Source organism: Salvelinus alpinus, chromosome 3 (assembly GCF_045679555.1).
Source record: "Salvelinus alpinus chromosome 3, SLU_Salpinus.1, whole genome shotgun sequence".
NCBI classification, from domain to species: Eukaryota; Metazoa; Chordata; class Actinopteri; order Salmoniformes; family Salmonidae; genus Salvelinus; species Salvelinus alpinus.
The window spans coordinates 26,914,892-26,982,958 of NC_092088.1; the positions used below are offsets into that span (position 1 = coordinate 26,914,892).

Genomic DNA, 68,067 nt, shown 5'->3' on the forward strand with positions numbered 1-68,067 from the left:
TTTTTAAGAAAGCAAGTACCATCGCGCTCAAACTCAAAATGTTGGTGTTTTAAACCAATATTACAACGAAGTCCAAAAAATAAAAGGTGGTTTGCACACAAAAATATACAAAACATCCGAACTTCCTCTTGTGTTTTTTTGCTTTTCAGTAGGCAGGGGGAAAACTTACACAAACATTTCAGTCTCCACCATCTTCAGTGTATGTCTGTTTCTCTGGTTTCAGGCATCAGTTATCTAGAGTGAGACACAGGTGTGAATGATAGTAATCAGGACCAAGTTTTTGGAAGAAACACACATTTCATTAGGCGAGGTGCTGGCTAGAGGAGTAGAACAGAGATTCTGGTCCTTGGCACAGGTGTGAATGATAGTAAGCAACAGTTGATTAACAGTTGACTTGCATTCTCACATGCTTTTGGAGTGGATCATGCACTCACCTATAACAACGACACTTAAAATATATCAAATCTATAGTGAGTAAATATTGGCTGAAGTTGTATATTTTTTTGCGTGTGAACAATCCTTAAATTTGTTCAATTGCTATTGAAATTAATGAACAGTCAGTGGTGGGAAAAGTACGCCATTGTCATACCTGAGTAAAAGTAAAGATACCTTAATAGAAAAGGATTCAAGTAAAAGTGAAATTCACCCAGTAAAATAATGCTTGAGTAAAAGTATTTGGTTTTAAATATACTTAGGTATTAAAAGTAAATGTAATTGCTAAAATATACTTCAGTATCAAAAGTCAAAGTAAACATATCAATTATTAAACATTCCTTATATGAAGCAAACCAGACGTCAGCATTTTCTTGTTTTTTTATTTACGGATATCCAGGGGCACACTCATACATCATTTACATCATTTACAAGTGAAGCATTTGTGTTTAGTGAGTCGGCCAGATCAGAGACAATAGAGATGACCACGTATGTTCTCTTGATAAGTGTGTGAATTAGACCATTTTCCTGTCCTGCTAGCATTCAAAATGTAACAAGTACTTTTGGGTGTCAGGGAAAATGTATGGAGTAAAAAGTACATTATTTTCTTTAGGAATGTAGTAAAGTAAAAGCAAAAGTTGTCAAAAATATAAATAGTCAAGTAAAGTACAGATTCCCCCAAAAACTACTTAAAGTAGTACTTTATTTTTACTTAAGTACTTTACACCACCGTGAAAAGTTGATTCTGAAATTATGTCTTTGCTGTAATACTGTAAGCACCAGGAGAGTGCTGGAATCTCCACCTGTGTTTGTCATAATAGGCTTTTTATTTTTCCCAGAATCCCAGTGGTATCACTAGTAATTCTAATTCCCATGATGTATGTAGATTTTCTATGATGTTGTCACGATCGTGTGGAGGAGAGACGGAGGACCAAGGCGCAGCGCGTGAAAAGAACATCTTCTTTTATTCAAAAGAGAGAAAACATGAAACGAACACTATACACAAACTAAACAAACGACCGTGAAGCTATAAACGTTGTGCACACACACACAGGCTACAAACGTTCAACATAGACAATTACCCACAAACACCTAAAGCCTATGGCTACCTTAAATATGGCTCCCAATCAGAGACAACAATAACCAGCTGTCTCTGATTGAGAACCAAATCAGGCAACCATAGACTTTCCTAAACACCTACACTCAACCATAGACAATCCTAGACACATACACTCAACACAAACCCATACACTAAAACCAACACCCCCTTTACCATAATAAACACCCAAAACACAAACATACCCCATGTCACACCCTGACCTAACTAAAATAATAAAGAAAACAAAGAATACTAAGGCCAGGGCGTGACAGATGTAGACATATAGCCAGTCAATTTGAAACCACATTATTTTACTGTAACTGGTCATACGCAGACCTTTGTGGTCATATGTGATTATTGAAAATTAGTAGCCTAACAAGTCTCTACTGTCACGAATATCACCGAAGGTGGCTCCCCTTCCTGTTCGGGTGGCGCTCGGCGGTCGTCGTCGCCGGTCTACTAGCTGCCACCGATCCCTTTTTCCTTTTCGTTTGTTTTTGTCTAATTGGTTTCACCTGTTCCTTGTTGGGTTTTTGGGGTGGGTACTATTTAAGTTTGTTTAGCCCGCTTGTGTTTGTGCGGGCTTGTTGTTATTGTACGTAGGAGGTGTATTGTTGATTTTAGGTTTTCGCTGTCCGGTTTATGTAACAGTGGTCTTTGGGTTGTGTTTGCGCCTGTGTTTTGGCTTCACCCATTTTTGTACCTGTTCCTGTTTACTGTGGACATTAAAGCGTTTTTTCCCGTGAAACTTCTGCTCTCTGCGCCTGACTCCACACCCATCATTCCCCTAACGTTACATCTACATGTCCTCAGTCACATTTGCAACCAAATTATTTTAACCATTGCAAATACTGTTGTATGTGTCATTTGTAATTTTGTTTAAAAAAAAAATATGACACTTGTTTCCACCACAAAAGTGTATTACCTAATAGTAAGCATGGTTTTCAGTAACGGCTTGTGAGCCAGCCAACCAGGTGAACGTGGTCACCATGGAAGAGGCAGTTGAAGAGGGGCCCGTGGTCACCATGGAGGAGGGAACTGATCCTAATAAGGGCAGGTAAGCCAGAAAGTTGAGTCTTAAGCAGAAATAACACGGGGGACTCAGTCAACCAAGTGCTACAGCAGTAAGCATTAATTCACATAGACAGCGTAGCGTATGCCAGCGTAATTGTCAGGAAAAGCCATTATAAAGAGTTGTATTCTCATTCCTCAAGTTTTCCAGACATGGTCTAGGCTACATGTCCATGATCTAAATAAACAGGAGTAGTTGGTGCAGCTCAAAAAACTTGACTTAGCTAAGTATGGAAAATCATAACAATTCCTCGAATTCCCTTTCTACAAACAACCCACTCAATCTCTACACCAGATTTGATTAATTTCAACCACTTTGTTTGAACTGTACAATCAAATCGGCTGTAAGCAACAACGGTAATAAGGTCAAGAAAACGACATTGACAATGTATATATCATTCCAAAACTCAACCCAGTTGATAAATGTAGAATAACGTTGCATTCATATATTGCTACATTGTTTTTCATAAGTACTCGTCCATACTGAAAGGATCAACGCAGGAGATGAGAAGCAGGTACAGTTAGTGAAGGTTTAATAACTGACGACACTAAACAGAACAGGAACGGCGTCTGGACAGGTACACATAAAAACAATTAATACGGACACAGGGAACACCACCGAGGAACGAAGGAGTCCAGGTGAGTCCAATGAGCGCTGCTGCGCGTAATGATGTGACAGGTGCGTGTAAAGACGGGTAGCCTGGCGCCCTCGAGCGGCAGGGAGAGGGAGCGGGAGCAGGCATGACATATATATGATATTGGCTATTATCGGGAGCTACCCGGAACTTATCCCAGTCTGCGTGATCAAAACAATCTTGATGTATGGATTCCGATTGTTCAGACCAGTGTTGAATAGTCCTCAGCATGGGTACTTCCTGTTTGAGTTTCTGCATATATGAAGGGAGGAGCAAAATGGAGTCGTGGATCAGATTTGCCAAAAGGAGGGCGGGGGAGGGCCTTGTTTGCATCCCGGAAGTTGGAATAACAATGGTTCGAGTGTTTTTCCAGCGCAAGTACTACAGTCAATATGCTGATAGAATTTAGGTAGCCTTTTCCTCAAATTTGCTTTGGTAAAATCCCCAGCTACAATAAAATGCAGCCTCAGGATATATGGTTTCCAGTTTGCATAAAGTCCAGTGAAGTTCCTTGAGGGCCGTCGTGGTTTTGGCTTGAGGGGGAATATATGCTGCTGTGACAATAATCGAAGAGAATTCTAATGGTATTCTAGGTCGGGTGAACAAAAGGACTTGAGTTCCTGTATGTTATTACAATTACAGCATGAGTCGTTAATCATGAAACATATACCCCCGCCCTTCTTCTTCCCTATGAGATGTTTGTTCCTGTCAGCGAGATGAACTGAGAATCCAAACCATTAAGAAGGAAAGAAATTCCACAAATTAACTTTTAACAAGGCACACCTGTTTATTGAAATGCATTCCAGGTGACTACTTCATGAAGCTGGTTGAGAGAATGCCAAGAGTGTGCAAAGCTGTCATCAAGGCAAAGGGTGGCAAATTTGAAGAATCTAAAATATATTTTGATTTGTTTCACACTTTTTTTGGTTACTACATGATTGCATATGTGTTATTTCATAGTTTTGATGTCTTCACTATTATTCTACAATGTAGAAAATATAAAAAATATAGAAAACCCCTTGAATGAGTAGGTGTGTCCAAACTTTTGACTGGTACTGTATATATATATTTCCTGATCTTTCTTATATCTCCTAGATATACAGACACTTAAAAAGCTTGTTCCTTATGATTTATTTTTTTACTGTCTTTTTTTGTGCCATTTATGAATGTGTTATTCAATGCGTTTCTATGGGCTATGGTAGTATAAGGCCAAATTAATATTTTATCAAATTACTTTATTTTATTTTTGGGGAGGATACCTAAAGGGGTCCTAAAATTCAAAATCAAATAGCCAAATGATCCATATTATGACCATCTTAAAACAATTCAATATGTCAGCTTTAAAATGCCCTCCCCTTGGGAACAGGAGTAGAGAAACAACATGTATTTCTTTCATCATGCTTGAGAAAATACGAATGCAAGTGTAATGTGTTATATTTGAAACTGTTATGCAAGCAGAAACTATTTCACCCACATAAAGTATGCACCCAAGATGAACCGAAGTCTTATCAGAAACGTGTTTCATCGTTTTCTCTGCTTTTAATTTCCTAAAAACTGGTCAAGCTGATGACATTTGGACATTTTGCACAGGGCCAATCTTTCCACTGTTTTGGAGTCATTCTCCCCAGTCCCTAAACGAAACGGACAACTTTACCGGTGTAAATTAGATTAGACCTACTAAAGCATTAATTCTATCAATGTAAGACATTATTCTGGTGAGCACTACTTTATTTAGTCTTCTGGGGCAACAAGTTATGACAGAAGGGAAGCCGCATGTATCTAACTTTAGTTGAAAAACAAATGTCCTACCAAATATCATCACACAACACCCATGATATGCGAAACTGATTCTGCGCAGACCACGAAAAACAAAAGGAAACGGGATAAGATGTTTACATGCCACAGTATCCCGTAGAAAAATCTGCATATCTCAGGCATTTTATCCCGGTTTCTGATAACCGGGATACACGCCTTTTATTGTAAACGGGGTATTATGTTTATGTGTAAACTCAAAAACAGAATACTTGAGTAGGCCTATCCCGAATAATAATGGGATATTGTTGTGCATGTAAATGTGGTCACTAACTAATTACATCGATTCCAGGGGTTGGGACTGAGTACATCACTAATTCCAGGGTTTGGGGTGGTCATCCGTCATTGCAATTATCTGTCGTGCACGACGTGTCTACCAAAAGGCCTGCAATTTGCATACAGGCCAGAAGAGGGAAGCATTGTTCAACACAATATGAATAATATGCTAAACAAACTGGCCCTTGGCCTCCTCACTTTGGCTCCTGAAACAGAAGCCCAAAGAGGAGGAAAGGTTCTTTGACAAGCCCCTCTCACAAGTAAAAAATATTGAGGGGTTTATTTAACCAAAACTGCTAACCCACTTTCAGGGGTGAACAAGACAACAGTCTTCACACACTGCAAGAAACCATAGTCAACCTAATATACTACTTCTAATATATTAATTTAGTTTTACTCTGTAAACACTATTTTGTTGAGTATTCCAATCATGCACTCTCCATAGCGCAATATGAAAGTTGTTATTAACTTTAAAACCCAGTAGCCAATCATTTTGCATGCAGTGTTCTGGTATATTTAACTTTACAACAATTACATACTTAAGCAATAATGACCGAGGGGATGTGGTATATGGCCAATATACCACAGCTAAGGGCGGTTCTTCCGCATGATGCAACACTGGCTACAGCCCTTAACCATATACCACAAACCCCCGAGGTGCCTTATTGCTATTATAAACTAGTTATAAATGTAATTAGAACAGTAAAAATAAATGTTTTGTCACACTCGTGGTATATGGTCTAATATTTTACCTTTATTTAACTAGGCAAGTCAGTTAAGAACAAATTCTTATTTTCAATGATGGCCTAGGAACAGTGGGTTAACTGCCTTGTTCAGGGGCAGAACGACAGATCTGCCCCAGCTGTACCTTGTCAGCTCGGGGATTTAATCTTGCAACCTTGTGGTTACTAGTCCAACACTCTAACCACTAGGCTACGCTGCCGCCCCAGCTTTCAGCCAATCAGCATTCGAGGGCTCGAACCACCCAGTGTATAATAAGAAATAGATATCAGACAAATTCAGTATCCATTATTTATTCATTTAAATGCTTCCCTTGCAAAAGTGGATATGAAAAACAATGTAAAATAATTACTTCTTTTTTTTTTTTTACAACGCAGACCCTGTGAATTTGATATGGAATGATGTCATCATAGTAAGAGTAAGAGCGTACTCTGTGCTTCCTTCCTTTTCTGGTAATGGGGATGTTTTGAGCAAATAAAAACAGTGTCCGGAGTCAGGGAAATCTTGGCTGGAGGTCCAGTTAAAGTTAAGTCTTACAGATGATTGACAGCTTAACTGACCCATAATCAACAAGGGCAGTTGATTAAAGTAAACAAGTGCAACAATATATACAGTGAACAAATATCTTAATAACACGTCACATTTATGAATACAAGACACTGATTATGATGCTTCCACCAAAGGAGTAAATGTTTTCATGTGATTGATAGATGATTTGTGGTGTTGTGTCTGAAGAATGGTATAGCTGAACATTATATTGACAATAACTGGGAATGTAAGAAGACAGTGCTGGTTTCACATACAAACAAAGACTCCACACCTCTTTACCAATAGATAATTTCAGAGTTGGAGTCCTGATCTAGGATCAGATTCCCCATATCCATGTAATCTTATTCATTATGATCTGATCCTAGATCAGCAGTCCTACTCTAATACGCTATGGATATCGGGCAATGTGCGGTACATAGAATCATAATATACACCAAAGCTGACGTAAAAACATTTAAGCATAATTTTTTGGCATATCTGAGAGATATGTTGCAAGTCAATGTCAACAGCTGAAGGAAACTGTTGATCTGTGAAATGAGAATGCGAGAGAACCCAAAGGCGTTTTTCTGTTTTAGCAAAGTGACAGATCGCTAAACCACATGTCTCAGAAATGTTATTTGGACAATGTGCTTATCATGCCAGACTCTTACAAACAGGAAATTCACATAAGCTGATGAGTAAGCGATGTCATGCGTATGCTATGAGTATCATTATCAGTCAATCAATCAAATGTATTTATAAAGCCCTTCTTACATCAGCCGTTGTCACAAAGTGCTATACAGGAACCCAGCCTAAAACCCCAAACAGCAAGCAATGCAGATGTAGAAGCACAGTGGCTAGGAAAAGCTCCTTAGAAAGGCAGGAACCTAGGAAGAAACCAAGAGAGGAACCAGGCTCTGAGGGGTGGCTAGTCCTCTTCTATTCTATTTGTCCTTCGCTTTTCCTCTGTCACTAAAGAAAGTAATGTGCCTTACTTGAGTCACGTCTACTGTCGTACATTTATCTCTCAATGTAGCCTACTTTACTTTCATTAATGGACAGCCTAAGTTATATTTATGGATTTTGATAGAACTTGATGGTAGTTAATGTTGAAATGGCTCCGAAAAACATATTTGGTATCGTTTAAATACATATGTACAACAAACCACTACACAAATATTACATCTTCGTCTTGTGACAGTAGAGTCAGCACATGAAATCGTAACATTCCAGAGGAAAGTGAAAGAATCCAATGGGACGCAGTTATTTTAATGATCCTTCAAATGATGCAGTCATTTCAGTGATTCTTCAAATGATGCAGTCATTTCAGTGATCCTGGTTTCCATCAGTCCTTGTTGCCTCTGTATGTGATGTTTGTGAAGGTTGAGGTGGCTCCTTTGTACAGGGGGTTATGGCCCTACAATTCAAAACAGAGAGTTTCAGAATGAATGTTATGGGGTCAACTACAATTAAGCTCAAGTCAATTCAGTTGATGAACTGAAATTTATTTCAGGAATTTATTAACGTGCATTAGAGTTCAAGATCCACCCATTCCTGAATTGACTTGAACGTGGGTCGTAAGTTGAACGTGGGCCTCAATTCAGGAGCTCTATGACGAGTTCTGAACAGTAGCCTTACTTCAGACACATGGTACACCTACCACTCCTGTGGCTCACATGCTGCCCGGCACTCGAGTTACAACAAATTGAGCACATTTAAGCAAGGAGGATTATGGGAGATCTGGCATCCCATGCGCAGGATTAGGGACTCCAGATGAGGTCAGGACGGGACGTCTGATGGGAAGAGTGTGTGTGTGTGAGGCAGCCCCTGCCACTGCCTGTAAAAGCTAAGTAGCGTTAGCTAATTTCAGTGCCAACCAAGCCACCCCTGGGGAGTGGAGGCTGCCTTTCATTTCTGTATAGGGAGGAACATTGCAGCAAAAAAAATCATAAAAAGCATAATGAGAGAGAGAGAGTAGGAGAGAGAGAGTGAGAGAGAGACCCGACCTATGCTTCCAACCAAACAATAGAAGTTTCAACAACACAAATGAACAAATATGTATGATATTCTTGCCTTCTTTAATACATTGCCTTGTATGGTAGGGGAGCAGTAGACACCATGGTATACCTGATAGTTCATAGCCTTGCACTGTGACACCTTCAAATTCAAAATTAAGTATAGAAAGCTGGCTGATTAATTGAATCCCACATCCGATGAATCTACTTGTGTTCTAAATGGAAGATTGTGCCCAGTTGAATGGTTGCAGCTCCCCAGGACTGGCGTTGTTGGACACCCATGGGCTATGGGTTGGTTTCAGCCTAGCAAGCCAAGAGTGTGTGTGTGCACAATATTGTGTGTGCATGTGCCCTCTTTTTTTTCTTTCTTTTCATTTAACCTTTATTTAACTAAGCAAGTCAGTTAAGTACAAATTCTTATTTACAATGACGGCCTACTCCGGCCAAACCCGGACGACGCTGGGCCAATTGTGCGCCGCCCTATGGGACTTACGGCCGGATGTGATGCAGCCTCTTACCGTATCCCACTTGGCGCGAGCACGCTCCTCCTCGAACTTGGCGAACTCACGGCGGTCATGAATGGTGACCAGCAGCTTCCAGATGAGCAGGCCGACCAGACCCAGAACCAAGATGGCCCCGGCTACGGACAGCAGCACCACCAGGATGTCTGGACCCTTAGGGCAGTCTGGGGGAAGAGGGGCAACCAAGGGATGTACATTTTATTTATCCTTTATTCAGGTGAAATCCACCCCACTATGAGACTCGAAATTGAGTTCAGGTGCATCCTGTTTCCATTGATCATCCTTGAGATGTTTCTACAACTTGATTGGAGTCAACCTGTGGTAAATTCAATTGATTTGACATGATTTGGAAAGGCATACACCTGTCTATGTAACAGTACAAATTTAGTCCGTCCCCTCGCACCGACCCGGGCGCGAACCAGGGACTCTCTGCACATATCAACAACAGTCACCCACGAAGCATCGTTACCCATCGCTCCACAAAAGCCGCGGCCCTTGCAGAGCAAGGGGAACCACTACTTCAAGGTCTCAAAGCGAGTGACGTCACCGATTGAAAGGCTATTAGCTCGCACCACTGCTAACTAGATAGCCATTTCACATCCGTTACACTCACCCCCCTTTCGACCTCCTCCTTTTCCGCAGCAACCAGTGATCCGAGTCAACAGCATCAATGTAACAGTTTAACTTTAGTCCGTCCCCTCGCGCGAACCAGGGACCCTCTGCACACATCAACAACAGTCACCCACGAAGCATCGTTACCCATCGCTCCACAAAAGCCGTGGCCCTTGCAGTGCAAGGGGAACCACTACTTCAAGGTCTCAGAGCAAGTGACGTCACCGATTGAAAGGCTATTAGCACGCACCACCGCTAACTAGATAGCCATTTCACATCTGTTACATCTATATAAAGGTCCAACAGTTGACAGTGCACGTTAGAGCAAAAAGCAAGCCATGAGGTCGAAGGAATGGTCCGTAGAACTCTGAGACATTGTGTCGAGGCACTGATATGGGGAAGGGTACCCAAAAAATTCCTGCAGCATTTAATGTCCCCAAGAACACAGTGGCCTCCATCATTCTTAAATGGAAGAAGTTTGGAACCACCAAGACTCTCCCTAGAGCTGGCCGCCCGGCCAAACTGAGCCATTGGGGGAGAAGGGCCTTGGTCAGGGAGGTTACCAAGAACCCGATGGTCACTCTGACAGAGTTCCTTTGTGGAGATGGGAGAACCTTCCAGAAGGACAACCATCTCTGCAGCACTCCACCAATCAGGCCGTTATGGTAGAGTGGCCAGAAGGAAGCTATTCTTCAGTAAAAGGCACATGACAGCCCGCTTAGAGTTAGCCAAAAGTCACCTAAAGGACTCTGACCATGAGAAACAAGATTCTCTGGTCTGATGAAACCAAAAATTGAACTCTTTGGCCTGAATTCCAAGTATCATGCCTGGAGGAAACCTGCCACCATCCCTATGGTGAAGCATGGTGGTGCCAGCATCATGCTGTGGGGATGTTTTTCAGCAACAGGGACTGGGAGACTAGTGAGGATCGAGGGAAAGATGAATGGAGCAAAGTACAGAAAGATCCTTTATGAAAACCTGCTCCAGAGCACTCAGACCTCAGACTGGGGCGAAGGTTCATCTTCCAACAGGACAACGACCCTAAGAACACAGCTAAGACAATGCAGGAGTGGCTTCGTGACAAGTCTCTGAATGTCCATGAGTGGCCCAGCCAGAGCCCGGACTTGAACCCGATCGAACATCTCTGGAGAAACCTGAAAATAGCTGCGACGCTCCCCATCCAACCTGACAGAGCTTGAGAGGATCTGCAGAGTTGAATGGGAGAAACCCCCCAAATACAAGTGTGCCAAGTTTATAGCGTCATACCCAAGAAGACCTGAGGCTGTATTCGCTGCTAAAGGTTCTTCAACATAGTAAATATTTCTATAAATGTGATATTTCCATTTTTTTTTCTTTATAAATGTGCAAACATTTCTAAAAACCTGTTTTTGCCTTATCATTATTGGGTATTGTATGTAGATTGATGAAAAAAACTATTTATTCAATTTTAGAATAAGGCTGTAACGTAACAAAATGTGGAAAAAGTTAAGGGATCTGAATACTTTCCGAATGCACCGTATATCCTTCAAACACCAGCTTCTCAGGCATTATCACTTAAATAATGCACGGTCTAATTCAATGGCTGTGAAGTTCATTCTTACATGTTCTTTGTTTGAGCTGCTTTTTTTACAGGTCGAACTCAAAGTTGAATCGAAAACATTATGGGCATTGTTGAATTATATTTTCATAACAGTAAACTAGGATTTATGGTTTGGTTAGCTAAACTAGCAAGTCTGTTTGTTTGGTTACCAAGGCAACTACTGTAGCGATCTAGTAAACTTGCAAGTTAGCTACTTCAGTGGATGTTGAACACATTTCTACCGGCAACTGAACACATTTCTAGCAGTAAATGTGTTAAATTATACCCGGGGATAATCAACTCGTGGCTCTATGCGTTCTCTGGAAAATAATGCAACTCCGTGGAAGGTTAGTGCCACTACGCTAGCGCCTCGTGGAACACACCTTCCACGTCGTGCATGATTTTCCATAGAACGCATAGCCCCTCCTTGATTATCCCTTACATAGCGAAACGGCTGGTGATGAACATGAGGAAGGGATGACCTATACCAGATGAGTTATACCTACTCTCCCTCATTCTGGTCTCTCGTTTGGGTCCATCCGTGTGTGTGTCTGTGCGTTTGTTTGTGGGTGTGTGTGTGCGCGCGCGTTTGTTGCGCAACATTCCCGAGGAAGCAGGCATGGGTGTACTTTTACAGCTACATCAAAGCAACTTCTTTGCTCCCACCTTTCCGATTTCCCTCCCCTCTATGCATCATTCTTCTCATTCTATACCTCCCTTGCTCTAACTCAATTTCCTGTCGCTCTACCTCTCCTACTCACTTCTCTTATCTCACTGCTCTATCCATCATCCCATCTTCATGGTCTAATAAGATGAGCCTGGACATTGTTAGGATATGATTATAGGATATGATTTTAAATATTGGACATAGTTACACTGGTTAAAAGTTATTTTTTTGTTGTGCCGCGTCACGACTTAAAGAAGTAAGTCTTACCCCATTCTAGCATTTCAAGTGTCTTTGTATGGCTTTGAATGGGTGATATGATCCCCGACTCCTCATCAGAATACATTTTGATTCCACAAGTTGGTTTTATTTAGCCTGGTCTCAGATCTGTCTGTGCTGTATAGTCAACTCCTACACTATTGACATAGGCGTTGCTACACAGCCCAAGCAGATCTGGGACCAGGCTCGGGTTTCATTTGTGTCTGTTTATAAAACGTATGAGTCTGTACCGATTGTGTATGGGATGATGTTTCAGATTGTAAACACGCCTTGTTTATGGCAATATATACCGTATGAGTATACAATCTTAGAAAAAAAGGGTTCCAAAAGGGTTCTTCAGCTGTCCCCATAGGAGAACCCTTTATGGTTACAGGTCGAACTCTTTTGGCTTCCATGTAGAACCCTCTGGGGAAAGGGTTCTACATGGAACCCAATAGGGTTCTATCTGGAACCAAAAGGGTTCTACCGGTAACAAAAAAGGGTTCTTCAAAGGGTTCTCCTATGGAGACAGCTATGGAACCCTTTTAGGTTCTAGATAGCACCTTTTTGAGTGTACACATAGAAAGTGAAGGATATAGTAATTTTGTGCTAACCAAAGGTTTGTTTATTCTACCTCTGCTTATGTGAGTTGGACTTCAGGAATTCCAGTTCTGGCAGGCCCTACACATCAACTAAACCTAAAACAACCCAAAATACTTTTGACGACTATTTGAGGCAGGTTCAACATGGCTGTTTCTGTTTAGTGTTTTCCATTTTGCTCTCTCTCTCTCTCTCTTTCTCTCTCTCCTACCACTACCCCCCCCCCTCTCTCTCTCTCTTTGTCTCTCTCTCCCCCTCCCTCCCTCCCCCCCACCACTACCCCCCACCCCCCACCCCACTTCTCTATCCCTCATCCCTCCTTCCTCCCCAGAGGATTGTGAAGCGTCAGCGAGTTCCTCGGGAGCCGGGTGCTTGTTTACGAGCGTCTTTTTATAAGGTAGGGTCCACACGTGGGTCCACTAAAAGCAGGCCCAGGGACAGGCTTTCTCTGCGGGCTCTGGCTGTTAACAGCTTTTTGCAACCGACGACTCTTTCAACATGGCCGCTTAACAAGCAGATGGATGGATGGGGATGGATGGCGATGGATGGGGGTAGGTGGGATCAAAAGGGAGCACTGATTCAACACGAGGCTCCAAAGAGAGTGGGCCTGGATGTGTTGGTTTGTGGTTGTAGTGTCTTGTGGTGACTTTTACATTTGGTAAATAAAATAATACATAAAAAACATTCGTTTTTTAGTTCAAACACACTTCTACTAAAATCTGAAGTTTAGCATTTTGGAAAAAAACATTTTGCATTTTGTGAGCACAAAAGATGTCCTCAAATATGTGTGTGTGCATGTGTGTGTGTATGATTCTTACCAGGCTCTTTGACCACAAATAGGATGGACTTGCCACTGGCGTCCTCATAATACTGGAAGCGCTCCACACAGTCATCCTCATCCTTATAGGTGCAGTTCACAGCATTTTTATCATGGAACTCTGGGAGGCAGAGAGAAGGAGTAGGGAATCATCTTGATACAATGTCAGCCATCTTGACTGTAAATAGTGTCATGCTAGTGACAATCTCAAGACAGCGTCATGATGTTCATTTGGGTATTCGTGTTGGATATTCAACAGAGGTGGTTTGAAGCGTGTTTTTTAGTCAATGATTTGGTGTCTTATTTGCCTAAATGGACAACCATTTGGCTTTGTTGGTCACATATGCTGTGAACTGTGTGGACTAGCCGGTCATTTGTACTCCAAACTTCGACCTGGCACAGTCAGAGGAGGATGGGCCCCACCTCTGAGTCTGGTTCCACTCATGGTTTCTTCCTTCTAGGGAGTTTTGCCTTACTACTGTGCTGCTGCTTGCTTTGGGGGTCAAGGTTGGGTTACTGTAAAGTACTTTGTGAATGTAGGGATATTTAAATCAAATTGGATTTGAAATGGATTTGTCTTACCAAGGTCGTCCACTAGCTGAATCTCGTCTCTGCAGATGCGGGTGCAGGTGTTGTCATCAAACAGCTTCCCTCGCTTGAAATGTTTACATTCCACACACTCTCTGTACCAGTCCGCACACACACACACACACACACACACACACACACACACACACACACACACACACACACACACACACACACACACACACACACACACACACACACACACACACGCGTCAGCATCTATTACTCACGTTCTTCTCAACACGAGGCAATTACATTATTACAATTATTCAATGACTCAACTGTCTGTGAGTCAGTTTAGTCTGAGTTGAACTGTACAGTACTTTTTCTTAGGTACAACACTGTAGACCTTTTCTTTGTGTGTGTGGATACCACACTCACTTCTTCATGGTGCAGGCATCGGGGCAGGTGGGGCACTTGTCGCACGTGGCCCCGTAGGCCCCCGGCTGGGTGCACTCGCAGGCCCCGCACACACACTGGCCCCGGCCACTACACAGCAGGCCAAGGCTGGACATACAGGTGTCAGTACGGCGGGAGCAGTTACAGTTCTCCCCCTGCCAGTCCGAGTCACACTGGCAGAACCCACAGTCACAGGTGCCGTGGCCTGGGGAGGAGAGAGCGAGAGGGAAGGAAAGAAGGAAGTAAGGAAGAGGGGAGGAGGATAGAGAGGATGCAGAAATATGGGTGATGGGGGTGAGGGAAGAATAGAGGGAAGAGAAGAAGAAGAGGGTATAGCAAAGACAGGAAGGTGAGAGAGGAGAGTGGAGAAAGGTGAGTAGGGTTGAGGGAGAAGGAAGGGTGGAAAGTTGAGAGGGGCGGAGAAAGTCAAAACATGGGTAATCGTTCAGGTGACTATAGTCTCAAATGTATTCTTCCTATAATATATTTACAGAAGTTTATAATATTTCTGTGCACTTTTTGATCAATCCCAGTGGATGTGACATTAGAGATTGGTACGAATGAACACTATTTCTGAACCATGTTGAATACAGTCATTTCATCAACAATCTATTTGCATTTCCAATCTCTTGACAACATATTTGATAAATCATTGATTACATAAGGAGATTTGCCATACATTCCACACACATTGTCTATTTTCCAAATGGCACCCTATTCCCTATATAGTGCACTACTTTTCATCAGAGCCCTATGGGCCCCGGTCAAAAGTGGGCACTGGTCAAAAGTAGTGCACTCAATAGGGAATAGGGTACCATTTTGTACGAAGTTCATTGAACCCTATAAAGCATACTTGGGTGTTATCAAAAATCGCTCATCCACCCTAAATCCGTCAGGGGAAAAAAGGGATTGGAATGGTGAGGAATTCCAGGAATTTTAAGTCAAATACTGGGAAGTAGCAAGTCCTGTTTCTGTAATAGTTGGAGCGCTGGAAGTGGAACTAATTCCATTGTTGTATCTCTAGAACATAAAATATGGTGTGTCAGCGGTGTCTGGGTGCTTTTTTAGCCTGTGTGTGCATGCGTGTGTGTGCGCGTGCATGTATATGTGTGTGTTTTTTTGGACCCAGTGCCAGTAAGACAGTTACAGTGCAGAACATACATCTGCTGTTGTTGGTTTATCACCACAAACCAGACTCCAGATAAACGATAGGACAGGAAAACAATGGGAGCAAGTGAGTGAACCGCCTGGATAACAAAATGACTTGTCAAAAACAAACATTAAGGAAACCACAAGCCTTCCAACCACCACTCTCCTGTCATTATGCCATTCTCTAACTGCTTCTCTCTAAAACTATGTTATGTGGGCATTGTTTCCCACTCTGAACAATACATAACACACACACACACACACACATCAACTGCATTTCCAGCTCGTTACCTCAGGCCCCTTTTACCAGACCAGGTTTATTTTTAGCTCTATGACAGCATCAGCCAATGACAAAGCAGAGAGGTATTTTCTCAATCATCATTGCACTTTGGGGAATAGAGCAAATAAGGTTGTGAGAATTGGATTGGAGAGGGTGAATGTACAACTAAGCAGGCAGGGTACATGTCTTGCAGTGATGATGATGGTTATGAGGGGATACAGGAATATGGGATACAAGCTAGTGACATAGTGCTTGTGAGTGGATTTCAGTGGATGTAACGCTTTGAATTAAGAGTTATCAGAGCACTAAGTGAATAGATTTACAGTACCCAAAATCCAGCATTACAGAAGGCCTTAATCCACTATTTGACAGGGGCACAGATAATGTAGGCTTTACATGTGTTCCCTGTGTTCAGCAGCCTTGTTGCCTTACCTCACAAGGCACCCACTCTGGCATCGCTTACAGTTAATGACCTCTAGCATTAGAGCGAAACTCTAAGGATGGTCATACACTAGAAATTTGCTTTCGTTGAACCACCCAAACTTGAGCTCAAATTCACACCACACTAACTACTTACTGTAAGAACTACTGTTAACACATTATTTAAAGCTTACTTAAACTTGTGGTGCAGTTATAATGTATACATAAGCATGTAAGACCCCCTGATTAGCCTTATTAGCTAAAACGCAACCCACACTAACTACTTTCACACAAACAATAAACCTTTAACTACTTGTTCTTTCTCCGTGACATATGCAAAGTCGGAGCTTGGCAGGCACTTGTTCTATCATTACCTCAGTAGCTCAGCTCAAACACAAACACACCAGTCGAACGCATGTCTTAGCCCACACAGCCGCAGCTCACAGCACAGAGCCACATGTTTGTTGTGAATGGAGCTAGCCCTTAGCCCTGGGCAGAACAGGGGCAGACAGAGAGAGAGCGTGAGAGAGAGAGAGTCTGGCTGGCTGTTATTGTTGGTAATTCCTCCCATATGAGGTCTTCAGTAAGGTGAGGATTGAGGATGGCTAGTACTGGCCTGGAAAAAGCTCACAGATTTTCCCCCAGAAACTCTGACAGAAACAACTGAATTTGTTTTGAGAAGTTAATCTTGGGGGGGAAAAAGTGTTACAGAAGTTGTCTAAAGGTAATTATTAAAGGTCAGATTGTGATGAAAGATTGTAGGCCACAAACACTGAAATACCTATACATTTATAGAACTTGCCAGAAATTAATTTCCCAGCTAACTTAAATGTAAACACGTGGCCAGACCACACCAGCAACAAGTCTGGGCTGTAGTTATAGGCACTAAGCACTTTGAAAACCCTCCCTCCCTCCCTCTCCTCTCACCTGAGCACAGCTCGCCCTTGTAACGCAGGCAGTTGAAGTCATCGCACTCGCACAACTTGCCCCACACCTTGCCAAAGTCGCTGCTGTGGCACACGCATTGCCCGCACACGCAGTCGCCCCTCCCAGTGCACACCGCTGCCCCAGGACCCCCTGCACCCCCAATGCCCACGGTGGAGGGGACACTACACCGGTCCTGTTCCGTGGTGCTGTAGTCACCCTCGGCACACTCGCACCGCGGCCCCAGTCGCCCCGGGTCACACAGGCAGATGCCACACTCGTAGGTGCCGTTGCCATTGTTACAGACAGGGCTGAGTGGCTCGGCGTGGGCCTGGCACTTGCACTCGCACTCGAAGGTGACAGTGACGGTCAGAGAGTCCTTGAAGCCCACAGGCTTGATGACGAACGTCTTGCGCTTGTCCTTGGGGCAGCCGCGCGCCCGCGCCTCCACGCTGAAGGAGACCTGGGTGGAGGAGTAGAAGGGTGGAGGTGTGGAGGTAGAAGAGGTTAGTGCAGTGAGTAGATGGGTAGCACACAGGAGGAATGTGTAATGTGAATATGTGGTTCTAGAGAAGGGGATGTAGGTCAGTAAAGTGTGTGTCTTGGGCAGGGTTTTGGTAGGTTACTTTCTAAATGTAATCAGTTACTAGTTACCTGTCCAAAATTGTAATCAGTAACATAACTTTTGGATTAACCAAACGCAGTAGCGTAATCTGATTACATTCAGTTACTTTTAGATTACTTTCCCCTTAAGAGGCATTAGAAGAAGTAAAAAATTTATGTTATCAATTGAACCACATCTATTGCAGGATAAATCCATTTTTAAGTTTACATAGCTGGCCATATATGGATGCTAAATTTGGAAATATGGAAGTATAGATTAGCCAAATTGTTTTACCTGAGCATAACCCCAAAACTAAGGATTTGTGTATTCAGCCCTACTCTGTTGTTTATAATTTTGTTGTCATGGAGGACAGATTAGGCTCATTGATTCGAGTTGAAAAATAAATGCTGTGCTCATGGAATGGCATGCTTTGAGCACTACTGAAAGTGCTATTTACATGTGAAAGATGAATGCCATATGCTACATTTGCAATAGGCCTGTTGTTTACCTTTTTGTTGGTGACACTTTGATATCTTGATAATATGCAGCTGTTTAAAGGGCAAATCCACAGATGAAACGATAACAAAACGGACACCCCACCTCTGTTTTGATAAATGCTGAGGGATGGGTCTGGAGAAATGTAACCACTCTCAGATTAATAGATAGAGCTATGGATGGAAGGACTGACCATCCATGATATTAAAATGATTGTTTTAACCATGTTATGAGGCTATACAGAGTTTGTTTACATTTACAATGTTTACAAACATTGGAGAAAAACAAGCTTAAATTTTGGGTTCTTATGGAGTGTGACAGTTGAACTAAAATCATGAGGCATTTCTAAGTTATATTCTTCAAGAATCAATGGATATATATATATATATATATATAGTTGAAGTCAGAAGTTTACATACACTTTGGTTGGAGTCATTAAAACTAGTTTTTCAACCACTCCACAAATGTCTTGTTAACAAACTGTAGTTTGGCAAGTCGGTTAGGAGATCTACTTTGTGCATGACACAAGTCATTTTTCCAACAATTGTTTACAGACAGATTATTTCACTTATAATTCACTGTATCACAATTCCAGTGGGTCAGAAGTTTACATACACTACGTTGACTGTGCCTTTAAACAGCTTGGAAAATTCCAGAAAATTATGTCATGACTTTAGAAGCTTCTGATAGGCTAATTGACATAATTTGAGGCAATTGGAAGTGTACCTGTGGATGTATTTCAAGGCCTACCTTCAAACTCAGTGCCTCTTTGCTTGACATCATGGGAAAATCAAAAAATATCAGCCAATACCTCAGAAAAAAATTGTAGACCTCCACAAGTCTGGTTCATCCTTGGGAGCAATTTCCAAATGCCTGAAGGTACCACGTTCATCTGTACAAACAATAGTACGCAAGTATAAACACTATGGGACCACGGAGCCATCATACCGCTCAGGAAGGAGACGCGTTCAGTCTCCTAGAGATGAACGTACTTTGGTGCGAAAAGTGCAAATCAATCCCAGAACAACAGTGAAGGACCTTGTGAAGATGCTGGAGGAAACATTTACAAAAGTATCTATATCCACAGTAAAACGAGTCCTATATCGACATAACCTGAAAGGCCGCTCAGCAAGGAAGAAGCCACTGTTCCAAAACCGGCATCAAAAATCCAGACTACGGTTTACAACTGCACATGGGGACAAAGATCGTACTTTTTGGAGAAATGTCCTCTGGTCTGATGAAACAAAAATAGAACTGTTTGGCCATAATGACCATCGTTATGTTTGGAGGAAAAAGGGGGAGGCTTGCAAGCTGCAGAACACCATCCCAACCGTGAAGCACGGGGGTGGCAGCATCATGTTGTGGGGGTGCTTTGCTGCAGGAGGGACTGGTGCACTTCACAAAATAGATGGCATCATGAGGTAGGAAAATAATGTGGATATATTTAAGCAACATCTCAAGACATCAGTCAGGAAGTTAAAGCTTGGTCGCAAATGGGTCTTCCAAATGGACAATGACCCCAAGCATACTTCCAAAGTTGTGGCAAAATGGCTTAAGGACAACAAAGTCAAGGTATTGGAGTGGCCATCACAAAACCCTGACCTCAATCCTATAGAACATTTGTGGGCAGAACTGAAAAAGCATGTGCGAGCAAGGAGGCCTACAAACCTGACTGAGTTACATCAGCTCTGTCAGGAAGAATGAGACAAAATTCACCCAACTTATTGTGGGAAGCTTGTGGAAGGTTACCCGAAATGTTTGACCCAAATTAAACAATTTAAAGGCAATGCTACCAAATACTAATTGAGTGTATGTAAACTTCTGACCCACTGGGAATGTGATGAAAGAAATAAAAGCTGAAATAAATAATTCTCTCTACTATTATTCTGACATTTCTTAAAATAAAGTGGTGATCCTAACTGACCTAAAACAGGGAATTTTTACTAGGATTAAATGTCAGTAATTGTGAAAAACTGAGTTTAAATGTATTTGGCTAAGGTGTATGTAAACTTCCGACTTCAACTGTATGTACAAAAATGGATGTCACAACTACAGATTGCCCCTTTAAGTGTGCGAGTTTGAGCATGTGTCTGTTAGGCCTATGGATGTCATTTGTTTGTCAGCATGAATTAGATTGAGCAATAAAAGCCACAATTTTATTCCATAGGCTGGGTTCCGCACTGTGCATCTGTTGCAAGAGTGTATTTTTCACTGGCTGTCCACTGGTTTCAAAAACAATGATTGATAGGCAGCTTAAACTTCTTGAAATCAACCACTATTGGGTTCAAATACACATTTAGATTTGTGAACAGCCATTCACAACAACCACAATCCGTAAGGGGCAAATAGCTAAATGAGAGAGCAGCAGTGGGATTCACACCAATTTGCAATGTAGATAACAATAATAAGTGATATCCGTATCGCCGTAGACTACACCACTGCTGTCATCCTTACCTCCAAGCGTTTATTCAAGTTGGAAGATCTTTGGAAGCCGTCAGCAGTCGTACCATTGGAAGACATAGCTTGGACTGTAGCCTACAAAAGCCTATTCCTGCTCTTCGCCCGCGATTGATCAAACCCATTGGGTGTGTCACTATAGTGGTCTCTGACTTGTTTGAGGAAAACAGAGAAGTGTCAAACCTCCTTTCTGAATTTAAAAGTAATCCTCAAAGTAATCATCTAGTTTTTCAAAAGTATCTGTAATCTGTTTACAATATTTTTGCTGGTAACGTAACGGATTACAGTTACCGTTTTTTTGTAATCCCTTACATGTTACGGATTACATGTCATTCGTTACTGCCCAACCCTGGTCTTGGGTGTGTGTCTATGAGGGTGTCTATGAGTATATGAGCAGTGTGTACACACACATTTCTTTTTTCAGATGTTTTCTGTGTGCATATGACTGATCCCCTCCACATGCGAGTGTGCGTGTGTGACTGTTCCAAGCTAGACAGTTGGACATGGATCATGAGGCTGGCACGAGTGAGTCAGAGCACTGGGGAAATGTACAGGAAACGGGCTGGTGCCGGGCCCAGACACACACAGACACACACACACACCAGTTAGTAACACACCCATCAAAAGAAAAGGCGAAAGAGAGCAACGTACCCCCTCCCTCATAATAGGAATAAACAAATAAAACAAGTAGAGAGAATAGAAGTGGGAAGGAAGCAAGCTCCCTGGAGGAGCGCATGCAGATCCAAAATGACCTCTCAAGAAAATGAAATAATAAGAAGGATGGAGTGATACAAGAGAGTATAGAGGTCCTTGACCCTGTTTGAATTCTTAAAAAATACACCCTTCCTTCGTCCCTTCCTTGAAGTAATCGTTGATCTGACATGACTAGATAGGTGAAAGTGTTTTAATGGTACCCTTCCTAATCTATCAATTTGGGTTAGATCAGTGAATACTTCAAGGAAGGGAGGAAGGAAATGTGTATTTTTTTAAGTATTCAAACAGGGTAGCCATGGGCAGGAGAGAGAGAAAGAGGAAGAGAGAGAGAGAGAGACTGGCTGTTATTGCTGGTAATTTCTCCCATATAAGGTCGTCAGTAAAGTGGGGATTGAGGATGGCTTAAAAAAACAACATCATTTGTTAAGGGCCCCGGTGAGTACCATGTCTCCTATTTGAAGTCGAGAGCAGGAGTGTATAGGCTAGGGATGACCTCTCAGGAAAATGAGAAAAAATAAGGAAAGATGAAGTGATCGGAGAAAAAGCCCTCTTACCGTGTCTCCTATTTTGAGTCCAGAGCAGGACTTTATGCCAGGGATGACCTCTCCATTGAGACAGGTGGCGTTGAAGGAGAGAGACAGCTCCTCAGGAACCCCCTGTGTCTCCATGTCAATCACTGAGCGGATTTTCTGTCCACAGAATTACACACAGATGAAACAAGCCATAAAACACACACATGAAAGATAAAACACTAATATATCTTCATTGGATAAGAATTCATCCCCATGAGTCAATACATGTTAGAATCACCTTTGCAGCTATTATAGCTGTGAGTCTTTCTGGGTAAGACTCTAAGAGCTTTCCACACCTGGATTTTGCAACATTTGCCCATTATTATTTTCAAAATTCTTCAAGCTCTGTCAAATTGGTTGTTGATCATTGCTAGACAACCATTGTCATGTCTTGCCATAGATTTTCAAGCAGATTTAAGTCAACACTGTAACTTGGCCAGCCGGGAAGATTCACTGTCTTCTTGGTAAGCGACTCCAGTGTAGATTTGACCTTGCGTTTTAGGTTATTGTCCTGCTGAAAGGTGAATTAATCTCCCAGTGTCTGATGGAAAGCAGACTGAACCAGGTTTTCTTCTAGGATGTTGCCTCTGCTTAGCTCCTTTCCATTTAATTTTTCTCCTGAAAAACTCTCCAGTCCTTAACGATTATACCAACACCACTAGGGTCGCTAAAGGGTCTTGTGCCACTAGGGTCACTAGGGTCGCCCATAGAAACGCGTACAAGGCCCTCCCTCGTCCTCCCTTCGGCAAATCTGACCATGACTCCATTCTCCTGCATACTGTTTACAAACAAAAGCTCAAACAGGAAGTACCACTGATTCGCGGACAAAGCAGACTCGAGTCTACCATTTTTTTTTTGCTAGTACAGACTGGGATATGTTCCAGGATTCATCTGATAATTTGTTCTTAACTGACTTGCCTAGTTAAATAAAGGTTAAATAAAAAAACATTGAAAAAATAACATTGAGGAGTTTACCACAACAGTCACGGGTTTCATCAATAACTGCATAGACGATGTCATCCCCACAGTGACTATAAGAACGTGTTCCAACCAAAAACCATGGACTACAGGCAACACCCACTGTGGGCTAAAGGCTAGAGCTATCCACTTACACTAAACAGGACACTGACATGGACGCATACAAGAAATCCGACAACGATCTCCGACGTGACATCAAACATGCAAAAGGACAATATAGGAGGAAGGTGGAAACCTATTACACCGGCTACGATGCTCACCGCATGTGGCAGGGCTTGCAGACGATAACGGATTATGAAGGGAAACCCAGCCATGAGCTGACCAGCGATGCAGAACTCCCAAACCTGCCATCCAGGACCTCTATATCAGGCGGTGTCAGAGGAAGGCCCGACAAAAGACTTAAGCCACCCAAGCCATAAACTGTTCACTCTGCTACTGTCCGGTAAACAGTACCGGAGCATCAGTGCTCGGAACAACAGGCTCCAAGACAGCGTCTACCCCCAAGCCATAAGACCGCTAAATAGCCAGACTGCTAAATAGTCAACAGTCAATGAATGGTACCCAAACTATCTGCACTGACCCTACACACACTCACTAGGCATTATATACATACCATATATACATAGACACTCACTCACTCACACACACACTACACTGTCACTCCCACACAAATCCCTCACACATTCCAACACGACATACACACACACACACGCACGCACACACACACACACACACACACATACCGACACAACACAAACAAACATGCACACACACTCATAATTTGCTGCTGCTACTCTGTTCTTTATTTTATTATCTATCCAGATGCGCAGCCACTTTACCCTGCCTTTATGTACATATCTACCTCAGGTACCTCTGCACATTGATCTGGTACTGGTATATAGCTGGTACTATATATAGCTCCATTCTTGTGTATTCTATTTTATTCCTCTTGTGTTGGTTACTATTTTAAAATGTTGTTATTATTTTTTTAACTCTGCATCATTGGGAAAGGTTCGTAAGCAAGCATTTCACTGTAAAGTCTATACCAGTTGTATTCAGCGCATGTGATAAATAACATTTGATTTGATTCTGATTTGATAGCATGATGCAGCCAACACTATGCTTGAAAATATGGAGAGTGGTACTCAGTAATGTGTTGTATTAGATTTTCCCCAAAACATAAAATGTTGTATTCAGGACAAAAAGTTAATTGCTTTGCCACATTTTTTTGCAGTATTACTTTAGTGCCTTGCTGGAAACAGAATGCATGTTTTGGAATATTTGTTTTCTGTACAGGCTTCCTTCTTTTCACTCTGTCAATTAGGTTAGTATTGGTAACTACAAGGTTGCTGATCCATTCTCAGTTTTCTCCTATCACAGCCATTAAACTCTAGAACTGTGTTAAAGTCACCATTGGCCTCATGGTGAAGTCCCTGAGCGGTTTCCTTAATCTCCAGCAACTGAGTTAGGAAGGACACCTGTATCTGTGATTTGGTGTATTGATACACCATCCAAAGTGTAATTAATACTTTCACCATGCTCAAAGGGATATTCAATGCCTGCTTTTTTTAACCATCTACCAATAGGTGCCCTTCTTTGTGAGGCATTGGAAAACCTCCCTGGTCTTTGTGATTGAATCTGTGTTTAAAATTCACTGCTTGACTGAGGGACCTTACAGATAATTGTATGTGTGGGGTACAGAGATGAGGCAGTCATTACAAAATCATGTTAAACACTATTATTGCGCACAGAGTGAGGCCATGCAACTTATGATGTGACTCGTTAAGCACATTTTTTACTGAACTTATTTAGGCTGGCCATAACAAAGGAGTTGAATCCTTATTGACTCAAGACATTTCAGCTTTTTATTTTTTATTAATTTGTAAAAATGTTTAAAAACATAATTCCATTTCACATTATGGGGTATTGTGTGTAGGCCATTGACATTTTTTTATTTATTTCAGGCTGTAACACAACAAAATGTGGAAAAAGTCAAGGGGTGTGAATACTTTCTGAAGGCGCTATAGATATAAACACACACGGACTCATGCACGCACCTACCCACATGCAGACACAAACAGACACACACACACACACACACAGACAGACACACACATACACACACACACACACACACACACACACACACACACACACACACACACACACACACACACACACACACACACACACACACACACACACACACACACACACACACACACACACAGGTCCACTCACCGCATAGGCATTTAATATGAGCTGGATGACATTGCCTGAGTCATTGGACAGGGTGCCCACAGTGGTCCCAGGAATCAGCTCACTGTAGTTCTGTCAAACAAAGAAATCATTCAATACATTTGAATTCCATTGTAAGTCAAAACATGTGAACGTGAAAATTGGTGCAAGCTTTCCAAAGACACTGTAAATCAAATGTAATTGGTTGATTGATTGGTTGGTTGGGTGGCTCAATTAATTGTTACTGACCTGGTAGAGGGGCACCACGAGACTGGTGACGGCAAAGATGAGGTTGATGTTGTTCTCTGACATCTTCTCTGTGATCAGAGCCAGTGACGGGTAGTCCTGGAAGAGGAAGAGCAGAGTGAGGAGTTTCAAACACATGAGCACACACACGCACGCACGCACACACGCACGCACACGCACACACACACACACACACACACACACACACACACACACACACACACACACACACACACACACACACACACACACACACACACACACACACACGAACACATACACACGAACACATACACACAAGCGACACATGACCCGCCCACCCGACTGACCATGATAGTAGACATGCTGTACATGTTCTCTGAGTTGAGGTGGCACTTCCCGTCATTGGGCTGCACAATACCCGCCAGGCGCCCATCAAGCGCCACGTGGGTCTTGGCATCGGTGGTGAAGATCAGGAGGTGAGAGGCACCCTGACGCCAACCGATCTTCTCCTGAGGTTGACCAACAGAGGATGGGTGAGTGAACAAAAATGGTAGAAAGATAAAGAGTAAGACACTGTGTGTGTGTGTGTGTGTGTGTGTGTGTGTGTGTGTGTGTGTGTGTGTGTGTGTGTGTGTGTGTGTGTGTGTGTGTGTGTGTGTGTGTGTGTGTGTGTGTGTGTGTGTGTGTGTGTGTGTGTGTGTGTGTGTGACGTTACACTGGCCTCACATTACACACGGCAGCCTGTATAATGGCGTCAAAGCCTCCCTCGGGGGCATCTCTGTTCCTGGACACGATTTGTTTCTTCACCTCCTCAGTGAAGCGGCCCACCTCCTCAGTCAGAGACAGCACATGCTTGTAGCCAAACTGGGGCAGGCAGGTGGTGTTGATCCTGCCAATCAATGAATTCATTAAATAATCCATCAGTGAATCAATTAATGAATCAATCCATCCATACATCCATTCACCCCACTGTTCTATTTATACAAAGAGGGAAAAATGGTTTACATTTACATCCGTGGAGGCTCCTCAGAGGATGAAAGGGAGGACCATCCTCAGTGAATGTCATACATTTTTTTAAGTGAAATATTAAACAGTTATCCTTTTTAGATAAAACTATATTAAGTATATTCATGTCACTAAATAATTGAGTAAAACACACTGTTTTGCAATGAAGGTCTACAGCAGCCTCAACAGAACTCTGTAGGGTAGTACCATGGTGTAGACGGAGGACAGCTAGCTTCCGTCCTCCTCTGGGTACAAAACCTAGGAGGTTCATGGTTCTCACCCCCTTCCATACACTTACACAGTAATTATGACAACTTCCGGAGGACGTCCTCCAACCTATCAAAGCTCTTGCATCATGAACTGACATGTTGTCCACCCAATCAAAGAATTAGAGAATGAATTTAGTACTGAAAGCATAAGCTACAGCTAGCTAGTTGTAACGATGTGCAGTGAGAGTAGGAAGCAAGTTTAGGGAGTAAGTGTTTTAATAAATAAACACAACATAATACAAAATAAGAAACACGAACAACGCACAGACATGACACAGGAACAGAAACAATAACGCCTGGGGAAGGAACCAAAGGGAGTGACATATATAGGGAAGATAATCAGGGATGTGAGGGAGTCCAGGTGAGTCTGATGAAGTGTAGGTGCGCATAATGATGGTGACCCGGTGTGCGCCATAACAAGCAGCCTAGTGACATAGAGGCCTGAGAGGGAGCACAGGTGACAGTACCCCCTCACCGACGCGCGGCTCCTGCCGCAGGACGCCGACCAAAATGACGATCCCGGGGATCAGGAGCGGACCGGTCACCTCTTCTGAGGCGCGGGAAACCTGTCAGTCTGGCTGAGACGCGGGAGCATGGCGACCTAGAGCGCCGGAGAGAGAGCATACGTGACGGTACCCCCTCCCCGGCGCGTTCGGCTCCAGCTGGAGGACGCCAACCAAATGGACGATCCCGGAGATCAGGAGCAGACCAGTCACCCCTAGTGATACGCGGGAACCTGTCGCTGGCTGGTGTGCGGGAACCTGACAGACCGGCTGAGGCAGGAGAGCCTGGCGATCCGGCTGAGGCATGAGAGCCTGACGAGCCGGTGGAAGCAGGGGAGCCTGGCGATCCAGTGAAGGTATGAAAGCCCGACGAGCCAGCTGAGGCAGCGGATTCTGGCAATCCAGCTGAGGTATGAGAGTCGGACAAGCCGGCGGAGGCAGGGGAGCCTGGCGATCTGTCTGAGGCATGAGAGCCTGTAGCAGCTCCCAAACACGACGTCATTCCCACCGAAAAAACTCCCTGATGCTTCCCTTAGGTAAGGCGTTATTCTGTAATGATGTGCGCTGAGAGTCGGGAAGCAAGTTCAGGGAGTGAGTGTTTTAATAAATAAACACAACATAATACAAAATAAGAAAGACAAACAATGCACAGACATGACACAGGAACAGAAACAATCTTTTATTTTTTATTTTATTTCACCTTTATTTAACCAGGTAGGCCAGTTGAGAACAAGTTCTCATTTACAACTGCGACCTGGCCAAGATAAAGCAAAGCAGTGCGACAAAAACAAACGTGCAGTCAATAACACAACAGAAAATCTGTATACAGTGTGTGCAAATGAAGTAAGGAGGTAAGGCAATAAATAGGCCATAGTGGCAAAGTAATTACAATTTAGCAATTAACACTGGAGTGATAGGATGTGTAAGTAGAAATACTGGTTTGCAAAAGAGCAGAGAAAAACAAAAAACAAATATGGGGATGATGTAGGTAGGTGGTTGGATGGGCTTTTTACAGATGGGCTGTGTACAGCTGCAGCGATCGGTAAGCTGCTCTGACAGCCGATGCTTGAAGTTAGTGAGGGAGATATAAGTCTCCAACTTCAGTGATTTTTGCAATTCGTTCCAGTCATTGGCAGCAGAGAACTGGAAGGAAAGGCGGCCAAAGGAAGTGTTGGCTTTGGGGATGACCAGTGAAATATACCTGCTGGAGCGTGTGCTACTGGTGGGTGTTGCTATGGTGACCAGTGAGCTGAGATAAGGCGGAAGGAGAGTTTACCTAGAAAATACTTATAGATGACCTGGAGCCAGTGGGTTTGGCGACTAATATTTGGCGACGACCAGCCAATGAGAGCATACAGGTCGCAATGATGGGTAGTTTATGGGGCTTTGGTGACAAAATGGATGGCACTGTGATAGACTGCATCCGATTTGCTGAGTAGAGTGTTGGAGGCTATTTTGTAAATGACATCGCTGAAGTCAAGGACTGGCAGGATAGTCAGTTTTACGAGGGTACGTTTGGCAGCATGAGTGAAGGAGGCTTTGTTGCAAAATAGGAAGCCGATTATCGATTTAACTTTGGATTGGAGATGCTTAATGTGAGTCTGAAAGGAGAGTTTACAGTCTAGCCAGACATCTAGGTATTTGTAGTTGTCCACATATTCTAAGTCAGAACCGTCCAGAATAGTGATGCTAGGCGGGCGGGCGAGTGCTGGCAGTGATCAGTTGAAGAGCATGCATTTAGTTTTACTGGCAATTAAGAGCAGTTGGAGGCCACGGAAGGAGTGTTGTATGGCATTGAAGCTCGTTTGGAGGTTTGTTAACACAGTGTCCAAAGAAGGGCCAGATGTATACAGAATGGTGTCGTCTGTGTAGAGGTGGATCAACGAATCACCAGCAGAATCACCAGCAGCAAGAGCGACATCATTGATATATACAGAGAAAAGAGTCTGCCCAGAGATTGAACCCTGTGGCACCCCCATAGAGACTGCCAGAGGTCCGGACAACAGGCCCTCCAATTTGACACACTGAACTCTATCTGAGAAGTAGTTAGTGAACCAGGCGAGGCAGTTATTAGAGAAACCAAGGCTGTTGAGTCTGCCGATAAGAATATGGTGATTGACAGAGTCAAAAGCCTTGGCCATGTCGATGAAGACGGCTGCACAGTACTGTTTTTTATCGATGGTGGTTATGATATCGTTTAGGACCTTGAAGGTGGCTGAGATGCACCCGTGACCAGCTCGGAAATCGGATTGCATAGCGGAGAAGGTACGGTGGGATTCGAGATGGCCGGTGATCTGTTTGTTCACTTGGCTTTTGAAGACTTTAGAAAGGCAGGGCAGGATGGATATAGGTCTGTAACAGTTTGGGTCTAGAGTGTCTCCCCCTTTGAAGAGGGGAATGACCGCGGCCACTTTCCAATCTTTAGGAATCTCAGACGATACGAAAGAGAAGTTGAACAGACTAGTAATAGGGGTTGCGACAATGGCGGCGGATAACTTTAGGAAGAGAGGGTCCAGATTGTCTTGCCCAGCTGATTTGTAGGGATCCAGATTCTGCAGCTCTTTCAGGACATCAGCCGTCTGGATTTGGGTGAAGGAGAAGCAGGGGGGGGGGGGGGGTTGGGCCAGTTGCTGCCGGGGGTGCAGAGCGTGTTGCCCGGGGTTGGGGTAGCCAGGTGGAAAGCATGGCCAGCCGTAGAGAAATGCTTACTGAAATTCTCGATTATCGTGGATTTATCGGTGGTGACAGTGTTTCCTAGCCTCAGTGCAGTGCGGTGCAGTGCAGTGCGCCACATGATGTTTTTGTGCTGGTCAGGGGCAGTCAGGTTGGGAGTGTACCAAGGGCTATATATGTCCTTAGTTCTAAATTTTTTGAAAGGGGCATGCTTATTTAAGATGGTGAGTAAGGCACTTTTGAAGAACAACCAGGCATCCTCTACCGACGGGATGAGGTCAATATCCTTCCAGGATACCCAGACCAGGTCGATTAGAAAGGCCTGCTCGCAGAAGTGTTAAGGGAGCGTTTGACAGTGATGAGGGGTGGTCGTTTGACCGTGGACCCATAACGGACGCAGGCAATGAGGCAGTGATCGCTGAGATACTGGTTGAAAACAGCAGAGGTGTATTTAGAGGGCAAGTTGGTCAGGATGATATCTATGAGGGTGCCCATGTTTACGGATTTGGGGTTGTACATAGTAGGTTCCTTGATAATTTGTGTGAGATTGTAGGATTAGATTAGGATTAGATTGTAGGACGGCCGGGGTGTTAAGCATATCCCAGTTTAGTTCACCTAACAGTACGAACTCTGACGATAGATGGGGGGCATTCAATTCACATATGGTGTCCAGGGCACAGCTGGGAGCTGAGGGGGGTCTATAAAAAGCGGCAACAGTGAGAGACTTTTTTCTGGAGAGATGGATTTTTAAAAGTAGTAGCTCGAACTGTTTGGGCATAGACCTGGATAGTAGGACAGAACTCTGCAGGCTATCTCTACTGTAGATTGCAACTCTGCCCCCTTTAGAAGTTCTATCTTGTCGGTAAATGTTGTAATTGGGGATGGAAATTTCAGAACTTTTGGTGGCCTTCCTAAACCAGGATTCAGACACGGCTAGGACATCAGGGTTGGCGGAGTGTGCTAAAGCAGTGAATAAAGCAAACTTAGGGAGGAGGCTTCTGATGTTAACATGCATGAACCCAAGGCTTTTCCGGTTACAGAAGTTAACAAATGAGAGCACCTGCGGACACACAGGGCCTGGGTTAACCTCCACATCACCAGAGGAACAGAGGAGGAGTAGGATAAGAGTACGGCTAAAGGCTATAAGAACTGGTAGTCTAATGCGTTCGGAACAGAGAGTAAAAGGAGCAGATTTCTTGGCATGGTAGGATACATTCAGGGCATAATGCACAGACAAGGGCATGGTAGGGTGCGAGTACAGTGGAGGTAAACCTAGGCATTGAGTGACGATGAGAGAGGCAATAACGCCTGGGGAAGGAACCAAAGGGAGTGACATATACAGTTGAAGTCGGAAGTTTACATACACTTAGGTTGGAGTCATTAAAACTCGTTTTTCAACCATTCCACAAATTTCTTGTTAACAAACTATAGTTTTGGCAAGTCGATTAGGACATCTACTTTGTGCATGACACAAGTACATTTTCCAACAATTGCTTACAGACAGATTATTTCACTTATAATTCACTATAATCACAATTCCAGTGGGTCAGAAGTTGACTGTGCCTTTAAACAGCTTGGAAAATTCCAGAAAATGATGTCATGACTTTAGAAGCTTCTGATAGGCTAATTGACATCATTTGAGTGAATTGGAGGTGTACCTGTGGATGTATTTCAAGGCCTACCTTCAAACTCAGTGCCTCTTTGCTTGACATCATGGGAAAATAAAAAGAAATCAGCCAAGACCTCAGAAAAACAATGGTAGACCTCCACAAGTCTGGTTCATCCTTACGAGCAATTTCCAAACGCCTGAAGGTACCACGTTCATCTGTACAAACAATAGTACGCAAGTATAAACACCATGGCACCACACAGCCGTCATATCGCTCAGGAAGGAAACGCGTTCTGTCTCCTAGAGATGAATGTACTTTGGTGCGAAAAGTGCAAATCAATCCCAGAACAACAGCAAAGGACCCTGTGAAGATGCTGGAGGAAACAGGTACAAAAGTATCTATATCCACAGTAAAACGAGTCCTATATCGACATAACCTGAAAGGCCGCTCAGCAAGGAAGAAGCCACTGCTCCAAAACTGCCATAAAAAAGCCAGACTACGGTTTACAACTGCACATGGGGACAAAGATCGTACTTTTTGGAGAAATGTCCTCTGGTCTGATGAAACAAAAATAGAACTGTTTGGCCATAATGACCATCGTTATGTTTGGAGGAAAAAGGGGGAGGCTTGCAATCCGAAGAACACCATCCAAACCGTGATGCATGGGGGCGGCAGCATCATGTTGTGGGGGTGCTTTGCTGCAGGAGGGACTGGTGCACTTCACAAAATAGATGGCATCATGAGGAAAGAAAATAATGTGGACATATTTAAGCAACATCTCAAGCAAAGGGAGAAGGCAAAGTCCACAAGCAAAGGGAGAAGGCGAGAGGAGGAGAGTGTGTAGATGCAAGAAGAAATTATGCAACGAGCAAAATGTTCATGCTGTGAGTATGTGGCTGCTGTGAAAGTGAACTGTGTTTCCGTGTGATCAGAGGTGTATTCATTCCGCCAATTCTGTTGATGCAGGCAAGAGTGTGCAAGGCGGTATTAAACGTGTCACTCTCTGTCACCTTAATTACTCAAATTGTTTCTCACGACCTGTGCACGCACATATGTTGTAAACGCTCATTGATATGCTAGGTTGTAACGACCTCATGATGGGTATAGGGAAAATTTGAGTATCATAAACCTATCAATGTGAATGGAATATGAATGACAGTCATCCAATATGCTACAATAGAAATAAGGCCATGCTCATTAAAAAAATGGCATCCTCTATCATCTCATTGATTTACAGTGCATTCGAAAAGTATTCAGACCCCTTGAATTTTTCCACATTTTGTTATGCTACAGCCTTATTCAGAAATGGATTAAATCGTTTTTTCCCCTCATCCAACCAACACACAATAGTCCATAATGACAAAGTAAAAACAGGTTTTTAGGCATTTTAGCAAATTTATTAAACATACAAAACTGAAATATCACATTTCCATAAGTATTCAGACCCTTTACTCAGTACTTTGTTGAAGCACCTTTTGTAAGTTATTACAGCCTCGAGTCTTCTTGGGTATGGTGCTACAAGCGTGGGAGACCTGTATTTGGGGAGTTTCTCCTATTCTTCTCTGCAGATCCTCTCAAACTCTGCCAGGTTGGAAGAGCAGTGTTGCTGCACAGCTATTTTCAGGTCTCTCCAGAGATGTTCGATTGGGTTCAGGTCCGTGCTCTGGCTGGGCCACTCAAGGACATTCAGAGACTTGTCCCGATGCCACTTCTGCGTTTTCTTGACTGTGTGCTTAGGGTCGTTGTTCTTCAATGGTGCAGAAATGTTTTGGTATCCTTCCCCAGATCTCTGCCTCCACATAATCCTGTCTCAGAGCTCTACGGACAATCCTTTCGACCTCATGGCTTGGTTTTTGCTCTGACACGCACTGTCAACTGTGGGACCTTATCATGTCCAATCAATTGAATTTACCACAGGTGGACTCCAATCAAGTTGTAGAAACATCTCCAGGATGATCAATGGATACAGGATGCACCCGAGCTCAATTTCGAGTCTCATAGCAAAGGGTCTTGTGTTTTTTATTTTGAATACATTTGCAAAACATTCTAAAAACCTGTTTTTGCTTTGTCATTATGAGCTATTGTGTGTAGATTGATGACGGAAAAAAATATTGTATCCATTTTAGAATAAGGCTGTAGCGTAACAAAATGTGTAAAAAGCACTGTACATATGCACTGTATACAGTACTGTTCTAGTAGAGAGAGAGCGAGATGATGTGTGTGAGAGAGGGAGAGAAAAATAGATGACATGTGTGAGAGAGGGAGAGAAAGAGAGATGATGTGTGTGAGTGAGGGAGAGAGAGATGACGTGAGGGAGAGAGAGAGAGATGATGTATGTGAGTGAGAGAGAAAGAGAGAGAGAGATTACGTGTGTGAGTGAGGGAGAGAGAGAGAGATGACGTGTGTGAGTGAGGGAGAGCGAGAGAGAGAGAGATGATGTGTGTGAGTGAGAGAGAGAGAGAGATGACGTGTGTGAGTGAGGGAGAGAGAGAGATGACGTGAGGGAGGGAGAGAGAGAGAGAGAGAGAGAGAGAGAGTGTGAGGGAGAGAAAAAGATAACAGGAGTGTAAGGAAGCAAAACCTCAAACCAGTGAAAAGTTCAGCTAAACCAGGGTGGAGACAGCCAATCTTGTAAGCGCTCCTTAAACCCCCGTCGAGATCTCTGGATTACTTGTGTCTGACTCCTACAAGCTGACTAAGCATCATCACCCACAGAGTCTCAGAATGACTCAACACCAACAGCTAGCTTTTATACATGACAGTTTAAAGGCACAACCTACAATTTCAATAGCCTGACCTTGCCACTGTTTGGTGAGAAGAAGGACGGGGCTGGGGAAACATAACCACTCTCAAGTTTAAAGAGGAAGTCATACAAGGACTGATAGTGCTTGGTGTTTTGTTGAGAGAAGGGTGCAAATGGGTGTCAGAGCTTTCCTTTTCCTTATTGTAAGATATATATTCCCCATTGTAATGTCATGAACCTGTTTAAATTAAGGATAAACTAAAACAAAGTTATCCCTAGTTTAATAACCCTGGCTTACCCGTGACAGGGGTTGAGCAGGGCCTCCTTGGGGGAGATGTACATGTAAGGCGACAGTGGCTTGTCCACGAAGGCTCCGAAGCCCATGCGCAGGTTGCTGGTGGTGCGTCCCATTTCCTCGGCCAGGCCTTTCCCCAGGGTGCGGAGGCGGAACAGGTCATCGTTCATGGAGAAGGACAGGTCCATGAGGTAATACAGGTCCACCGGGTAGTCCTCCACCTGGCGCACCTTCACTGTGAACCGCTTGGAGTCATCTGACAGGGGGAGAGGTGGAAATTTGGGATGATCTGGTCTGAATGTAATAACCTCATCGGGTCTCATGTAATAATATCACCTGGTCTGAGGGTGATGTGGTATCAATCTAATAATCTCACTTGGTCTGAATGTGTAATAATCTCACCTGTTTTGAGTACAATAATTCCACCTGTTGTCAGTGTAATAATCCCACCTGGTTTCATTGTGTTAATCCCACTTGGCCAAAATGTAATAGGCATAATCTCTTTTGATCTGAGTGTAATAATCTCACCTGGTGTTGGTCTAATAATCTTACCTGGTCTCAGCCTAATAATCTCACCTGGTCTGAGGGTGATGTGGAGTCTCTGAGGTTGGATCTGCGTGGCGTCGGCCGTGTCTCCGGCTGCCTTGTTGCTGAGGGGACGGTCCTCCTTCACCTGCAGCTTGCTGGTGGGGAACTCAAGGGCGGCCGGGGGAGTACAGCCCGCCACCAATAGGTTACGCTTCAGGTCACAACGAGACGAGCCTGCCACCCCCTGCCCAAAGTCCTGATGGAACAATCCAGGAAGTTAGTGAGAGAAGCAGGAAGTTTTAATAATCTCTACCCTTCCCCTCAAAAAAGCTAGAAGTAGCAGTTATAACACAGCCTATGTGTTGTTTGTGGTAGGCCATCTTGTTTTTAGCCAGGCCATGGAGGTGAAAGGGCAAGTCCTGACATGCCCCATGCCATAGAAGGGTCGTTTCACTTTGATATTTGGATTAGAAATGGTGGAGAGAAAAAAAGAGAAAAAAAAGCCTCTTATAGTAAATGACTTGCTACTTAATATAGACCACATAGAGAATTCCAAAAATCATATTTTTTATATGAATAAATGCTTGCTAAAGTGCCAAAATTCTTCATTTTGACATATCCCTACGTCAACCTGTATCACTTCTAGGAAGATTTTAACCCACTAAATCCCAAAGTATCTCAACATTTCACATCATTGTAAGGCCCTAGTCATTTTGTTGCTTTGACAAAGTCATTTCTAAAGATTACTATTTATTTCATGTGATTAGTGAATCCATTTAAGTGTGTCCCTCATTTTAAGGTCAACCCTGTTACATGAACTGAACTCTCGTTTTAAAGGGATACTTCGGGATTTTGACAATGAAGTCCTTTATCTAGTTCCCCAGAGCCAGAAACTCATGACTACATTTTTTATGTTTCTGCATCTGGTATGAAGGAAGTTAGAGGTAGTTTTGTGAGTAAAAACTAACTAGCATGCTAGCAGTTACCATGGACTTCCAGTCATTGTGCTCACGCTAGTTATCAATTGCGCTAACGCTAGTTAGCAACTTCCTTCAAACAGAGAAATAAAAAATGTTATCCATGAGTTCATCTGACTCTGGGGAAGTAGATAAAGGGCTTCATTGCCAAAATCCTGAAGTATCTCTTTAATACGGTGAAACGATTCCTTTTAAAATATTTTTTTCAAGAGAAACACTGAACATCTAATAATCAAACCATAGAGTAAAAGGTGAGCTATTTTTGGCCATTTCTGATGGTTTGTGGTGGAAAACTGAGTGGGCCGAGCATAGTACGTCAACCCTGTTACCCATAAATAGACAGGCTAAAACTGTTTTAACAATTTCACATTATATATATTTTTTAGCTTGCATTCAATTGCCACTACCTGCTGCACACAACAAGCTTAAATTCCCCCTGTCACAAGTGGATTCATGGCTGATTTAAGAAGAAATAGTTAACCCTGTTACGGTCAACCCTGTTACTTTATTTGACACTTACTAGGCACTTACTATAGTATTTTTTTATTTAACATCTTGAGATGTGAAAATGTGTTTTTTATGAGGTTGAACATGTTCTCTTTCTGACACAAAGTAAACATTTGGTCAATTCAAGTCTTTTTGACCCTGTTACACTTCTCAAAAAAACACATAATTGGTGGAGCAACCCAGAAATATAATCATAGGGATGAATACATGGAGAAAATTAATAAACATTTCAGGGAGGAAGGGAGTAACACATGCCAGGGAATTGCCAAAGTGCAGTCCCCATCCATTGCCATTGCCCTTAACTACAGTTACAACACTATTCTGTGGCTCAATTTCCTTGATGTCATCAGATTGATTACAACATGTCCAAACAGGAGTCATCTGCGTGCCACAAGACTGTGTTAGCTTTCTGAGCTAAGCCTAGGCATTAGCTCAGGGGAGCTAGCGCCCATCTTTAGGTCATAGGCAAACCACCTCTGTTACACAGATCAGTGATCCCTCAGGAAAGGAGAATTGAAGGAGATATCAGGGAGAATTTAAACCCACCTCTTGGGAACACCACGCACAAGTAGGATGTACAGCCAGACACTGCTTACATGTGCTGGCCCCTCGGGATGTACAGATGTTGGAACCTGAAATGACAGTAGAGTCACTCACCAAACTCTACGTAAACATAGCATGTAGACACACATGCACATACGTGCGCACACGTGCACCCACATATGCATAGTATACATACAGCAATCGTACATATATAAATGTGCAAGGGCACACACGAACAAAAAGTCCTACAGGAATCATGCAGGAATTCTACCCTTTGTGAAGGTGTCCTGCAGGAATCCTGTACGATTGACAAACTCCCCGATGCTCCTGCAGGACTCCTGCAAGAGTATGACGTCCTGCTGAAATGTTGAAATTCTTGCAGGACCATGACAATTCCTGCAAGAATAAGTAATCTGTGGATCATCTGTGGATCTGTTGGGGCAGTATGCAAATTGGAGTGTGTCTAGGGTTTCTGGGATAATGGTGTTGATGTGAGCCATGACCAGCCTTTCAAAGCACTTCATGGCTACAGACGTGAGTGCTACGGATCAGTAGTTATTTAGGCAGGTTACCTTAGTGTTCTTGGGCACAGTCACTATGGTGGTCTGCATAAAATATGTTGGTATTACAGACTCGGACAGGGAAATGTTGAAAATGTCAGTGAAGACATTTGCCAGTTGGTCAGCGCATGCTTGCAGTACACGTCCTGGTAATCCGTCTGGACCTGCGGCCTTGTGACTGTTGACCTGTTTAAAGGTCTTACTCACATCGGCTGCAGAGCGAGTGATCACACAGTCTTCCGGAACAGCTGGTGCTCTCATGCATGTTTCAGTGTTATTTGCCTCGAAGCAAGCATAGAAGTAGTTTAGCTCGTCTGGTAGGCTTTTGTCACTGGGCAGCTCTCGGCTGTGCTTCCCTTTGTAGTCTGTAATGGTTTGCAAGCCCTGCCACATCCGACGAGCATCAGAACCGGTGTAGTACTATTCGATCTTAGTTCTGTATTGACACTTTGCCTGTTTGATGGTTCACCGGAGGGCAAAGCGGGATTTCTTATAAGCTTCCGGGTTAGAGTCCTGCTCCTTGAAAGCGGCAGCTCAAGCCTTAAGCTCAGTGTTGCCTGTAATCCATGGCTTCTGGTTGGGGTATGTACGTACGGTTACTCTGGGGACGACGTCATTGATGCACTTATTGATTAAGCCAATGACTGACTCACTCTTTTACCTATGCTTCTACCATATTTATTCAGAATCTCATATTTTCTTTCTCCTAGGAATCATATTTTATGCAGTGCTGGTGAAATGGACAATCAAACACACCCGCTGTTGCTGCATTGAATAATAAAACTCCTATGCAATCAGATATCTTATGCTTTATGTTCATTATTTTAAAGGATGAGGAAGGGATCCCACAGGTTGTTCTACAGGAAAATGGCCCTGAAAATATTTCAGAATTACCTTCAGGAATCTTATCTACAGGATATCCAAAAGGATTTTGGGGCCATTTTGCTGTAGAACAATTCCTTCTGGTAGCCCTTCAGGAAAAGTGTTCTTGAAGGACTTCCTGCATGATTCCTACAGGAAACTGTCCCCGAAAATCCTACAGGAATCCTGCAAAATATTTCTCCTGCAGGATTCCTGTAGGATTTTTGTAAGGGTGTAGATAGCCTACAGTAATTCGGTGTGTGTACATGTGTGTGTATGACTTAAGACACCTTTTTAATAAATAGTGATGGTTCTGGGCGATCAATCAAATCACTTTTGACATGCTTATTGAACCTCAAGTAATGGACACACCTGCACACAGACTCGCATGTACACACACACACACACACACACACACACACACACACACACACACACACACACACACACACACACACACACACACACACACACACACACACACACATACACACACTATTAACATGATACAGCAACTTATGACTTATGGTCCTCTTACTAGCAGAATGCTAAGCCTATAATTCCCCTTTGTCATCTCATCAGGTGGTAAGGGGTCATAAGGGGAAAGATGGAAACTAGAGGCCAGTCTCAAACAGTCTTTGGAGAGCACGGAGAGCTACGTGGACAGATTTAGACAGATTACAACAAAACGAGTTTGGAGTTAACATTTTTTATCCATTTATCCAGTTATGATTAATTTAGTTTAATAAAAAAGATAATGATTTTCTATAATAAAAGCCAAAATGATGATACTGCATCTATTAAATGTCCTTATTTGTAACGATATTACCATTCCATGCGACCATTTAGAAACTACAGTGTCTAACTTGTATTTCTAGCTGTAGTCTATTTCCCTGTCTGAACTGCGTTTTGCGCCCTCTCTCAACAATTATGAATTATTACACCGCTGTTCAAGATGCAGCAACGGCACACCGCTAGAAGTAGCACATTTACATCACATAGTTCAAACTTACCCGAAACATCAGTAACTGCAAATAAAACGAAATAACCTATCCAAAGTGTAATCCTTTGCGTTATGTGAGTAGGCCTACCCATCTTGGCGTGGGTACTTTGTCAGGACGCACGGCGCAGGCGTTTGGCAAGACATTTATTTGTGACTAGTTTAAATACCCCCCCCCCCCCCTCCCTTCCGCCTTCGCTCAGTCTGCGATCTGATACAACTCCAAATAGAGTAAACTCAAAAGCACTGTTTTCCTCTGTCTGGAAAGTCATAGCCTACTGTACAACGAGGTGTGGCGTTTATAAGGGCTTTAGAGCAAAAAAAGCACAAGCATTTTATGCCCTTTTCTTATCTTTAAATAATATTAATCCGAATGTAGGCCTACCAGTCAATATACAATTGTTATACACATTTTAGAACACTATGTTTTCATGTTTAAGCTTTTGAAAGAGTTTTTGTATTGAATATGTTGAATATTTGTATTAGGCCTATATCATAGCAATAATAAAATAATGTTTCTGATTCTTTGTCTCATCCGCAGCTCCATTAGTCCAGTAGACTTCTATTTAACGGTGATACAGTTTCCTTTACTACTACAGTATATAATTTGCACTATTTTGTTGCTGTTTTTCATGTAACACACACACGCAGTTCTGCAGTTATATTCAGAACTCTGTCCCTCTCATCTCTCTCCTCTCCTCCCCAGTTAAGACAGAGCCTATAACCAACAGTGAGACTGACTACCACAGAAAGCAGCATTAGACAGTAGCATTAGACAGTCCTGCAGGCAAAGGTACCACCACACATCGTTTCAGCCTCTCATTTCTCCCTTTAAAATGGAGCCTAACACACACGCATAGCAGTACTCACAGATGTTGTTGGTACCAGCCATATTAAAACCAACTATCACCAAGTTGACCATTGCAGACATTCGTTTCCCTTTACACAAATACACATAAGCTGTTCATGTGACGTCACCATTACTCTCACTCTTTTACCTATGCTTCTACCATATTTATTCAGAATCTCATATTTCCTTTTTCCTAGGAATCATGTTTTATGCAGTGCTGGTGAAATGGACAATCAAACACGCCCGCTGTTGCCGCATTGAATAATAGAATTCCTATGCAATCAGATATCTTGTGCTTTATGTCCATTATTGTAAAGGATGAGGAAGGGATCCCACAGGTTGTCCACAGTACAATGTCCCTGAAAATATTTTTGAATTACCTTCAGGAATCTTAGCTACAGGATATCCAAAAGGATTTTGGGGCCATTTTTGCTGTAGGACAATTCCTGCTGGTTGTCCTTCTGGAAAATGACTATCTGCAGGATTCTTGCAGGATTGTTTTCTTGAAGGACTTCCTGCATGATTCCTACAGGAAACTGGTCCCGAAAATCCTACAAGAATCCTGCAGAATATATATCCTGCAGGAATCCTGTAGGATTTTTCATGCAGGATTCCTGTAAGACTTTTTTTGTAAGGGTGTAGATAGCCTACAGTAATTTGGTGTGTACAATGTGTGTTTATGACTTAAGTCACCTTTTTAATAAATAGTGATTATTCTTGTCAATCAATCGAATCACTTTTGACATGCTTATTGAACCTCAAGTAATGGGGCACACCTGCACACACACACACACACACACTCACACTCACACTCACACACACACACACACACACACACACCATTAACATGGTCCTCTTACTAGCAGAATGCTAAGCCTATAATTCCCCTTTGTCATCTCATCAGGTGGTAAGGGGTCATAAGGGGAAAGATGGAAACTAGAGGCCAGTCTCAAACAGTCTTTGGAGAGCACGGAGAGCTACGTGGACAGATTTAGGCAGGTTAAAACAAAACGAGTTTGGAGTAAATTTTTTAAAATCCATTTATCCAGTTATGATTAATTTAGTTTAATAAAAAAGATAATGATTTTCTATAATAAAAGCCAAAATGATGATACTGCATCTATTAAATGTCCTTATTTGTAACGATATTACCATTCCATGCGACCATTTAGAAACTACAGTGTCTAACTTGTATTTCTAGCTGTAGTCTATTTCCCTGTCTGAACTGCGTTTTGCGCCCTCTCTCAACAATTATGAATTATTACACCGCTGTTCAAGATGCAGCAACGGCACACCGCTAGAAGTAGCACATTTACATCACATAGTTCAAACTTACCCGAAACATCAGTAACTGCAAATAAAACGAAATAACCTATCCAAAGTGTAATCCTTTGCGTTATGTGAGTAGGCCTACCCATCTTGGCGTGGGTACTTTGTCAGGACGCACGGCGCAGGCGTTTGGCAAGGCATTTATTTGTGACTAGTTTAAATACCCCCCCCCCCCCTCCCTTCCGCCTTCGCTCAGTCTGCGATCTGATACAACTCCAAATAGAGTAAACTCAAAAGCACTGTTTTCCTCTGTCTGGAAAGTCATAGCCTACTGTACAACGAGGTGTGGCGTTTATAAGGGGGGGGGGGGGTCTTTAGAGCAAATATACAGTTCAGCACATTTTAGAACATTATGTTTTCATGTTTAAGCTTTTTGTATTGAATATGTTGAATATTTGTATTAGGCCTATATCATAGCTATAATAAAATAATAGCTATTATTATGTCTTGTTATTTTAAATAAAGTTGTTAAATACGATTACAATACATATATGAAACATATGGAGTAACTTGATACTAAGTTAGCTAGGTTTTAAATGGTTGGCTTTGAAGTGGGAGTTGGTATGAGTCACTGACTGTATGACTCTAAAATGTGATTTTTCTTCGGTTTACTCAAGTCAACTAATATTGGAAAGTTACTACCGACAGTGTTGCTACAAATCATCCTAGTATAACAGAGCGCTACTTAGTTAAAAAAGTTTACAGTCAGAACAATATCCCATAGTGAACACAGTCATGAGTTAATTCTGCTGACATGGTCACATTGAGTCAGTATGATAAGGCGTTGATTATGAAGCTACTTTATGATATGGCCCATCCAGTTTGGAGCCTGTGGGAAAGGTTGAGACTGAGTAAAATAGGCCCCATCCTCCCTCCAGAATCCCAGTACTGCAGAAGAAGAGGTCCATCTGCAATGGGAAGAGTCAAGGACTGCATGTAGCTCCAACATCTCAGCAGTCAGGGAAGGCTACTGTTTCTCCCATCCGGAAGCCACTGCAACCCATCCGTACCAAGAGGGATCAAACCTGCGTGGTGAAAGACATCTACCTCCATAGTGCCAAGCCATTGAAGGCAGTCCATGGAGCCAATATGGTCGCCAAGATGCCACTGCCTCCCATTAGAGCCAGAGTCACTGTGCCAAACACTGATGCCAAGAAGGAGTCATTCCAGCCAGTCAGACCAGAGGGCAGCCCTCGTCCTGCTGCTTCAACGTACAGAAGGCAGGTTGTGAAGAAACACGTTCAGTTCAAGACTCAGACCCTAACTGTACAAGATCTATCGCCATGCCGTGATAAGAGGGTATGAGTTGTCTTCAACTTGGAGGCTGAGCAGGTGATGGCATATCTGAAGGCCAAGCTGATCGGTGTCACCCAGGAATTAAACCTGATCAAAGGTGGGGCCAAGATGGATGCTCAGGCTTTGGAGGAGAGGAAAGCAAAGGAGCAGTTCAAGGTCAAGGTGGAGAAGTTCATCCAGGAGATCTGCCTGATGAAGGTGGATTCTGACCTATGGGAGATGATCAGAGATAACGAAGAGGAGGAAGAGATAAAGAAAGAGGTGATGGAAAACGGAGGGGAAGAGGGCAGCATAGCAAGTAAGCCGAAGCAGACAGCAGCCAGGAGACACGTGAGCAAGGACAGGGTCCAAGTTGAGAAAAGTGTGAAGTGGAGGATGAGAAAATGAAGGACGGAGAGGTAAATTAGTGTACTGCTGAACTAGTTCATTGTTGTGATCATGTTTTAGGCTTATTTGTATTACATACTGTATATTGTATGTATTTTTCCAATTTAATTGTATGTAAAGTGCCTTTAGAGTGCCCAATATACCATCTGGCATGAGCTGTGCAATCATGTGTCCATCTGATAACGAGGAGTACCACAATGGAAATGTCTTTTGACTTTGTGTTTTTTATCCTTGTGAATTTTAATGTGAGTAGTATTGTATTCACAATGGCTGAAGCAGCTCAATGTAGCCTATTTTAAATTTGCCACATAAATAAACAAATTAATTCCTTCATTCAGGTGGTGTTGAAACGTCAATTTGGGATGAGTGCAGCCAACTCCAAGCTGAAGCAGTGTGAGCATTGCGGCCGGTGCTTTGATCCTAGTCGCCTGGAGAAACACAGCGAGATCTGTGCCAAGCTCTCCTCCAAGAGCTCTAGACGGGGGGTCTATGACTCCACCAAGCACCGGCTCAAAGGCACTGTACTGGCTGGCTACGTGAAGCGATCCGTGGAGTGATGCACCAAGGGACCTGGGTCTGTCTGGAAATTACCACTCTTTTTGATTGAGCAGACAGACAGGAGGAGCTGGACAGAGCGGATGAGCGGTGGGGCTGGGATTCGAGAACACGCCAAAACAGACATAGATGGGCTGTGGGCATCGGCGGTGACTGCTGTAGACCAGTGTCAGACCGACCGCTAGACCGCCTGTTGTTCAAAAGAAGACCTCTGCCGTGGAATCGGCGACAGTTCCAATAAGAGGCAGTACTACTAGGAGGCAGTATTGTATCCAGAAACGTCTAAACCAACAGTACTCAGCAGTTCCTCAAATCCACAGAAACACCTGTAGTTCTCCAATATAATAAGGAATCCCAACAACTCTTTTTAAATGTTTCAGTCAGATTTGTTCCAGGAAGGTAAAGGACATTCAATGTTATTGTGCAGTATTCCTTTAACAACTCACGCTCTCCATACCTGTGCATTTTCACTTCCTTGTCACTTGTGTGCCTTTATGTGCCCAGTGACCCATGACCCAACATATAGCGCTCTCTAGTGCAGCGCTTCCCACAACCCACAACACAATTCATCCTCTGTATCTACCTGGACCTCTGCTGCTACCCAGGTGTGGCCCGACCCCACAGTTTTGGAACCGCTGCTCTAGTGTATAAATGAAGTGGAATATACAAGTTCTTTGTAGTAGTTGAGAACGGACTGGAATTAAATGGGACAGTCAGAAACGGGTAACAGTTCAACGTTTTTATTTCACTTCAGGCAAAGTCAGTGAAGCCACAAGCCAAGTTAACATTGACCAACAAGCCAAAAGTAGCCAGAGAAAATAACACATAACACAATAAGAGACGACAATAAAAAATCAGTTTTAAACATACAAAAGGATTGGTTAATGGGTTTGAGAATGGAATTTTGATGTAAAAAAAAATCTAACTCAATTGAGACTAAAAGGCTATTAAGTCCTTTCTGTGACAAACTAACACATTTTTTTTAACAGCCAACAACATGGCCAATTGCTGACTAACCCTAAAAGACTAACCATAATCCTCATAGAAAATAACTTCTCTGTTAGATTTACATGACTTCTCGGGTCGAAGTTCAAGTATGAAAACATACTTGGGTCTTCCACCAAGCTAGTCCAATTCAGGCTCTATGAAGTAATTGCCTTTGAATGTGTTGGGAGCACACCCAAATACTCAATGGCTGCATTTACACAGGAAGTCCAATTCTTTTGACCAATAAGATCAGCTCTTTTGCGAATAATTGGGCAAAAGATCAGAATTGGACTGCCTATGTAAATGCAACCAGTGGGATGAAGACTAAGATCATGACGCGTCAGTGACTTCATTTCAACAGCAGGGGGCAGAAGTAGACCTTTTATTCTTTAAGTCAAATGTCAGTGAAGGGCCATAAATGTTAACTGGATTTCTATTGTGGAAATTGTTAGCAATCTTCCTCTCCCACTCTTTCTCCCTTTCACTTCTCCCATTAAAAATACTATTTTCTTTATGTGTTTTTAATCTAATTTTATTGTTTACTTCCTCACTGTTCTGATCCAATCTTTCCCCTCTCTCCTTCTCCTCTTTTTAAATACAGTTTGCCTTCTCACTATTCCAACATCCTCTACCTCTTCCTCTCTTTTTGAATTCCGTATCTTCCTCATCATCTATTGTTTACTTTCTGACCTCATCTCTTTTAGACTTTTACTCATCCTAGTCTCTTCCAACCTCTCACATCCTCCTCCTCCTACTTCCACTACTCTCCCTCCCCTCCCACCTCTACCCACCTTCCTCCTCTCATTTCCTCCTCTCCCTTCCTCTTCCTTCTCCTCTATGGCTTCCTGGCCTTCACAAAGAACACGCCCGTCACGTCGTCCACCCCCACCATCATGCCCTGGGGCAGCGTGTACACCTCCAGCCTCACCAACGTGTACCCACTGGCCCTCACGCTGGCACACACCTGGGCCTCATCCAGGGGCACCACAGGGATGCGCACACCGGGCCCCCCCATGTAGTAGCTCTCACCCAGGGCCCCGATGAGGAGCAGGTGGCCCCCGGGCCGGAGAAGGCCCCTGATGTGGCCCAGGGCCCGGGTGAAGGAGGCCAGGTCAGGGCTGACGCTTTCCAGGCAGAAGCAGGACACCAGGCAGTCGGCGCCGGCAGTGGGGAGCTGGGAGTCAGGGTGCAGGGGGCGGGGGAGGTGCACGTCGATGGGGAGAATGTCGGAGACAACAGAACGCAGGCGCGCGGCTTTCTCGGTCCACGCTGAAGGGCTGATCAGGACAATAAAACAACAAACAATACAAACAATTAACAGCAATAAAATACATTATTTAATGTCTGTCCTCAAAAGCCAGCACTTACTTGACCAATCAATATATGCTAGGAAGTCAGTCCCCGCACCTGGTTTCCCAGGTCTAAATCTGTTAGAGAGTTTATAGTCAAGAGTGAAAACCAGCAGACTCTGTGGATGCGCCCCTCAAGGAGTTGAGTTTAACTCCTCAAATCATATTCATTAGGCACAAAATGGAAGAAAACTGACTGAAACAGGAAGGGACAACCTGTTCAACCTGTTTAACTTGTCCAATATGAAACGCTTGTCTTTGTTTTCCGTTGCAAAACGTTTTGCGACGATGCGCACTAATGAGTTGGACCCTGGTCTACCACTAACATCAGCACCCACCGTCGGCCCTCCAGCTTGCAGACATGCTGCAGGTAGGGGGTCCAGTCCAGGCTGCTGTAGCCCTCGCCCTGCAGCCAACGCCTCAGCTCCTGCCTGTTCACCTCCAGGAAGTCTGTGAGAAACACAGTGTCGAACACCTCACAGCCGCTCAACACCTGGTATAGAGTGGGCCCTGAACCCACGTCCACCAACACGTCACCTCCCACGTCACCTGACAGAGAGGGCGGGGAAGTGAGGGGGAAGAGGAAAAGAGATTGGGGATTGGGGGAAGGGGGGGGGGGGGGGGTAGAGAGAAGGAGGGGGAGAAAGGGAGGTAGAGGAGGGGGAGATATAAAGAAAGGGTAGAGAAAGGGAGGGAGAGGCAGAGAAGGGGGTAGAGGAGGGTAGAGATAAGAGGGTGGGAGAGAGAGGGAGAGGAGAGTAGGGGAGGAAATAGAGAGAGTAAGGGTGGGAGAGAGAGGGAGAGGACAGGGAAGTAATGGTGGGAGAGAGGGAGATGACCGAAGGAGTCGACAGACAGAGGTGTAGAGAGAGAAGTGATACAACATTAAACATACTCACCCTTCCCATTTACAAGTCTACTGTACATACACAAAAACACAGATATTGTACATATTTCAAATATCACACCCTCAGTGAAAAATGTTATTCATACAGCCGCTCATAGACAGACAGACAGATGCACACAAACGCAAGCACACGCACACACGCACACACGCACACACGCACACACACACACACACACACACACACACACACACACACACACACACACACACACACACACACACACACACACACACACACACACACACACACACACACACACACACACACACACACACACACACAAGAGTTGAGTTTAACACCTCAAATTGTTTCAATTCGGCACCAAATGGAAGAAAACTGACTGAAACCGTTTTCTTCCACACACACAATGACGCAAACACGCACGCACACACGCACGTGTAACGCAGTTAAGAACGTACCATCAGGTCTTTCCACAGCAAGCTTAAAATGTCGAGGAGCTATCGAATTAGATATTTTTTCGATAGCTCAAACCGTTGCAACGTTGTCAAGGAGAGCGGTCACGTGTGTTTGTGAAGCAGAGGATCACTGGTTTGAGCCCAGTATGGGGCAGTCGGAACATGTAGGAAGCTGTTAGCTACATGCTGACCCCTGTTACAGACAGTGGTACCGTGGCCCGGCTTGGCAGTTGGGCTCAACTCAACGGCTGGAGTAGCTCACTGTGTGGCGAGTTAAGAAGGGGTGAGTGTAACGGAGTTAAGAACGTACCGGAAGCTCCCTCCACATCAAGCTTGAAATGTCACGGATGGAGCTATCCAGATAGATTATTTTTCTGTAGCTCAAACCGTTGGAACGTTGTCAAGGAGGGTGGTCACGTGTGTTTGTGAAGACGAGGATCACTGATTCGAGCCCAGCATGGGGCAGTCGGACAGTAGAGTAAGCTAAGCTTACCCACTGCCTCCAGGTCATCTACAAGTCTCTGCTAGGTAAAGCCCCGCCTGGTCACCATAGCAGCACCCACCCGTAGCACGTGCTCCAGCAGGTATATCTCACTGGTCACCCCCAAAGCCAACACTTCCTTTGGCCGCCTTCCCTTCCAGTTCTCTGCTGCCAATGACTGGAAAGAACTGCAAAAATCACTGAAGCTGGAGACTCATATCTCCCTCACTAGCTTTAAGCACCAGCTGTCAGAGCAGCTCACAGATCACTGCACCTGTACATAGCTCATCTGTAAATAGCCCATCCAACTACCTCATCCCCATACTGTATTTATTTATTTATCTTGCTCCTTTGCACCCCAGTATCTCTACTTGCACATTCATCATCTGCACATCTACCATTCCAGTGTTTAATTGCTATATTGTAATTACTTTGCCACCATGGCCTATTTATTGCCTTACCTCTCTTATCCTACCTCATTTGCACACACTGTATATATACTATTTCTACTGTATTATTGACTGTATGTTTGTTTATTCCATGTGTAACTCTGTGTTGTTGTATGTGTCGAACTGCTTTGCTTTATCTTGGCCAGGTCGCAGTTGTAAATGAGAACTTGTTCTCAACTTGCCTACCTGGTTAAATAAAGGTGAAATAAATCAAATAAAAAATGCTGTTAGCAGCACACTGATCCCGTTAGACACACACACTCTCACTCACCCTCGGTAAAAGCTCTGTGCAGACATCCTAGTTTCCAGGGTACGATGCTGTCTTGCCGGTCAAAGTCCGCCCGCGGTGGCATGTAGTTATACTGTAGATAGGCTGCTGGATCAAAGCCTTGGTAACAAGCTACCATCGCCGCCATACCCTTCTCTCTCTCTCTATCGTTCTCTTCTTTTTCATTTTTCGCCTCCCTGTCCATGCCTTTTTCTCTCTATCAGAACCCCTCTTTCCCACTCGTTCCACTCCTTTCCTGTTCTCCCTTTTCTGCCTTTCTATCAGTGGGTCAGCAGGTGAGTGGAAAACAGTCTCTGTCTCCGCCAGTATTAATACATGTGTGTGTTGTGTTGTGTTGTGTTGTGTGTGTGTGTGTGTGTGTGTGTGTGTGTGTGTGTGTGTGTGTGTGTGTGTGTGTGTGTGTGTGTGTGTGTGTGTGTGTGTGTGTGTGTGTGTGTGTGTGTGTGTGTGTGTGTGTGTGTGTGTGTGTGTGTGTGTGTGTGTGTGTGTGTGTGTGTGTGTGTGTGTGTGTGTGTGTGTGTGTGTTCAGTCTGTGCGTGTGCTTTGTCTATGTCTGTCTGTGTTCCTAAGCTTTGGGGTAGTCTCTCTCTCTCTCTCTCTCTCTCTCTCTCTCTCTCTCTCTCTCTCTCTCTCTCTCTCTCTCTCTCTCTCTCTCTCTCTCTCTCTTTCTTATCAGACCAGATAGCGATCCCCTCTGCCTCTTTCTCGGACGGTGTGACCACCTGATACCTTTGGGCCATCCACTATTCCACTTCTCCTAGCACGAGGTACTGATACCATCATACAGAGGGCTTTCTCCCCAAGGAAATCCACTAATGGCTGCCCACACAAGCACTTCAAGGCCCTCAATCCCTGCTCTTATAGACTCTCTTATCTCCCCCATCGCAAAAAAGAGCTCTCAGGCAAAAACAAACATAGAGGTTTAATCACTGTGAATTATCAGTCAGATGGCCATTTTGTTTTGCTGTACAGGGGGAGACCGAGAGGAAAGTTGGGCTGTTTGGAGAGATATTGAAGTGGAAGGCAAGGATTGTTGTATGGATGAGGTAAGAAATGTCACTTAAGACTTCTGTCCTAACAAAGACAGCTACAACTCAAATGAAAAATGTCTAGAGAAATGTTGTGTCCATTTAACCCTCATCCTACCAACATATTTTACATACATGGATTACTAACTGGGGTCATTTTGACCCCAAGAAGAAACTATTAGAAAAAGCAACAATCATAGCAAAATATTAACTTAATTCTTATCAAAACATAAATATTCATGTAATTAATGTAATCTGAAATAAAAACAAATACCAAAAAATACTGTTATTTTAGCAAAATTAAAGTTATTTGCATATTCCGTAAAACAAAGTTATAAATGTTTCCCTTAAATAATGTGCAGCTTTTTTCAAAGTACAGTCCACATTAGTACTAAAAAGCTGATTTACCATAATTTGTTGTAGTATCATTTAGTTTAGAGAATTTTGAAGTACATTTTCATTTTGTAATATTCATGTATTAAAAACGACTGCCATATGAAGGGGAGGTACATTTAATTTTGAAATATACATAATTTTACTGACATAAAGTGATTCATCTGTTGATCCTGAGAGACAATGACCAAAAATATAGCTTTGTTTTCTTTATTTACTTACCCCAAAGCCAGCATTAGCATCGCTGCTTGTGAAACAATGGGAATGGTAGGGCGGGACCTATCCTCAAAAAACACTTCAAACCAAATGGTATAGCAACCCAAATACCATAAAAATATGCATATATAGAATATTTGAGGATATTATAGGAGAATAAACACCAACACAGCACTATGTGTACATATACCAGGGTAGCTGGTTTCTGTACTACAAAGTATTCATACCACTGACATATTTATATGAGCTGTTTTGACTGCAACAAAGCATATGTAAGGTAATTTGAATTTTGTACAGGTTAGGCTCATCATTTTTTTATTTTTTTTTACCAGTTATAACCATAACCATACTCCATCTCTGCAGGTGATCTGTCTATGTGGTCAAAATCACAGATACAGATCCCTCTCCACCCTCTGGTGGTATGTATAACTTTTAACATTATGTCTCCAGAGAAATATGGATTCAAATAAATACTTATATTTTTATTTTCCCTAGAATAACTACTTTTCGGAAAATACACACCAATACAGCGTTCTATGTACAGTGCCGTAAAAAAAAGAATTTGCCCCCTTTCTGATTTTCTCTAATTTTGCATATTTTTGATAGTGAACGTTATCAGATCTTCCATCAAAGCCTAATATTAAATAAACGGTACGTAAGTTTACAAATAGCAACAGCAACAAAAATACTTATTTTATTTATTTAATTAACAAAGTTATGCAACACCCAATTCCCTTGTGTGAAAAAGGAATTGCCCCCTTACACTCAATAACTGGTTGTGCCACCTTTAGCTGCAATGACTGCAACCAAGTGCTTCCTGTAGTTGTTGATGAATCTCACATCGCTGTGGAGGAATTTTGGCCCACTCTTGCATGCAGAACTGCTTTAACGAAGCAACAGTTGTGGGTTTTCAAGCATGAACTGCTCGTTTCAAGTCTGTCCATAACATCTCAATTGGGACTTGCCTAGTTAAATAAAGGTTAAAAAAAAATACAAAAATAAATTGAGGTCTGGACTTTGACAAGGCCATTCCAAAACTTCAAATTTGTTGCTTTTTAACCATTTTCATGTAGACTGATTGTTTGTTTTGGATCATTGTCTTGCTGCATGACCCAGTTGTGCTTCAGATTCAGCTCACAGACGGGTGTCCTGACATTCTCCCTAGAATTCTATGATACAGAGCAGAATTCATGATTCCTTCTACTAAGGCAAGTCGTCCAGGTTCTGAGGCAGCAAAGCATCACTCAGGTTCCCTTTGTCTAATTTTAGGTTTTGGTTGAAGATCTGATAATATTCCGTATCAAAAATATTTAAACAAAAGAGAACATCTGAAAAAAGTTGCAAATACTTTTTCACAGCACTGTAGATTTGGAGTGTATCTGAGTTCTGTATTGCAGTTCTATCAAGTAATTATACAATTTACAGAGTTTGTATACCATTGGCAAATTTGTATATGCCAAAAAATTATGTAATTTTGGTTTTGTACACTGTCATGTGATATGTGCTATAGAAAAAGTACAATCTTCGGCGAATACATGGGGAGCTATATCCAGTGGTGGACAGTATTTAAGTAAAATACTTTAAAGTTCTACTTAAGTTGTCTTTTTGGGGAATCTGTAATTTACTTTACTATTTATATATTTTTTGCAACTGTTACTTTTACTCCACTACAGTCCTAAAAAAAACATGATATTTATACACCATACATATTCCCTGACATCCAAAAGTACTTGTTATATTTTGAATGCTTAGCTGGACAGGAAAATGGTCCAATTCACGCACTTATCAAGAGAACATCCCTGATCATTCCTACTGCCTCTTATCTGGCGGACTCACTCAACACACATGCTTCGTTGGTAAATGATTGTCTAAGTGTTGGAGTGTGCTGCTGGTTATCCGTAAAAATTAAAATAACAAGAAAATTGTGCCGTCTGGTTTACTTATATAAGGATTTTAAATGATTTATACTTTTACTTTTGATACTTAAGTATATTTTAGCAATTACGTTTACTTTTGATACTTAAGTATATTTTAAACCAAATACTATTTGACTTTTACTCAATAAGTATTTTACTGGGTGACTTTCCTTTTTACTTGAGTCATTTTCTTTTAAGGTATCTTTACTTTAACTCAAGTATGATATTGAGTAATTTTTCTACCACTTGTTATATCTCTGCAGATTATCTGTCTGTCTGGTCTTGGAAGGAATAGAGAACTGCACCTTTCTATCAAATCATTATGGGCACAATTAGGTGTTGGGCGTAATTAAGTGTTAGGCGCAAAATTACCCCAAGGTGACTGGTTGCATCACTGCCTGTTATGGCAACAGCTCGGCCTCCGACCGCAAGGCACTACAAAGGGTAATGCGTATGGCCCAGTACATCACTAGGGCCAAGCTTCCTGCCATCCAGGACCTCTATACCAAGCGGTGTCAGAGGAAGGCCCTAAAAATTGTCAAAGACTCCAGCCACCCTAGTCATAGACTGTTCTCACTGTTACCGCACGGCAAGCGGTACCGGAGCACCAAGTCTAGGTCCAAAAGACTTCTCAACAGCTTCTACCCCCAAGCCATAGGACTCCTGAACAGCTAATCAAATGGCTACCCAGACTATTTGCATTGCCCCCCACCCTCCTCTTTTACTCTGCTGCTATTCTCTGTTTATTATCTATGTATAGTCACTTTAAAACCTCTACGGGATCGGTGTCCCCCCCCACGGGATGGTTGAGCTAACGCAGGCTAATGTGATTAGCATGAGGTTGTAAGTAACAAAAAAAAGACATATCTGATATGGGCAGAAAGCTTAAATTCTTGTTCAAAATCTTTAAAAAGCAGTAGTATTTATTTTACAATCTACCATTACAGCTTCATTGACATTTTTTTTGCTAATTTTGTTTATAGTTTTTGAAATATCAATAGTGAAAAATCTACATTGAAGTAATCTATGTCAAATATGGTGGTGTCCTTGGTAATAAAATGATGTGGTGCATTTGGTATTTGGTGATAGCAAGGCTACGGTAAAGTGTTCCTTTTATTCTACATACTGTAGAGCTTTGTCAGTCATTATGAGAGAGGGGATTGTAAGGTTCTGCAAAAAGATGATTCTGAGATAATTAGTTTTAAAGTTCCAAACCCTCATAACACAATCCCAGTCCCATCCAATAACTACATCATAATAAAGCTACGGTCTGGGTTTTGGGAAGCTGTTCAATCATCCTTGATATTTACCCATTTATATTTTGAAGGATATAACTCAACTCAACTCCTGAGCTTAGTTTAACCGTCTATCTTTATCATAACCCAAAATATAAGGTTTTATTCATTGTTTACAAAGAAGAGGACTGTAAACATACAATATATAGCCTCAAAATATGGTTAAAACTATAATTACTGTGATCTCATGGAAGCGCAGCACAGGCTAGCCCACACCAAGCCCACACCAGCCCAACACGGGCTAGCTCATCACAGGCTAGCCCACACCAAGCCCACACCAGCCCAACACAGGCTAGCTCATCACAGGCTAGCCCACACCAGCCCAACACGGGCTAGCTCATCACAGGCTAGCCCACACCAAGCCAAACACGGGCTAGTCCATGCTGGTTCAACGGTTATGGGGCCCTCATTGGACCATGCGTGTGCGGGTAGAATAGCATCGTCCCAATGGGGGAAAGTGTTTTATGCTGTTCCACTCACTTGTAGCGGTCGGGGTTAATTCAAATTATGCACCAGTCACTAAGAGTGTTCCAGTTTAAGTTTTCTGTTGTATGACGCCAGTAGATGTTGAACGCTTGTACACTGCCATTCTAAAGCTTTTTTTAAAATAGCTAATATGAACGCATGTGACATTACAAACGTACGTTGCTAGGTAGTGAAATTCAAAGGCTCGTAGATGTTGCAATTTATGAATTACTGTTACAGTATTTGAATAAACTTGCAATAAATGCATTTAAAGCAATGAATAACACCTGCTCCCCTCTCCAATCTCATCGGCACTGAGACTGTCTAAGATCTCTTTGTCTCACACACACGCCAAACACACACACACGCACACACACACGCACGCACACACACACACACACACACACACACACACACACACACACACACACACACACACACACACACACACACACACACACACACACACACACACACACACACACACACACACACACACACACACACACACACACACACACACACACACACACACAAGGACTCTATTGACATTCATTTAGCTACGCTATGAAAGACAACAGTGCGAGGCATCAAAGCACGACAGGAAAAATGTGCACAGCTTATTCAATTTGCACCACAGTCAACGAGGGTACTGTCTCCACATTTCCCCGTTACTCCGAAAATCCCCTCAGTCAGATGCCACAGAGATCCAATTTAAAGGGCTTACTCTGGGCTTCAATGGTATGAGGTCAGATCATAGAGAGGTCAGTGCGTGTGCATCATTTTTGTATAGATTGAGTGTCCTGTCAAAACATGAAGCTTACATAGATCCGGGTATGAAACTAGCCATAAACATACTGTAGACAAGGGGCAGAGTGAAAGGAGTACACATACACGTATGCACAGGTACACAAGCACATTTACTTACATCTGTTTGATATGAAGGTTTTCACAGCCTGAACAGTGGAAAACACAGATAGACGATTGAATCCAGCCCAAAGTACACAACAGTTGAGAGTCATTAGGCATAAATGCAGGCTTTCTCCAAAATCTGTTTCATATATCAAAGAAGAGGTCCAGGGTCGTATTCATTAGGCACCAAACGGAAGAAAACATATTGAAAGAAGGAAGGACTACCTGACCAACTGTCGTATCCCATCACAGCCCAAAATATAATCTTGATCTACTCTAATGTTAGTTCACAATGTAAACAAACACTGTAGAGCCTGAAAACATGGTTAAAACTCTAATTTTGATATCATGGATGGTCAGTGCTTGCATCCATAGCTTTGTCAATGAAATTGAGAGTGGTTACATTTCTCCAGCCCCATCCCTTGGCTTTTCACTAAAACTGTGGTGGGACTCCTGAACCGCTTTGCTATTGTTTCAAGTGCAGATTGCCCCTTTAAGAAACGCTTGTTTTCATTTTGCGTATATTTTTTCTTCTTCTATGTTTCGCTACGTTGTGCACTAATGAATATGACCCTGGTTAGTTCTTCTAGCTCAGGGATGGCAAAATTAGTAGAATTGCATGAAATTAGTTATAATTGCGCCCCATGAACATTTTTGTAGAACTGCAGCAAACTTGCTTTAAAATATCATTTTTTTCTCTCGTCACTCTCAAGAGGGGAGCCGCTAAAATGTTTTGCTCGCAAGGTGGGGTGGGCCGCAACAAAATTTTGATTAGGGCCCCCAAAAGGCTAGGGCCGGCTCTGACTGCATGTGTGGGTATGGATGCAGACCCACAAACCACAGCGGCTCCTCATGAGTTTTTGTGGCCCCCACCCCCTTCAGAACTGCCCATCCCTGATCTAGCTCCTATACTGTGTCTATTCTAGGACACCCGCAGCATACCGTTTATAGAATGGTAGTTGAATTGGCAATTTATAATTAACCAGTCTCAGCAAAGTAGTTCTAACACCTCTCTCATCCTTAGTGTCTGACCCAGAATCTGTGCTGGGATAAGCTATATGGGATAAGCTTCTATCAAACACACCATTGAATGTCTCAATGAACACGTCCAAATGTGCCACAGCCAGCGTCCAATCAGGGCATGCCATTTTGGGCGTGTCGGGTGGAGTTCGGAACATGATGCTAGATGATATTAGGATATTTAGTGTAGGATCACAATACTATTTGAATGGGAGAGGTAAGGTTTTAATGAGAGCTGTATTATACATTTTGCTTTTGAATCCATATTTACACAGCCACCAATTCAGGGCCGGCCCTAGCCTTTTGGGGGCCCTAAGTGAGATTTGGTTGGGCCCCCCCCACCTGGTGGGCTAAACCTTTTAATGGCCCCCCTTCATTTCCTGCAATTCCACACATTTAGCTATGGATGTACAGAAAATGTTTGTTTTAAAGCAAGCTTTTTACAATTCTACCCATTTTGCCATGGGGGTGGAGAGATATTTTTGCAGTTTTAAAATGATTTTCCTGCAATTCTACACATTTTGCCAAGACTTACACCATGTTGAGCGACTGCCCCTAAAAAGCAACTTCTTGTTTTCAAATGACCTATGTGGCATCGATATGAGTCAGAAACATTTATTCTAATGTCAAAAATTGACTACAAACTGTAAAAAGTGTAATTTTGGTCATAAAGTCAGTCTGTCACGCAATGAAGGGCACCGTAACAGTTTTCCTTGGGTTGGGTTTATTTCAATCCTGCTCACATGCCCACAGCTGGCAGTGGCAGCACCCAAGTAATCATCAATTCGGAGCACAGCTGCACGCAACCCGAATGTAATGCCCATGGTCAATTTGGTTAGGAATTCAATATCCCTATGGGGCAAGTTAGGGACCATCAGTTAATTACACAATGTACAGTGTGTGGTCTGCATATAGGAAGCAGCAGTTCTGCACACACACACACACACACACACACACAGAGCCAGGTACGAGTTGGGTTACCCTTAGGACAGAGGGAGATGGAGAGATAGACAGCGAGCGGTAGGGAGGTAGAGAAAGGAGGAAGATAAGAAACAGGCAGACAATGAGAATAGAGCAGAAATGGACAGATGAAAAAGAGAGGGCAGATAAAGACATAATGGACGTTAATTAGACTCCATGACCTGAAAGCAGACGTCAAATTCATTTCTGAAAGGGATTGTGCAGCTCAATGACTTTGAAATTACTATGAGATGTTTTGGGTATGAAATGTAACCCATGCAAACCAGTGGTGTAAAGTTTAAGTAAAAAAGTACAACTTCAGTAGTTTTTGGGGGTATCTGTACTTTACTATTTATATTTTTGACTACTTTTACTTTTACTTCACTACATTACTAAAGAAAACAATGTACTTTTTACTCCATACATTTTCCCTGACACCAAGAAGTACTCGTTACATTTACAATGCTTAGCAGGACAGGAAAATGGTCCAATTCGCGCACTTATCAAGAGAACATCCCTGGTCATTCCTACTGCCTCAGATCTGGCGGACGCAAACAAAATGTTTAGTTTGTAAATTATGTCTGAGTGTTGGAGTGTGCCCCTGGCTATCCGTAAATTAAAAAAAAAAAAAAAAATCGTGCTGTCTGGTTTGCTTAATATAAGGAATGTGAAATTATTTATAATTGTACTTTTACTTTTGATACTTAAGTATATTTTAGCAATTACATTTACTTTTGATACTTAAGAATATTTAAAACCAAATACTTTTACTTAAGTAGTATCTTACTGGGTGACTTACACTTTTTCTTGAGTCATTTTTGTTAAGGTATCTTTACTTTCACTCAAGTATGACATTGAGTCATTTTTCCACCACTGGCTATATCTCTGCAGATTATCTCTGCAGAGTTTCAGTCCCCGGAGTGAACATAATTGTACACTCGTAAAACCGACTAAAAACGAGGGCTAAGGGGCTTACGTTGCAAACTTCCCTTGCTTGGCTAATCATTTAGACCACCCTCCAAGATGGCGACGGGGCTTCCCCCAAGGGCATAAGGCAAGGGTAAGTGGACGAGGGTGTCTTTTAAGTGTTTGGACCGCAGCCCTTGTGTCTGAAGTCTGAATCAATCCCTGATTAGAGAGAACAATGGTCGTGGTGAAATTTCCCCTAGGTACAGATCTAGGATCAGCTTCCCCTCCACCTATCCTAACCTTAAACATTAGTGCGGTGAATGAACCCCTAGGGGTAACTTCACCCTACACCGAAAATCAGCTGCACTGACTTGAGAAGAGGGGGAGTATAGTGTCAATCATTTGTCCTGCTACTGTCCTAGACTGACATCTAGTGGCCAACAGTGATATCGCACATACTTTGTACTGTGAATGTAACACATGCACACGCACACACGCACGCACACACACATATTAGTATCATAGTAATTGTACTATTAACAAACATGGGAGTATCCATATACTTAAAAAATGCAGGCAATGCACATGGTTAAACAAAAAACTAACTTTTACTTTTCTTTAGTACCATGCGCAACACGCTACATGCTAACTGTTTCATCAACGTTACAATAAATAGTACTTCCACACATCAAAGCAGACGAAACTAGCCCTCAATGTAGTGGTCACGTTCCAGGCTGTGTTTATTGCATGCACCGTGCAGAATATCCGACCTTTTCCAAGTGAAGACAAGCTTTATTGCGGGAAACAGTCCTACAGCAAACCATTCTTGAAAAGTGCTTAATCAGTACTAATGTACAATCCTATATGTTTATAGCAATCACCGCAATAAAACGTCACCTTGTTTATTTATTTTACAATGGCAGACGAAAGTTGCTATCAAAAGGTTATCACAGTAATACAAAATAAGAGGCTATAACAGCTCAAATCAGCTTTTACCTGCCAATGTTGTACATCATAAAAATAAGCTAACCTTACTATATTAAAGGCTGATTGTGGATTGCAAGTAACTGAAACCCAATCTTACAGTAAAACAATATACACTCTTCAAACAGATGCAGGCTTAAACCCTTGAACTAAGTGGTTGAACTAAGTGGTACAACTGCATATCTGCCATTTTTAGCATGGCTGATAAGGCTCTAAAGCTCCATCTGCAAAAACATTGCACTTGCATAACATGGGACAGCTGTGCTAGTAGTGTATTGCCTTTGCTCATGGCAACTGTAAATACAATAAACACACAGTAGGCTTTTTTTAATCACCAACCCACATTGAGTGTAATGATACGTTCTGCTACATACATGATACTGTACCTTCTAACATAAAATAAATGTCATATATATGTATAAAAATGTGTGTAACATCGACCTTTTATCTCTCTCTCTCTCTCTCTCTCTCTCTCTCTCTCTCTCTCTCTCTCTCTCTCTCTCTCTCTCTCTCTCTCTCTCTCTCTCTCTCTCTCTCTCTCTCTCTCTCTCTCTCTCTCTCTCTCTCTCTCTCTCTCTCACTACTTCTGCCTTCTCTGTCTCTTTTTTATCCATCATCCTTCCACTATCCTCTCTCTACCTCATTCACCCTCTCTGGGTCTCTCGGGACACAACCCGACCCAGGGCCCTGGGGAGTTTGGTGAAGCCCACCACGGTGGACCATACTGGGGTTGGATCTCTCCTGACCCCCACCCCCACTGTGGCTCTTTTCAGCCCACTGATAAAGCACACCACCTCCTGGGGATGCAGGGGCCCTGGTTGTGTGCTGCCCCTCAGGCAGATCTGTGGGGGCCTGAGTTGCATCGTGGCCTCCTGTTGCATGGTGCCTGAGAGGCAGTTCTGCCTGAGGGGCATCGTTGACTCCTGTTGCATGGTGCCTGAGAAGCAGGGCTGGAGCAGTCTGCGGGCCTCCCACTGTCTGGAGAGGGACTGGCGAAGGGAGAGATCCATCTTGCTCACAGTTTGTCTGCAGGGGGGAGGGTATATGGAACAGTACAAATCTGGGTCTATAGTGAAAATGTATTTGTATTTGTTGTATTTATTAAGGATCCCCATTAGCTGCACCCAAGGCAGCAGCTACTCTTCCTGGGGTCCAGCAACATTAAGGCAGTTATATACCATTTAGAATATTACATGACATGTCATAACACTGTGGGGTTCAATGCACATTTCTGTTGACCACTTAAATGCTTAGACACAACATAGAGAAGATGCGCTGTCTTCTATCAAAGACTAACCCCCCTTTCTCCCCCAGTGTTGTAGCCAGAAATGTGTTAGTTGGGTGGGCCTGCAGAAATGTGTGTGGCTTTTATAGCTAATCTCATGCTATTCTACACATTTTGCCATGAGGCTGAAATAAAATGTTGCCATTTTAAAGCAAAATTCCTGCAATTTTATATGTTTTGCCATGGGGCAGAGTGGAAAATGTGCAGTTTTATAGCTCATCTCATGCTATTCTACACAATTTGCAATGAGGCTGAGAGAACATTTAGCATTTATAAAGCTAATTAAAGCTAAAATATACAGTAGGTGTGTTGACTGTGATCCAGGCACTGGATTATGAGCTGTCTTGAGCTGTCTTGCTGAACAAATGAAGTAGTCAGTGGCATGGTGCATATAGCCATAGAAGCACAGTGACATATGCCTCAATACGGTTATATTTGTGGCTTATTGGGGGTGTGGCTTTCAGTTAGTTATTTTTGGCAACCCATCCGGTGAGAGTGAATGTCATTCCAGGTCATCTGTTCTGTTATATTTCATCAAGTCTGACTAACCCAGTGCACTGCTTGCTATGAATTCTATCTGATGGTGTTTGAATGTTTAGGTAAAAATACAAATAATGTCCTATTTGGAAAACTGACAAGTAAAGAGCATAACATTTATATATAAAAACATGAGTGGGTGGGCCTGGGCATGCAGTAGAAAGGATACCTAGTCAGTTGTCCAACTGAATGTATTCAACTGAAATGTGTCTTCCGCATTTAACCCAACTGAATCTGAGAGGTGCGGGGGGCTGCCTTCATCAACATTCACAGCACCCGGGGAACAGTGGGTTATGCACCTTGCTCAGGGGAAGAACGACAGATTCTTACCTTGTCAGCTGGGGGATTTGATCCAGCAACCTTCCGGTTACTGGACCAATGCTCTAACCACTAGGCTAGTGTGTGTGCATGGAAGCTGCCACTTACCTGTCCTGTGGGTGCGAGATGAGGCCGAGGCTGTGCCAATGAACGCTGTAGCTCCGACCTCTCTCCCAGACCTCCTCCTGAACACTGCAGTCCAGCTCGGTCACCCTCACACTGCCCCCTGCCTTACCCATCAGCATGTTGACGCTCTGCATCCTTCCACTCCGTCAATCTGTCTGTCTCTGTCTGCCGGTCTGTCCGTCGGTCTCCGTCTGTCTGTCACAATGTCTGTCTGTCGCTCAGTCTGTTCGTCTGACCTTCCGTACGTCCGTCTGTCTCTTTGTCTCTGTCTGTCGGTCTTTCCCTAGTTCTTGCTGGCCGGCTGGCCATATACCAATTTTGCAGCAAGTGCAATGTTCGCTTGTGCTCTCTCTGTCTTCCTGTCTAGCCGTCTTGCTTTCTTTTGGCTCATCTGATAATCTTCTCCTTTCCTCGTTTCTCTTCGTCTATCTGTTGGGAAGCAGCTTCCCTCTCTTGGTCCAGGTGGATATAAATGTGTGGATGGAGAACTTTGTCAGCTGTGTGTGTGTGTGTGTGTGTGTGTGCTAGCTATGAGTACTGAGAGGCTTATATATATATACCCCTCTGCTGCTATTTTAGAGGGGCACAATGCACACCCTGGGAGTGGTGACACTGTACACCAATTTAAAAAGTTGGAACTCACACACCAGAGATAATAAGAGAGATGTCGGGGAAAGGGGAAACCAGCCAAGACGGAGAACCCGCTGTCACACACACACACACACACACACACACACACACACACACACACACACACACACACACACACACACACACACACACACACACACACACACACACACACACACACACACACACACACACACACACACACACAAGAGATGACAATGGGGGAGACCAAATCCTTCCAAAATACCCTCCAGCCACAGTACATTACAACCCTGCATTAGTGCCCTGTGGTATACGGTCTGATATACCACAGCTGTCAGCCAATCAGCCAACCAACCACCCAGTTTATAACAGACCGTATACCACAGGTATGACAAAACATGTATTTTTACTGCTCTAATTACGTTGGTAACCAGTGTATGAAGCAATAAGGCACCTTGTGGGTTTGTGGTTTATGGCCACTATACCACGGCCAAGGGCTGTATTCAGGCACTCCGGGTTGCGTTGTGCATAAGAACAGCCTTTAGCAATGGTATATTGGCCATATACCACACCCCCTCGGGCCTTATTGCTTAAATATCCTATATATTAAAAAAATGGTTGGGCTCCCTAGTGGTTAGGGGCACTACACACAGCGCTTAGTCTGCCTATAGGAAGAGGAGGCTCTGTGCACACACGCACACACACACACACACACACACACACACACACACACACACACACACACACACACACACACACACACACACACACACACACACACACACACACACACACACACACACACACACACACACACACACACACACACACACACACACACACAGAGAGAGCCAGGTACGAGTTGGGTTACCCTTAGGACAGAGGGAGATGGAGAGATAGACAGCGAGCGGTAGGGAGGTAGAGAAAGGAGGAAGATAAGAAACAGGCAGACAATGAGAATAGAGCAGAAATGGACAGATGAAAAAGAGAGGGCAGATAAAGAAATAATGGACGTAAAATTAGACTCAATGACCTGAAAGCAGACGTCAAATTCATTTCCGAAATGTGTTGTGCAGCTCAACGACTTTGAAGTTAATTTGAGATGATTTGGGTATGAAACGTAACACATGCTCACAGGTGGGACATTGACTTAGTGGTTTTTGATGAGAACATCCTAAATATTAGCAGTTGCTGGCGGTTACTTGTTTTGCAAAACCAATTGCAGTCTCTCCCTGACTATAGGTAAGGAAACAAATGTGTAAATGTGTAATTTGACTGAATTATTCATTTAATATCACTGATTGGCCAGATTCCAATCACATAGGCAGCTTTATACAGGTGCAAGTTCAAGGCAAGGTTTTATTAGTCATACTGTATGAGAGGCAGGCAGCCCAATTATTATATTTTTCCCCACTAACTGGTATTTTGACAAATCACATCAGATCTTTTTCAGAGCTGATCTGATTGGTCAAAAGACCGACTTGTGAAAAAACATGTCAGAATTGGGCTGCCTGCGTGAACGCAGCCCTGGTGTCCCAGATCTGAATCAGTCCCTGATTAGAGAGAATAATTTCCCAGGGTGAAGTTTCCCCCAGGTACATATCTAGGATTAGCTTCCCCTCCGCTAATCCTAACCTTAACCATTAGTGAAGTAAATGCAAAACTGACCCAAGATCAGTGTATGGGGCAACTTCACCCTACACTGAAAATCAGATGCACTGACTTGAGAAGAGGGGGAGAAAAGTGTCAATCATTTGTCCTGCTACTGACGTAGACTGACATCTAGTGGCCAACAGTAATATAATACAGACTGTGCTGGGAATGTAAAGCATCCACACCCACACACATTATAGTAACATAGAAATTGTATTATTAACAGACATTGGAGTATCCATATACTTTAAATATGCAGACATGGTTAAACAAAACATTACTTTCACTTTTCTTCAGTACCATGCACAACACGCTAACTGTGCACAGAGCATGCACTATGAGTTCAGTACCCCTTTCATCAAAGTTACAAAAAAAAATACAACTTCTACATATCAAAGCAGAAGAAACTAGCCCTCAATGCAATGGTCGCGATCCAGGCAGTGTTTAGTGCATATGCACTGTGCAGAATATCAGACCTCACAAAGCCTGGAGAAGGGTCTTTCTTGAATTGCGTCAGGCATTTGTGTCCCTCGCGTTTGCAACCACGAAAAACACTTTAAAATGTCAAATAGTTACACATCATACATGTTTTTTTTGTTTATCTTGAACTGTTTATCAATTATTAACATATACTGCATTCGGAAAGTATTCAGACCCCTTGACTTTTCCCACAGTGTTATGTTACAGGCTTATTCTAAAATGGATTAAATAAAAACAATTCCTCTTCAAACTACACACAATACCCCATAATGACACAGCGAAAACAGGTTTTTGAATTTTTTGCAAATGTATAATAAAAAAACAACAGAAATACCTTATTTAAATAAGTATTCGGACCCTTTGCTATGAGACTCGACAATGAGCTCAAGTGCATCATGTTTCCATTGATTATCCTTGAGATGCTCCTACAAATTGATTGGAGTCAACCTGTGGTAAATTCAATTGATTGGACATGATTTGGAAAGGCACACACTTGCCCATATAAGGTCCCACATTTGATAGTGCATGTCAGAGCAAAAACCAAGCCATGAGGTCGAAGGAATTGTCCGTAGAGCTCCGAGACAGAATTGTGTCGAGGTACAGATCTGGGGAAGGGTACGAAAAAATGTCTGCAGTATTGAAGGTCACCAAGAACACATTGGCCTCCATCATTCTTAAATGAAAGAATTTTGGAACCACCAAGACTCTTCCTAGAGCTGGCTGCTTGGCCAAACTGAGTAATCGGGGGAGGAAGGCCTTGGTCAGGGAGGTGGCCAAGAACCCGGTGGTCACTCTGACAGAGTTCCTCTGTGGAGATGGGAGAACCTTCCAAACGGACAACCATCTCTACAGTACTCCACCAATCAGGCCTTTATGGTAGAGTGGCCAGACGGAAGCCACTCCTCAGTAAAAGGCCGATGACAGCCCGCTTGGAGTTGCCAAAAGGCACTCCAAGCACTCCACCATGGTGAAGCATGGTGGTGCCAGCATCATGCTGTGGGGATGTTTTTCAGCAACAGGGACTGGGAGACTAGTCAGGATCGAGGGAAAGATAAACGGAGCAAGGTACAGAGAGAGATCCTTGAAGAAAACCTGCTCCAGAGCACTCAGAACCTCAGACTTTGGCAAAGGTTATCCTTCCAACAGGACAACGACCCTAAGCACACAGCCAAGAAAATGCAGGCGTGGCTTCTGTACAAGTCTCTGAATGTCCTTGAGTGGCCCAGCAAGAGCCCGGACATGAACCCGATCGAACATCTCTGGAGAGACCTGAAAATAGCTGTGCTTTGACGCTCCCCATCCAACCTGACAGAGCTTGAGAGGTTCTGCAGAGAATAATGGGAGAAACTCCACAAATACAGGTGTGCCAGGCTTGTACCCAAGCCGACTCGAGGCTGTAATCACTGCCAAAGGTGCTTCAAAAAAGTACTGAGTAAAGGGTTCGAATACTTATGTAAATGTGATATTTCAGTTTTTTATTTATAATACATTTGCAAAAATTTCTATAAAACAGTTTTTGCTTTGTCATTATGGGGTATTGTGTGTAGATTGGTGAGGGGAAAAAACGATTTAATCCATTTTCGAATAAGGCTGTAATGTAACAAAATGTGGAAAAAGTCAAGGGGTCTTAATGCTTGCCGAATGCCCTGTATCCATTGCTTAGTTAGGGCAAGCAAATTGTCTTGTCCCAGTAGCGATGAGTAGAGTAGTAGTGACATGTTTTGGGGATTTAGAGATATCTATCAATTATTTTAAATGCTAGAAAGTAAACAAAATTATTTCATATATTGTATAGATCAATAAAAACAAAGAATTCTATTAGAATACTTTTATAAGAAGGATATTAAAACCCATATAATATGTGTCCATAAGTTTTATTTCATTGGTGTTACTGCCTTGAAAATCACTCATTACAAAGATATACAAGAACCTTGAGCATTCCCCCCACTGGCAAACTGGGTCTATATTAAAGAAAATTATTAGCTAATCACACCCTTTTAGTATGTCATACATTTGAGGATTTGGTGTGTCTAAATACCAAGTGTCATTGGTGTTAGTAAATGTAAATAAAAACATTTAATTGTGAGCAAAACGATTCATCTTACCACTTTAGCAAACAAAAGTGATCTCCAGTGTTCTGGAACAGAACCCATGCTTTCATCTCTTGAGAACCGGTTATTATTTTTTGTTCCAAATAGAGTATATTCCTAATGTCTAGTGTAGAATTCGTAAGTCAGTGAAGTGATGATGCTTGTAATAGACTAAACACACTCCAATTCACGTCATGTCATGGTGTTCAGTGCTTCAAGCAATACCCCCTCCAGGTCCACCCTTTTCTCTCGCTCCCTCTCCCCACCCATGAAATATCAGTCGCTTCTCATGCCTGCACTTATCTTAACAATCGAACATGTAAACAACTAGTTTACCTGTTCCATAGCAAGCAGCTCAATTCCGTGCTTATTGGTGGAGTAAATGAATGAGTGGAGAAAAAAAATTGGAAAAAAAACACACCACACACACATCCCTCTTCTGGCACAAATGCAATGAATTCCGGGTGTAACCCCGCCCGGGAATCAAACCCATGTTCAGCGACTGTCAAGCCAACACCTTAACTGTTAAATTGTTGGCTTAACAATTGCTGGACCCAGGTTCGAGTCCCGGACTGGGCCACCCCTCAAATTGGCTACAATTTACTTCCATGGTTGGTTAAATTGACTAGTTCCCTTAACTGATCAATTTTTAGCTACAACTTCCGAGTCCATTTGAGAGAATCACCTTAAGCAAAGTGAGGTGTAGAATTACTGATCTACAAATAGTATTCCCTGACAAATAATAGGTTTTGTGTGATTGAGATTCGCAGAGCCACGCCTCCCCTGGCTTAGGCGATCCCCTGCCAAACACACATGCACAACCAGACATTGATTGGTTGATTGATTGGAGACAGCTTGTGTCAATTACAGAACATTTCCTAGGATTTTCTACCTGCAACAACTAGTGGATAATTCTGGGAATACCGGTCAAATCACAGTGCCTTCATTTCCACAACAAAAAGCATGGACCTAAGGCGCAGTGCGCCTGCAAAAAACTACAATCTGGAACGCGCTCAATGATACGCATCGTCTTCCCTCCGTGGCTGCACAGCCACCAAGACTGTTCCTCAGACAGTGACGTCTGCAATCTGGAATTCATAAGGAAGTACTGTCTGGAACACTACCATTCAGCTTAAACACTTTAGAACTCTCTCTCTTTTTCTCTCTCTCTCTCTCTCGTTTTATTTCTCTCACTGTGTCTCTCTCTTTCTCACATGCATACAAACACACACACAAAGATACGCATACGTACACACACACACCAGTGGCGGTCAGTGCCGTTTAAGATGAGGGAGGACGATTTATTTCTATCACAGCATATTGGATGACTCTCGTTCATATTCCATTCACCTAGTTCAATGTAACAGCGATAGGTTTAGGCCACTACGTGATACTAGAATACTTTCCCCTACACCCATCATGAGGCTGCTACAACCTAGCCTATGAATGAAAGTTTATAACGTAGCTGCACACAGGTTGAGAGACAAATTTGCGGCAACAGACAGTGACATCAATACCACCTTGCACACTCTTGCCTGCATCCAGCTGATATAGGGTGTAATCATTAGTCCAACAGTTGCAAACGAGAGTTTCTATTGGAGGTATGTCTATCCCCGTTTTGTTCCGTTTGCTTCCGTTTAATATATTTTTTTCAACAGAATCGGCAGAATCAATTACACGCGTAAACACAGTTCACTTTCATAGCAGCCACGTTGTAGTCCACGCTCTCCTCCTCTCACCTTGTCCCTTCGTCTGTGGACTTCAATGCACAACAGTATGTGACCAGGCGAAA

At 43.0% G+C, this 68,067-nt stretch overlaps 2 protein-coding genes across 3 annotated transcripts; both read right to left on the reverse strand.

The window, feature by feature from the left end:
- Positions 1 to 6,343: 6,343 nt before the first annotated feature.
- On the reverse strand, positions 6,344 to 39,948 carry LOC139570461 (integrin beta-3-like). Of its 2 annotated transcripts, XM_071392347.1 has the most exons (15): positions 39,794 to 39,948; positions 37,363 to 37,448; positions 35,381 to 35,588; positions 34,808 to 35,060; positions 26,433 to 26,595; positions 26,054 to 26,215; positions 25,728 to 25,823; positions 25,482 to 25,571; positions 22,245 to 22,379; positions 17,424 to 17,883; positions 14,630 to 14,852; positions 14,243 to 14,343; positions 13,662 to 13,781; positions 9,128 to 9,294; positions 6,344 to 8,011 (listed from the first exon to the last, which is right to left on the reverse strand). In XM_071392347.1, exons 1-15 carry the CDS (start codon positions 39,873 to 39,875, stop codon positions 7,940 to 7,942), a joined length of 2,418 nt encoding a protein of 805 aa, XP_071248448.1. In that variant the 5' UTR covers positions 39,876 to 39,948; the 3' UTR covers positions 6,344 to 7,939. The 2 variants fall into 2 exon arrangements, with proteins under 2 accessions (XP_071248448.1, XP_071248450.1); XM_071392349.1 differs by lacking the exons at positions 35,381 to 35,588; positions 37,363 to 37,448; positions 39,794 to 39,948 and adding an exon at positions 35,141 to 35,154.
- A 4,973-nt stretch (positions 39,949 to 44,921) lies between these two features.
- On the reverse strand, positions 44,922 to 49,357 carry LOC139570462 (phenylethanolamine N-methyltransferase). The gene is made up of 3 exons (XM_071392350.1): positions 49,059 to 49,357; positions 46,872 to 47,082; positions 44,922 to 46,461 (listed from the first exon to the last, which is right to left on the reverse strand). Exons 1-3 carry the CDS (start codon positions 49,258 to 49,260, stop codon positions 46,020 to 46,022), a joined length of 855 nt encoding a protein of 284 aa, XP_071248451.1. The 5' UTR covers positions 49,261 to 49,357; the 3' UTR covers positions 44,922 to 46,019.
- Between the last annotated feature and the right edge of the window lie 18,710 nt (positions 49,358 to 68,067).

What these genes read in the sequence shown, in the direction of transcription:
- LOC139570461 (XM_071392347.1), bottom strand. Translation starts at nt 39,875, where the DNA reads ATGGGTAGGCCTACTCACATAACGCAAAGGATTACACTTTGGATAGGT. An exon ending in GATGCCTGCACCATGAAGAA is followed by an intron (nt 14,344 to 14,629) that starts GTGAGTGTGGTA and finishes GGACTGGTACAG; the next exon opens with AGAGTGTGTGGAATGTAAAC. An exon ending in ATTTGTGGTCAAAGAGCCTG is followed by an intron (nt 9,295 to 13,661) that starts GTAAGAATCATA and finishes CTCTTCCCCCAG; the next exon opens with ACTGCCCTAAGGGTCCAGAC.
- LOC139570462 (XM_071392350.1), bottom strand. Translation starts at nt 49,260, where the DNA reads ATGGACAGGGAGGCGAAAAATGAAAAAGAAGAGAACGATAGAGAGAGA. An exon ending in GCACAGAGCTTTTACCGAGG is followed by an intron (nt 47,083 to 49,058) that starts GTGAGTGAGAGT and finishes CCTCTCTGTCAG; the next exon opens with GTGACGTGGGAGGTGACGTG. An exon ending in TGCAAGCTGGAGGGCCGACG is followed by an intron (nt 46,462 to 46,871) that starts GTGGGTGCTGAT and finishes TGTCCTGATCAG; the next exon opens with CCCTTCAGCGTGGACCGAGA.